General features: G+C 38.8%; 1 protein-coding gene across 1 annotated transcript; it reads left to right on the forward strand.

Moving 5' to 3' along the window:
* The first annotated feature begins 3048 nt into the window (after nucleotides 1-3048).
* DKK2 (dickkopf WNT signaling pathway inhibitor 2) lies at nucleotides 3049-48426 on the forward strand. The gene is made up of 4 exons (XM_062636681.1): nucleotides 3049-4206; nucleotides 43001-43151; nucleotides 43800-43949; nucleotides 44489-48426. The coding sequence occupies exons 1-4, from the start codon at nucleotides 3949-3951 to the stop codon at nucleotides 44737-44739; spliced, it is 810 nt and encodes a 269-aa protein (XP_062492665.1). The 5' UTR covers nucleotides 3049-3948; the 3' UTR covers nucleotides 44740-48426.
* Nucleotides 48427-72089: the final 23663 nt, after the last annotated feature.

The raw sequence follows: 72089 nt of genomic DNA on the forward strand, positions 1-72089 counted from the left end.
TCCCACTAAATTTAAATTAATGTATAGAAACTTAGTTGAATCCAGCTGACTGATGAACTTGATACTTAGATGAATCTGGACTGATTTGAAAAAAAAAAAAAGAGAGTTTGGGCACCTGTTCTTAAATATCTGAAAAGCTTTGAGCATTCCTCCTAGTTTTCTTCAAATTTCTAAAAGCTACGGATGCACGGGAACTTTATATTTACATCTACAGACCTGGAATGTGGTTTTCTTGTTTATTTAATGAAAACAATTTTAATAAGATATTAATAGATATATGATTAATTTAGACAGCCTACTTACTGTCTGATCCTTTAGGTGCTGTGTGCCTCTCTTTAATACCACATATGTCCTTTTCTTTCACATTTATTTCAAGAAGAGTTGAATGGTACTCCCATGAGGTCATCATATTGTGCTTTCAATGTCATAGGTTCTGTTTGCATGCCTCATCAGTTTATTTTGTCCTCTTTGTAATCTTCCCTTATTCAAAGCAAAGTGGCGAAGAACACTCCAGCACTAACTTGTAAATTTCTGTTCCTTCCTGGGTAAGAGAACATCAAAAAAAAGTTATCATTTGAGGGAGGTTGCTAATTGCTGTCACCAAAGGTATTAGATTCAAAGCCCAGTTAAATATACCATTAATTCTGAGTCTGAAGTGTGAATTAACACAACCTCCCATATATTTTGATCAGTAGTCCAGACCCATATATAATTTTATCTTAGGGATGAGAAAATAACATTTTTCTTGTCCAGTTTCTGTAGTAGTATTGCAAAACCTGCTGTCTTGATATTTTTACAAATTTAGTGCCATCCAAGGCTCTGTGGTGGTATATATGGAGAATACTAGGAGGAGAGATGTGAACTGTAACTTAAGTGTTCTGTGTATTTAAGTGTATTTACCCCCAGCAAGAATACAAAATGTGACTAGGGCAGTCCATGGTAATCAGAAGAGGAAACGCAGGATTGACTTGTTATTAGAACTCAGGGAGGTGTTACTGGTTTGTGTTTCACCATCTCAGTTTGATCCTATGGGTGGGGGGGGCATCAGCCCTCCTGCATTAGGGCCTGAGGCTGCCTGTTCACATGTATATACACCGCTTGTGTATGCCTGAATGGTTCGCGGGTTTCTTTGCGGCTGTGATTTTTGTGTGTGTGTGTGTGGTGTTTATGTGGCTGTCTGCCAACTTTCTACGAAATTATGTGTCAAAGCTTTTCCTGTGGCCCTGATAGCTGTTTGCTTTTGGGTTTGGTAGGGGTGAAACACCGGGAGGGTTGGGTGTCAAAAGTCAGGTCAAAAGCAATCAAAAAGGACTGGCTTTTATCACTTCCTTGTGAAGTTGCAAATTGCTTTCTGATCTTTCAGAAACATTTTCTTAGAAATGTCCTCAGGAGCTATAGAGGATGAAGACAGAAATGGAATTTTAGTTTATTTAAGGCTGCGTGAAGACAGAAAAAAAGAAAATCCCGTGAAGAAGGCAGCCTTTTTCATTCCTTACTCTTCGCAAAGCTGAATACAGAAAAAAAGTGAAATTTGAATTTTGAATCTAATTTTCTGAGATCAAGTGCTGATAAAATTGCTTCCAGCTTCAATCCAGTAAACGTTATATGAAGCCTGAGCCAGAGCTCAGTAGAACAGTTTAAAATCCAGTCTTGGGGGCTGATGTGCCATTTTTGTTGCTACTTAAAACCCCCATAAAACTCAGTAGTAATCCCCTAACATAAGACATGATTAGATAAGATTTTTTTTAAAAAAAGACCCATGAGATGGGATTAAATCCTCCCAAACAATTCTGAGGTTTGAGCTGTGGAAAAACATGTAAATTAATCTACTCTTTACAAGATGCTCTGTGTAATACAATACAAACTCTGACATTAGGAGACATTGCTAGCAGTCACACGTCAATAGATAGCATGTGAAAAAACTTACTTAAGGTGGGGTGGTCCATGGAGTCTTCCCTGCAGAGACCTACTAAGGCCCTGCGTGCTCATTGCGAGATAAAAGAGTGCCTGGTTCCTCGCTGGTATTTCTTGCTTTAGCATCTTCCTTTTGCGTAGCTGTTAAGTTAAAAGAAATTAAATTTCAGGTGCTCATTTTCTTCTTCACCTCTTGTGCTATGTGAAGAGGCAGAGTAGCTGGAAGGTTATGATAGCTTAGAGGAGGGACCCTGCAGGAGAAGGGAAAGACATGAAAATTCTCCGTACTGTTCCCAGACAAGATAGTGTTCATACATGAACATATGGGACAGCAAGAGGGCTGCTTCTCTCATCATCTTTTGTTCCTTCCACTCACTTTCACATGTCCAGGGGAAAAACAAGGGCTGGTAGCTGCTCCACTGCAGTACACAAGCGCCCCAAGGCGATGTTCTCTGCTCTAAATCTGTTGTTGGTAACAGGGACAATTTAATAGCTGGGTTTGCCCCAGTTCTGCTAATTTTGCACCCTGTGTCCCTGTTTGCCTGCCTTCTTCAAGAACACTGTGTTTCAGTATTGCAGCAGTGCCTCTGAGCTTGTGGGTTAGTAGCACCTGGGTGCTTCACAGCAATCGGATTTGTGCTCGTGCCGGGGAAATTGAAAAGATAAATGCAAAATAGTGAACAAAATAGTTATTTGGGGATGCTAGTGGCACCGTGGCTCTGAGAAGTGTCACCTTTAAGAGTCCTGCAGCGCAGCATTAGTGGCTGGACATGCCTTTTACCTGGGCAGTGGACTTCGCAGGCTCTGCTGTTAAGATTTGGCAGCTCTCTTGTGCCAGCCCCGTGCTTTCACGGCCCTGCAGGGCTGACGTTCAGAACCAGTCTTCCGAGGGTTTCGGGGAGCACCCCAACACACGCTTCAGTTTGGCAGTGCCACTTGGGGACCCCGCGCGGAGATCCGGCACCCATCACCTCCGGCGAGCCTTAACCTCGGGATCGGACAGCGGGGATGTCGCGCCCACAGAGCCGCACGCATGTCCGCGGCCGCGGGACCCGGGCACACCCCGTCCGGAGAGAGGGGGACCCGCCAGGCTTGGGGGACAGCGGCATCGGGAGAGGAGGGCACTACGGAGACACACGGACACGGCGGGGGTGACAGTGGTTGTGCGGCGTGTCCCCTCTCGGGGTGGGGAAGGGGGAAGGAGCACCCGCTGCTCGCAGCTGTAACAACAAGGGGGCAGCGAGAGGCTGCCGGAGCACCCAGCCGAGGGTGAGCAGCGCGACGGTCTGCTCCTTTGCCCCAGCCGCTCCGCACGGTGCCCTGAACCCCTCTCACCGCACCGGCCGGGCTGGAGGAGGAGGAGAAGGAGGAGGAGGAGATCGGGCGCTTTCACTCCTGCTGGCTCCGGAGGCTGAGGCAAAAGACAGAAAAAAGGAGGAGGGGAATAAAAAGTAAAGAGGGGGGAGAGAGAGTGAAAGAAAACTAAGCCCAGCTTTTGCCGGTGCTGCTTGGATTGGATCTGGTTTGAGTTTCCTCTCTGCTGGCTTGTGCAGCAAGAGAGGAGGAGTGGGGGGAAGTAACTCGCTCACTCTTCCTCTGAAGCTCAAGCAAACGTGCTGGTGACTGCACTGGTGGGGAGCTGCCCTGGGTGCAGTTGCCTCCTGGCTTATTGCTCTCAGTTCCTAAAGAACTGCCTGGACTTCTCGAGGACCTGGAGGAAAAAGCATCACTTCACAGATCAGAGTTGCTCAGTGACTATAGACTTGACAGTTCTGTTTTTGTGGTTTTTTGTGTGTTTTGTTTTTTTTTTTTTTTTTTTTTTTTCTCTTCTAGGGAATTCTTTTTTTAATTATTTTTCTCCTGTGTCTCTCAGAGCAGCATTTCCTTGAGTGTGTGGCATTGAAATCCATTGCTTTGTTAACAACTTCGGGAGATATTTTAAAAAAAACTTTTTTTTCTTCTCTCTTTTGCTTTCTTTGCCTTAAAAAAAAAGAGAAAAAAAAAGAAAAGATAATCCTTTTGGGGGGAGGGGAGATGATCGTGCTGATGTGGAATAAGTGCTCCTGCTGTCTCCTCTTACTAGCCGCGGTCCTGATCGTGGAGAGCTCCCAGCTAGACAGCTCCAGCTCCAAGGTGAACTCCATCAAGTCCACCCTGATGGGGGAGGCTCCAACTCAGACAACCAACAGATCTACAGGCATCCACCAGGGACTGATACTTGCTAGCAGTAAGAAGGGCAAAATCCTAGAGCAGATGGGAAAACCTCCCAAGCACTATCACCGGCAAGGAGAGGTAGGACATCTCTTCATTGCTCGAGTGTCTGTCTGTCTGCATACTATATGCAAATAACTTCCAGTCTTCCCTCACGTTGTTTTTAAAGCTTCCCTGTGTTAAATCAATTAATTAACTTCATTCAGGATTGTCTGGGACAATAACATCTCACAGTTGGTGTTACGAACTGTGCAAGTGGGAGTTGGAAGGTTTTAAACCTTTCCATCTTCTCTGTAGGGTTCATAATTGATGGAAGAAAGAGTAGTCTAAAAAAAATTACCATCTTCAGCAATTCATTGTTTGACTTCTCCAGAGCATTGCTAGAAGTAAAGGAAGAAATTTGTTGTAACTCTCAGACACTAAATTAATCGAATTTGAATAGTTGGGGAATATTTGAGCATGAAGTGACAACTGTGTTTACAGCGGTGAAACAAACTTGGTTTTAAAAATCACACGTGGCAAGTTGATCTCTGTTACCTTTCTTCATGATGGGAGTAAAAAAAGATGCCGTCCCAGTGGAATAGTTTATGTCACATTCATTTGCTTAATATGACAGTAAATAAATTCTAGGTTACTTGTCCAGTATGTGCTCCAGTGGTTGTGGAAGTTTTGTTTGGTTATGTCCAGCTGAGATAAGTAGGCAGTAATAGCCCTGAATACAAAGTGTGTAAGGAAGAAAAACTTTATGAAAAAAAAGACCCTGGCTTACTTATGCACTCTTCTTTCTTCTCTATCCTGCTTGGAATCTTGGAAGTCTGGTAGAAAATTATCTTCATTCAGCTACCTCAGTGGTAAGATGCAAAGCAGTATTTTAAGCCATCAGTCTTCTACTACCCTGTCAGGTCTAATGGGGATGGTAAGAATGTTGCACATTGTAGTATTGACGGAGGTAGGTTTCTTCAGAAAACATAGATTTTTTTTTATACTGCTTGGTATTACTAGTACCTCTAAATATAGCTGCTTTTCATAAGCAACAAACAGTGTAGCAGCAAGGGAGCTGCCAACATTCAGCACTAAAAAGGCAAAATACTCAGTGCCTGAAGGATCTGTATATTGCCTGCATATTTCTTAAAACAGCGAAAAAGCTGCAAGTTCAAGAAATCCACTGAAAGTGTTTCACATCAGCTTCCTAATAATTGAATGTTATCATCTGTTTTTTTGTGCAGGCGTAATAGCAGTGGTGGCAGTTTAGGTTTTTATGCGTGAGATACTTGGTTTTAAACTCCTCCAAGCTTTCTTTCCCTAACCACTCAATTGTTTTATAATTTACTTAGAATTTAGTCACCTCTCCTTACCTCTTGAGTGAAGTCTGGTAGCAGATGCTGTGTAGAAGTTTCATATTACTAAAGTACTGTGCTCTTTCCTAGTGCACATTGTAATAATTACTATGTTAAATCACCTTGAGGAAATACAGGAGCATGATATGCTTTCTTATATGTTCTCCTTGTGCTTTCTTTTCTTTTCTGTATATTCATAAAAAGCCAATATATAGGACTCATTTTCCAGCTGAGTGTTGTTTCAGTCTCATCAGTTTTCATGTGGGTACTTGTGGGGCTGCACTGTACAGACTCAAACATGATCTACAATTTTTGTCCTTTGGAAAATCTTGCTACCTTTCACTTTGTACAACACCCTTAGCACTTCAATGTATATTCAACACAAGTTGAGAATGATTGATTATAAGTCACCCAGTTCCTGGGAAACAGTTGCACTGTCCACCAGTTGCTTTTGCAGGATTTGCTCCTTACTTGCCAACCTGGATAGTTTGCTGAGGACTTGCAGTTACTGGCAAGAACTCACAAAGTAAACTTCAAATCAGAGATAACGCTGTAAGTATCTGTAGTGGTAGAAGAGATGGCATGCATGTTAAGGTGTCTTGTTTGTAGCACAAGCAAAGACCCCTGGAGAATCAGTGATTTTGGCTCCCGGGGAGCAAAGCCTGACCTCCAGTTAAGGGCTGTTGGTGCTGATTTCACCCTCTCCCTGAGACTCTATCCCTGGCTCCTGCACAGATGTAGTCCATGAAAATAGTTCAGATTTGCTACCAGTAATTGTAGATGCTACTTTTGGCCATATGCCTGAAGCAACAAAATTAACAATGGCTTGCAATGCAAAGAAGAAAAGGCAACAGAAGTGAAGGGATGGGATGGAAAGGAAGGAAGAAAAGAGAAGAAAACAGAAGAGAGATGAGAGAGAAAAGAGAAAAAGAATTTAAAAAAAGTAGCTTTTGTGATAATGCAATATCATGGTGATACTTCCAGTTGCAGGGTTGGTAAGCCACTGCATTTTTTAGCAGCGGTGTCACGCATCTCAACCAGTTAAGACATGATATTTTCATAATTTTTTTCAAGTACCTTCTTATTAGGTTAGTACTTGATTTGTTTAGATTATGGGATTTTGTACTGAAGTATTGCAAGCCGTTTGCTAAAAGAACAGGCCTGCGCTTTTCTTTCATAAATAATCTGTTGCATGAGTAGAATTTATAAGGTGTCAAAAGTAGGGCTACATTTTATGTCTTGGTAACATTAAATAGTGAGTCGAGTGTCCTGTTTACGATTAGGAAATAGCTTTAGTAAGGACAAGGACATGCAACTTAAAGGAAAATTGATAGAATTTTGCTGCTGTGACAGCTCTGAGCTGTGCATTCAACCCCCTGTGGATACACATAGTGGAAATTGGAGGACTCTCACCAAAACTGATGAAAAGCCCATCAGCCAGCAACCTATTTGTTTTTCAATTATGTTAATTCTCTGGACTCGGAGCAACTTGGGAGTCTTTAATCAGCAATAAATCAACAGATACAATAGTTCATGGCTTATCTAGAGTGTTGATGTCTTTCAGCTGGTAGTTACAGTGCTTCTGCCCAGAAAGGGAAGATCCAGCGCTCCTTTGTCAGGCAAAGTTCCAGTTCAAATTAATGAAAATACTCACATGAGCAAAGCAAGCTGATATAACTTGCTGGAAGGACTGGCAGGGCAAATGAGGATTTTAGTAAGACTTAGGTTTTATGTCTTTCTGAGGAATATTATTTATTTTCTATTCTTATTCCCTTTACTGCCTTGGATCAGCAGAGAATGAGAAGCACTGACGTGCTAAATCGGTGAGATTTCACTGTCTTCACTGCTCTGTGCTGTCTCTCCTGTTTTCCCCTTTATGCAAACTGTTAATGTTTTCTGAATTTCACAAAGAATCGGAAAGTATCTACAGCATTTGCACAAGGGAAAAATTTTCTCAGAATACAGAGCATGTTAGACAAGGTTATTTTTTAGGGTGGTCAGTACTGTATATTGTCTGGCACTAATTTCCTTTCAAAACTCCATTTAGAGAGCTGTTTCTAGGAACAGCTAAAACTTCTGTATTGTAGCTTCTCTGGGAAATTGTTCTGGATGTGTCATCTCCCTAAATAAATATGATATAGTGAATAGAGTCATAAATGAAAAAGGCCACATTAGCCACGATGGTGGGTTAACTTTTCTGTGTGTTAGCTATACCTTCCACTGTGTTAGGGCAAGCTCTCCATGTGAACACTCTCGCTCAACTATAGAGATGCAGCTTGAAAGGGAAAATCCCACATATTGTAGCTCTAATAGAAAGGCATAGCCTTTCCAGAGATTCCTGGATGATGGCTCTATAACCTCACTATTTCACTTCACCATCTTTATCACTTCTTGCCTCTGGGATACAGTCCCCTCCATCAGTGCTGGTGTTTGCACTCCTTCATACTCAACCACCTGTAATGATCTAGTAGGCTGAGACCTACCAAACTGTATTTCCAGCCATTTTCCTTCTTTAATCTATGGGTGCTATTATCTTTTGCCCTTTCCAAGTCCTGGCCACAAGCCATTGTTTCAGCTCGTCTTTGCTGCTGTGTAGCTGGTTGGGTTTGTGCTTCCCACTGGGACTGTCACTCCCACTTTCCACACAGACGGGAGCAGCAGCAATGAAGGGAACTGGGATGGCCAAGAGAGGGGGCTGGCACAACTTTGGGGCTGAATGAGAGATAATGGGGTCTGGAAAAGAGAGAAAGGAGTGAAAAGCTGGGACAAGTTTCAACATTGCAGAGGCACAATAGGCAGATATTAGATCAGCCTTTGTATTCCAAATATACTCGGTTTAATAAAGTTTTTTAATTTTTATTTTATTTTAAACTGTATCACAGTTTGAACTAAGAGGCTTGAGACCACAGAAACCAAACCAAAAAGGCATTAATCCAAATGGCTACATTGACACTGATCTCATATGTATCGATGCATGAACATGCATGTGTTTCTTGAACAGGACACAGCTACCCACAAGGACTTGCTAGAGAATGCTTGGATGATGCTTTGTAGCAAGTAAAACAGCGTGAGATGTAGTAATTGACTGCAGTACCCTGAGAATGTTACAATAAAATGTACCAAAGACACCAAAAATGTAACCACAATATCTTGAATAGCTAGCAAACAAGACAGCGTAAATTATTTCTACATGGGATTAAAAATAAATTAATTACAATACCTAGAAATTACATCCAGCAACAGCTGTTTTTTTTTTTTTTTTTTTTTTTTTTTTTTTTTTTTTAAAGAAATAAATACAGAATTGCTAAATCTGCAGAGGTCACCAGAGAATGTATTCTTTGCTCTTGCTGTTTGCTCTTAGGAATCTGGGAGGCATACTGGTTTACTGGCAGCAGTCTTGCTAAATAGCTGAGTGGCTTGTCCCTTGATTGCAAAAATGGGGTGCGGAGTATTATCTTCTTCCTGGGTCATCCTTGGTGTCCCCTTCAATTTGTTATTGTTATTTGACTTCTTAATATAGAGAAAAAGCTCCTATAAAGTGGTTTTAATGCAACTATTTCCTATTAATGTTGCAACAATGACTAGACATCTTCCAGGACTTTGATGAGCTATTTGGTGTGCAAATACTTACAAAGAGTTTGTTTCTGCCTGGAAAGTCTGTCAGAGTCCAAGGACAACACAAAAGATGATGAAGCATGATTATATTTTGCCCTCAGAAAAAAATGAGTCTGATTAACTCATTATGTTTGATTAACTGATGTTTTGCAGATGCAAATATAGCACAAGTTTAATTTTGATTTTAATTATCTCAACACCGGATGTATCTTGCAAGCACTTCATATCTCATGGTTTGTCAGTTGAGCCTTTGGTTCTTTTACAGTTGTACTTACAAATGCCTCGCCCTGGATATGTTGTTTAGAAGGGATTTAACTCTGCAGAGGAGGAGTTTCATGAAGCTCCTGCTCCTGTTTGTTTTTTGAACATTGCTTTCCTCTTCAGGTTTTGTGTAGCTGAGAATTTTTTAAAGTGCATTCAAACAAGTTTTATGTAGAAATATTAATTTGGAGAACACCTTCAAAGCAGAGACCTTCCTTTCCTTCTTGGACTTGCTAAAGACCCTGCCAAGCTCATGCTGCCCCCTCATGTACACACTGGTTGTGGCTGACAAGAGTACAGGGTGCAATGAGTCAGGCTTGGACCCAGACTGCAGCTCCCACTTGGCTCATCGTTAGCATGTGGCTTGTCACCATGTCCTGCTATGGTGCTGGGGAGGTTCTTGTTGATGTCGGCACTGCAGTTGTTATGCATTTATGATAGATTTGAGGAGCTGAAGTTTGTATGACACTACAGAAATAGGGAAGAAAACCAGGAGATGCCTCTCTGCTTATTCTGCATCAGTAAAACTACAAGCGTTTTGTTTGTTTGTTTTGTTTGTTTGTTTTTGTTGTTGTTGTTTTTATTTTTGTTTGTTGTTTGTTTTTTTTTGTCTTTTCGGGGAATTGAGGATGATCCTTTGGAAAACCTTGTCTTTCAGTGCTGTGTTCTAGGCTGTATTTCAGGTACCTTTAGGTTGAAAACAGCTTCTATGAGCTTCATGTCCATCAATGTGAAAGGCCCATATGAAAGCCAAGATCAGAAGGTTCGTTTTGTAACTTTCATTTTTACCTGCAAAAGTCTTTATTCTCATTAGAGAACACAAACATTCACCTCTTCTTTTTTAATCAGGGTATAAGATGTGCAATGCTCATGTGCATTCCCAAACAGTCACTTTTTTTCAGTATAATTTTTCTCTTTGTGATTGAAAGACAGATTTATTTGAATGGAAAATTTCATGAACACAAAGCAGTTTTCACATTACAATGAAATGTGAAAATAGGTGAATTTGTGATACTTCTAAGGTCATTGCAGAAACCTTTGCTCTAGAATAAGCTACAGAAAGTAGTGTTAGATGGCATAAAAGGATACACATGGCCATACAAAATGACCAAAGCACAGCAGTTTTCAAATAAAATAATGAGATTCATTCATTGTACTTACAGCTTTAATGGGATCTGCCTTAAATCCATCTATGATTTATATATTTGTGTTCACACAAGCAGAAATTGAGTTATGAAAATAAGTGGATATAAACACACAGTAGGAGCACGGAGTTCACTCATTTAGCAGCTAAAGGAAAAACTGGAGCAATGCTACAAAAAATAATAAAAATGTAAGAGTTGTTGTTTTTTCCCCCTCAAAGCACATAAGCACACAGTTCAGCCCCTTGGGACTTTCTTGAAGCTAAGCTTTGATATGATTGAATTTTCGAATGCGCAGTAATGACTCTTGGAGACATGCATGTTGCACATATGTAGTGCAAATGGCACTGGCTTAGCATTTTTAGCAGTATGTGAAGGTGGACTGTTCTGCACATGCTCGGGAATGAGGTGTTGCTTCATTCTGCAAGCCCTCTGCCTCATTCTCTGTGCATCATGTAAGTGTGAACCAGGCTGTGCATGCTTTTAAAACCATATTTATCGGTCCAGTGAATGAGAGGACAGGGTTCAGTTCTACGCGTTTTGGCAGCTTGCATTGAGTGAAGCAGTGATTTGCTGTCAGTGTTATTTCTTCTCTGCAAGTCTGAAATGCCTGAAGTGGAGTTCTCTTAAAAGGAATTGCAAAGAGAATATGTTTATGTTGCAGCAAGAAACTTGTATTCTTGGAATCTCATTCTTAACTATAAAGGCATTGGGGAAAGTAATGCATCTGATGGGGGACAAGCTCCGTTATTTTTCCTTTTGCACAAAGCAGGGTAGTTTCCAGAATTGTTTCTTTTGCTATGTGCTCCTACAGAAAATGGTGCACCCCTTCTTGACTGCCTGCAAAGGTCCTAAAACTGGACACTGGTGTAAAACAAGGTCTTGGAAGCAGGAGAGAGAACTGTATGTAAAACCACTAACAGAAACGCGAAATGCTAAGCTTAACTAATCTAGCTGGCATTAACTTAATTCGTTTTCAGAAGTATAAGAAAGATTTACACTGTCAAAAAAAAAAAAATAAAGGTAGTGACAGATGTGCTACCATCTTCTGTTTAATCTTTTGCTTTCATATGACTTCCCTCCTTGTAGCATTTTTATTTATTTTATATGTTCTTTTTTCATCAGCAAAACTCTGGTGTTTCATGAAGTACAGCAGCAGTACTCTGGATGGCCAACGACAGGTATTCATGTCAGCTCAAAAGAAGCCACAGAAATCTAGGTCCAGCATATATAATGGTATTTGGATCCCATCTCAAATAGCTTAGGTTGTTTTCTGACGTCACTATTGAAAATAGATTTTGGGCTTCCCAATGCTGGAAGCTCTAAGGAAGACTCCACCTGCCCTTTCAGCTAATTTGCTGGTGTGCCAGAGTGCTTTCCCCAGTTTTGTTACTGCAGAGTTCATACGGAGTATAACGCAAACGTGCTTTGGCTTATATGGTCCCTGTTCAAAGCTCTGTTATAGAGCATGGGTTTAAAAGGAGAAAACGGTCTGTCCAGTATGACATAGAGCCACAAGAGGGTTGATGCTGCTTCATGTATTGTCTTAGGGGTAGTGAGGAAAACTGCATAACAAAAATTAGGCTTTAAGGTCTACTTTATATTTTGGTGGAGGGGCTAAACTGCTTAGCTGAATAAAATGTTTTTGCAATTGTTAGAATAAATACAGGGTTTTTAAATTGCTCTTCAGGAATTCTTGTAAGCCTCTGCTTGGTTTTGTCCCTGTTGCTATCTTCCAGACATCTCACCCCTTGCCAAGGAAATGGCTTTTTAACAAGAAGAATCCTCTGGAAATTACTTTCTGAGGGGGTCCTTGCCACAACAGCTGCAACAAATTGCAACTGAACTTCAGTCCCAATTGCTTTTTATTGCTAAAAGTAGAAGTGACCAAGTGAATGCGTGTACTATAGCTTCATGACAATTTATTAAGCATCAGAATGTAATGTGTGGTGTTGTCTAACCAGAAGATTATTAAGGTTTTTTTCTGTGGAGGGAAATTTCTCTCAGACTTTGTACCAGTACTTAAGCTGAAAGAGGCTGGGAAAGTCTTGTTGATCACAAAATGTCCTGTGGTTAGGCAAACTTAGGGTTTTCCTTCCACAGAGACCTTGGTGTTGGGGCCCAGCGAGTGACATTGGTGAGAGCAGAGTACAACCAGCACAAGCCAGCGAAAAAGAGAAGTCACGGCACTGCAGTCTAATGTGTGCTGATCCGCTCCCTGCTGTGTAAACAAGTCTCCGGGGGAAGCATTTTTGGCATGATTTTCCAAATAAGTAACGTGGAGACCAGAAACATCAAGGAAGGATGAAGCAAAATGTTGGGATGGTACAGGCTGCTTTCTTGTGTCTTTGAGCAGGGTTTGCCAGCTGGAAAGGAGTTACAGGTCCCCTTGCCTTCCACTCAGACTCTCTGCTCCAACTTCAGGGCCAGTAGCGAGGGTAAGGAAGGCTCTGTCCCGTCATTTCTCTGGCGAAGTGACTAGAATGGGAAAGAAGATGCATCTTTTATACATGGGAATTAGGAGGTTCTAAGTTTTGGTGTTGCACAAATATATCAAATGTACTAGATAGTACAAGGTTTTCTAAGGATTTTAGTGGTAGCAACTTAGGCTTTCTTAGCCTATGTGTTTGTCTATATGAATATGAAAATCTTGGTTTAACTATTATCTAAACAACAGTGCTAGACCAAAATAAATAGTAAATCAAAATGCAGCATTATTATTATTATTAAAAATGCAGGAGCTATTTTATCTTTGTTTTTCACTTCAAGTGTAGAACAAACAACTGCCTGGAGCACTGAAGGGGGAAGGTTATCAGGTGGTTGGAAGAATAAGTTTGAAAGTTGAAGTTGAATGTTTAGCTTTTCCCTGCTTGCTTTCTTGATTTACCAAGCTGGGAAGCACATATTTGACCCTGTGCTTGACAGGGATTTTGGATGGCTTTATTAAAAAACATTTATAAAATATTTAAAGGCTTTTATGCATGGAGATGACTGATAGGCAGATGATGTGCATTCATGCAGTATTTGTTATTGATGCGCTTCCATGAATTCGGGCTAGGGAGGGTTTAAATACCAGGCAGTAAAATTGGAGATGCTCCTTAGTCCTTTGGAAAGCCAATTTCTGATGAGCTTCATGAGTCAGGTTCCCTTCTTTCCAGGCACACTGTCACTGCTGTAGGTATGGGGTTTGGGTTTATTTGTTACAGTTGCAAGGATGTTGCCTTTTCTTAAACACTGTTCTTGAAAGTTATCAGTGAAGGATAGATAAGAGACTTTATTACAGGCACACATGTGCACCACAGGTGTGAAGGGAACTCTTAAACTGTTTATGAGCACACAAAGCCCCACGAACAAAGAGGGCAGAAAAAATGTTGTCATTTCAAGGAAAAATATGTTTTAAGGCCCTGTTAAAAATAAAGCCAAAAAGAAATTGCAAATGTGGCGCAGATTGTGTATGTAAGAAGGATTAGCACGGTGAAAATCTTTCATTCTTCTGAACAGGCATATACCACAGACAGGCCCGGGTAGCTGAGATACCATTTGACATTTTCAGGCTCTTGTCTCAGTGATTTAGCCACAGAATCCCCCTCCAATTAGAACAAGCAGACAAAGAGTAGGATAGCATTGTCTTAATTCTGTTTTAAAGATTTTATATAAGTAGAAGTTGGTGCATATGTTATACAAAGGTGTATGAGTACCAGGTCTGGGGTGCAGCTGTCACTCTTGAATTTGGTGGGACTAAAGTCTGTTTTACAGCTAAAGGTCCTAATGGAAGAGTCAAGGAAGGGGAAAATGGGAGAAAACACATAATTGACTGTAACAGCCATGTGATGATATCTTCACTTGTTCAGGAACAACTTTCAGGTGCACTGAGGGGAACGTTCGTAATGGTGGTCACAATTCAGTGTTCAAAGAAGTGATGCAGCTTGCTCCCCTCCAGCACTCTTTCACAGCAGATGCAGCAAAAAAATGTGGCCACAGAAGCAAGTTCATGCTGCCCAGAAATGCCACATTTTGGCTCCTTACTCTGCAGAATGTACTGTGTCATTTCTTGTCTTATCCAAGAGGTGCCGCATGCTTCTGCACAGGAGGCCATTTCAAAGGTTAGGCACTGTTTATAGATAGACCGAATCTGAAGAGTATTTATGTACCTAACTCCTTGAATGTTTTCATTGGGAAATAGGTACTGCATGCCTTTTGGGAGTGGGACTGTGGCCTTTTCCATGAAGGAGAGAAATTCAGCTCAGAGGAAAACATCCAGCTGAGACTCTCTCACTGCAAAGCACGCTTTAGGGAAAAGGAGCTCTCTTGTCTTTCATCAGCAATGTAAGAAAGTCTGAATTTGATCATCAGAATAATTTGAATTAATTACTATTACAGGAAAAGTTAGAATAATTTGTGCAGTTCCCTCAACAGTAAAATAATGACATGAAAAATTGATGATGGATCTGTATCTAATGTACACAGTTCCTCTGGCCCTTCTGTATGGGTTTTGAATTCCATCCAGAATAACCCTTTTCTTGAAGCAGTGTCATTTTTTTTTGATGTAAATCTGGACAAGGATGCAGAGATGTTGCAAGCAGAGCTGTAGCATTTCTCTTTAATGAGCCTCTTCCTGACCCACCCTATGTAAAGCAGTTGACACATCATGTGTTGTGCAGCTGGGACGACTACCCTGGCACATGTATCTGACACATGAATGTATTGACTTTGGCCTTTTGGAAGCACCGGACCCATGCTGTTCTCCAGAGATGTGTCTAAGTCATTTCACAGATACTGTGGCTATAGCAGCGGTAGGAGCAAAAGCTGCAGTGGAATTCACTGATTTAGCGGATTCTGTGAAAACAGATTGCACAACAGACTGACAGCTTCTGAGTTTTATTTCCTATCTTTCCCTGGTTTGACCTCCAGTGCTCCTTCTGGCTACTGGTCAGCATTTGGGTCTCATGTTGTAGAGTTTGTGTGGGGGTTTTTGTTTGGGGTTCGGGGGGGTTGATGTTTTTGGGTTGGTTTTGGTTTTGGTTTGGTTTTTTTAAATGCAAGACTTTTGTGATGTAGCACTTTACATTTCAGTTTTACCCGTTCACTGAAGGGCAGACCAGTTCTGTCAGTTACCAGCTGAAGGGCTCAAAAGGCTGCTTAAGTGGCACAGGGATGAATTTCAGTGAGCCATGCTGCTGAAACAGCATGAGCAGAAAAGACCAGCCATGAACACAGTTCATGTGGTGTCAGTGGTACAACACGTATGTGTTACACCAGGACAGAGAGCTTGGCTGCTCCTGGTGCTGTTGACTTCACTGGAAGTCTTTGTGCTTGTATGCTTTGACCACTGGTTAGTAAAATATCACACTGCTTTTACTTTTGATCCTCTTCTGTCCTAAATGACCCAATCAACAGGAAATTAAACAGTAGCTACTAGGAGACATTTTGTGAACATTTGCTTCTTCTAAAGTTTATTTTCACAGTATGTTTCACCTGAATATTTTCCAGAACAAAAAACCTCAAACGCCCTGCTGTCCTGATAACATGTGTGAGGCTGAGGCTTCCCTCTTCCTTCCAGCCTACCTCACAAAACACTTAATATTTAGCCTTAATTATATTTGTAAAGATAATGTTAAGGTTAATGTTTCAAAACGGCACTCTCTTACCAGGCTAATGACAAATCAAAATCAAACAACATTTCTGGCAAGTAATTTACCACTGCTCTTCAAGAACTCGTGTGAAGGGATCTATAGCTCAATTATAAAGACGTCAAAGAAATAGAATAACTAATAAATGATCAGTAGCCAGGAAAAAGTAAGCAGGACTAAACAGCCAGCTTTCACAATGCAGAGAGGCTACAAGCAAAGTTCCACACAAATCTTTTAGAGGCTGATGCTGTTCAACTTACTGGTAAATTGTCTGGAAAATTAGGGATTAATGAGGCACAAAAGTTTTTAATGAACAGTAAGAACTTAAACAGACCACAAATGTCAGTATACTGAGCATCTGAGAAATAAAACCCATGAGTAAAATTCCATTTCTACAGTATAAAGCAATGCACACAGCATAATGTAATGTACACGGCATCATGAATGGCATAATGTGATGGCAGCTAAGCACATACAGTGAGAACTTCTAGAGTCACTTCAGCTGTCAGTTAATGATGAAGCAGCAGCAGTAAAAAAAAGTAATAAAAAAAAGCAAGTAGAACATCAGGAACTGAGAACAAAACAGAGGGCATTTTTACCCTACTTCTAAATTCACGTTGCTGAATCACTGTTAAAAGGATATAGAAGCAGTCAGGATTACAGGGGAGGAGGCCGGCAGGGATGATCAGAGCAGCGGAACTCCTTTAACACAGAAGAAATTGCATAAGATATGATGTCCCAATTTGGAAAAAGGGTGTCCATGGGAGAACAGGACAGAGATATATGAAATAAATACTGAAGAGTTTGGAAAGGGTGAGTGGAGAGCAATCACTCAGTATTTACACTAGAAGAAGAGCAAGATGGTGGGAAATTGTCAGGCAGTGAGGAGCTACTTTTTCATATTATATAGCTCATTGCCACATGATGCTGCAGGAGACATATGGAACTGCTCAAATGGAGATGAAACAGGCACAGAGATGAGAGATTGCAGTGGTAGGTACTAAATGCAGTGGTAAAACTTAAAGCTTTAGATGGGTCTAAGCTGCTGTTGGCTGAAGCTGGAAGAACGCATCTGGGAGAAATCCTTATGTACTTGCCTATGCTCTTACTCCTTGGAGTATTTGCAAGTAGCAGGATGCTAACCACTTTGCTCTGATACGTTATGGCAACTTTTATGTACTTTTGTAGCTTATAAATAATTTTCAATTTTTATCAACATGTGCAATATCAATTTATATTTTATCAGTATCATAAATAACCCAACTTGTTACTTCAGTTTATCAGGAAACTTAAGCATATATGGTTCAATGTAAGCATTCGTGTTGTTTTTTTAATCTCAGGATGTGCATATATAAATATTAGGCATATTTTTTCCTGGAGTCAATCTGTGGGTCTATGACAGTAGGCAATTTCATATCCTAGCTAATGCCCATGCGTATCAGTGTGAATATTCCTGTGAACTTCAGTGTGGGTTTGTTTTCCAGAGAGACTTCTAGACAAAATGTTAAATATTCCAAAGCAGTTGCTGCAGCAAGTGGAAAACTTGACTTATAATGAAAAGGAGATGGAAAAATGAAGAAACAGACAAAAAGGCTGGGGATGGATTTACAAAGTATGTAGCACGAACAAGTCAGGGAGACTTTTCAAAGAATTTTGCTACCATTTAGTCAGCTACAGAAGTAAATACTTCAGAAAAGTGTCAAATTTTCATGTCATCACTCAGAATGGAAGGGTTTGGTTTTGGGTTGTCTTTTTCCTTCCCTTTGTTGCTTCCTCAAGCTTTTTTTTTGCTCCTGAGTAAATTCTTCCCTCCCAAATTATCATTATTCATCAGGCTGAGTATCTTCATACTTTATAGAAACTTCATAAATGCATCCTGTAATTTTGTAGAGAGCTTCTATGTTAAACACTATATATCTCAATGAACTGATTTAAATTTGCTTTCAGAATTCACCTTATTTTATCTTAGACCTCTTAGCCATTCTGTATGCACAGTTATCTTTGAAGGGCAGAGTTCACTATAGGCAAGATTAGCAAACTTGAACTCGACGGCAGAGTAAGTGACAGTCACTTCCTTATGAACTCATGGTGGAAGCAGCCAATACTTCCTCCTGCCTCTTAGTGAAGTATATCCTAAACTGGTGAAAATATCCAACCCTGGAAGACAAAAGTGAGATTTTCCTCTAAAGATGCTTTATATATTTCAGTCATTCGTTAATGGAATGCTTTACTAGTGCAAATTATATTTATCATTTCTTCTGTTAGCACAACCTTACAGCTCTTTGAAAAGTCTAATGTTTCCAATATTGCTACAGTTTTAACGGGAAATACTCTCACACCAGGAAAGTATAGGGTTGGTTGGCTCCATCTACCAACAGATACAACTGAAGAGAAAGAGCAAATCAGGATTACAGTCAACAAACCAAGAATATTTTACTTTGTATTTGATCAGAGGTTTTAGGGAACCTAATCAGAAGTCATTGTGTTGTAAGGGCCGGTGGTGGTGGGTGGAATCTTTTCTCTGCTTTTATTCAATCTCCCTTCACATTAGCCAGAAGAGGGAATTTGCCGTCTAAAAAACATTGTGTTCCCTTTGGCTGTAGTCTCCAGTTACCAGTTCTGACTTATCAATATCAATAGTATTAAAAACAAAATTAAAAAGTCTTCTTTGATTACCTCTTCCACCAGCAAGCTCCAAACCAGTTAAAAGCCAGGGCTAACACACCTGTTTACTTTGGCATTCCAACCACCCAGGTTCAGTAAACAGCTTGGCAGAGCTGCTGCCTCTCTACTGTACTTGAAAGCAAGGCGTAACATCTTCTGACAAGTTAATTGTTGTGATGAGTCTTGTCACATTTATGGCTAATGCAGTACATGATTTTTGATAGATGTTTCCAAGTTCAGTCTACCCACTTTAAAGCAAAAGTGGAAAGGAACTTGCTACTCTGAAGTACCCTTGCTACTCTGAAGTACCCTTTAACACCAGTAAAAATGGTTAATGTTAAATGGTGTTAAAATCAGAGATTTTAACAGGGAAACCTTTTTTTCCAGGAAAAAACAATCCCGGCTAATGGTGTGTATTTGTCATTCACTGGTTTTGTGCATATAGAATACTGGTTATCTGAGCACACTGCTTTTAATGGGCATGTGATACAATATTTGGTAGGGCCACAATGCTTGGTTGGTTGGCTGGCTGGTTTTGTTTTTTTCCACACTGGTGTGGGGCTGTCAAGTCCCTTTTGCAGTTTATGTAAGTAGTCTGATTTTTCAAATTGAGCTTCCAGCAATACTTACAGGTCATAGCTGGAAGACGCTGGGTGCTTATCACTTTTGAAAATCATCCTGTTTAACTAGATGTCTAGAGAAAGCCTGGGTCACAGCTCCACTACATTGTCTGTGACTGTTCTCATTTCAGCACTTTCAAAATTTAATTAAAACCTCCAAATTCTTCCCTCTTGTTTTCCTCTCAAGACAGTGGTATTATGCCTTTGTAAGACAATAAATAAAAATGAATTGTTAAATAATTATAAAATTAGAGTGCATGGATCAGCACTGCACAAGCATTCAAGAAAAAAAGAGTTGGTAATAGGCAGCTAATTAAAAATAATATATCATCTCTGTTGATGGGCTCTTGATTGGAGAAGTTACCAAGTCTTTTCTAGCCTATGCACTGTCAGCCACTGAAGCCAGTACAGGTCTGCATGATGTGGTGATAAAAACGTTGGTTTGCTACTTGCATCTTAATGTCATAGCATTGCTGTTGCTGATAGGAATGCACTGGTGAGACCAACATAGATTTTGGTTTTTGGAGATTGTTTTTGGTTATCCAATGATATCTCTTTGCTTGAAAAGAGAAAATACAGAAATTGTTTTTATGACACAGAGTTTGAAATAAGAAGTAGGCGCTTCTTTTGAAAGAGAATCAAACTTTTATTTGAAATAAGAAGTAGGATTTGGAGCAGAATCTTGTCTCTCCTTTTCCCAAAGGAGAACCAGGTCTGTCTAGGTTTTCTTTTAAAATTCAGCAGACTTTTAACATATGCAAAAAGAAATACTTTAACTTCCATGTTGTATTACCTTCAAAGGATTGTATCATTATTATTAAAGGGTGCAGAAGTTAAACTGAGTCATTCAAACAGTTCAAAGGCACAGAGTGGAATTACCTTCCCAAGATGGTCCACTGTTGTGTGAGTATAAATTAAAATGAATGCACTTCAGTTTACTGAAACTTGCACCAAGACCTGTATTCAGCAGATGACCATTTCTTTCAAAAGCATAAACGGACCACTTGATTAATCCATGAGTGAAAGCCTGTCATTTTAAGTATAATGTCTGGTCAGATCAGTCATCAACTATGCTAAAGTTTTATGTCAGTGGTTCCAAAAACTTGCTATTGTATGCTGTCTAAAGTTCCCCATGATGTAAAAATGCTCTTCTCTGAAACGAATATATTATATTTTAAGGAACTCAAAGAGTTTGGAAGATGATAACATAGATGGCCAATCCAAACATTTACACAACAGGAATTAAAGCATTTTCAGAGAATTAATGAATGGTTTTAAATGTCATAAAGCTTAATAGTTAGTACACAGGTTAAAAATGGTACTGTTAAAATCAATATTCTTTAAACAAAATTATTTTCTAAATTTGCCTTGGAAATATTTGTTTTCAAAAGATGCATACCTAACATGTTTTCTACTTTTGGAACTCCATTTTTTGACAAAATATTCTGGTCCTAGAATTCCTGGAAACATTAGAATTTGTGAGTGTTTTTAGTGCTTAACAGGAAACAGAAAAACATGGAATGGAAACGCAAAACTTCACTGGGACTGCTTCATTTTCCCATCAAAATTCTTTTAATAAAATGATGCTTTTTTCTTTTTAATCATTTCAGGAAAAAATTTTGCTCTATTCACTATTTCTAGAGGTTCCAAGCAGAAGAATATCTCAGTTTAATGCTGATAGGAAAAGTATTTGCTTTGAGAACCTGCATTTGCTCTTGAATCGGCAGGTTACTGCTGAATTCCTTTCTATCCTTCTCAGCTTTCACACTCGCTTACCATTTTCTCTGCGATATTACACCGTTCAGTTTAGAAAACTCTTCAGTGTATAGAAATCTAAGTTCCCAGGACTCTGACTTAGATTGGAACTTAATTCATCTGACAAACTTTTGAAACTGGGGTTGTAATTCCCAGTTCGTTTAGATACTTAATGGTCATTTAACCTCCTGTCTGTATTTCTGCTTGCTGACTTGCTTTTTAGACAGTAGAAGTCAGTCAATCTACAGATCAGAAGCATGTGGTGCCCCTCCAGAAGGCAAATGTTTTCCACCAACATTTTGAAGAGAATAAAATCTAAATAAATAACCCCCAAGGTTGAAAAGAGCCTATTCACCAAACATTGGTAAAGTAATTCCACAGGAAAATAAATGTTCAGCAAAGTGACCTTTCATTTGAAAATTGGATCCAGATTTTACAAACTGAGAAGGGTGAACAACTGTGTCAAATGCAGGGCAAAGTAGTTTGTCTGTAAAGTGTGCAGCCACAAGATACTAATGTTTTGCTTATGGAGAAGTGCAATCTGGGCAAAAAGTAAACAGGCTTTTTTATCAGAGAACTGTTGAAATCACAGTGCCATGAACACTCTCCCTCATGAATAATATGCAATTCATTTATATGTACCATCTACCAACTAGTTCAGAATGATACAATTCAGGACAGATTCATCTGGTAAAAAACCCTTTTAAAAATGAAGATTCCTGTTTTTTGAAGAAAGATGGTAAAACTATTCTGTCTGTAAGGCAATGAAATTGAGACTTTTGGGGAAACCAAGCATTCAGTTCCCCGTTTATCTTTTGTTCTCACACTGTTGTTCCTTAGCTAAATTCCTCATTATTGCCTTTATATTCCCCTTTCATGAGGAAAAGAATTCACTTCTTCCATGAAGCTAACTTTAGTAGTAGAATTTATTGAGGATGGAAAGAAGTGTTGTAGGAATACAATGGGCAGTTATAATAAAAGCAGTGTTATAACTCTGCTGCTTCTTCAGTCATTCATATGAATTTAAAATCCACAGTTCTTTCTCTGTAAAGAGAAGTCACTGTGAGCTATTAAAACTTGGAAAATCCTATTCTCCCTGAATTGCTCTGATTTTATTTTTTTCCACCTGTGCAAGCCCTCTGAGTTGAAAGGAAATTTCAGCAATAAACTACTGGTATTTGTGACAGCTATGTCCAATCTTTGTGCTCCAGGTTAAGGTGAATTTGCACTGCTATCGACTTAGCAAGTGATGAGTTAGGGTGTGGAAAAAAGATTTTCAGAAGGTAACAAAAGCATTTCTATTTTTAAAACCCTTCGAGAATTTTATCCAAGGACATAATTTTAGGGATGGTATCGTAAGGAGAATGTCTTTCCCATTGCAATAGTTTATCCTAATTTGGACCTGTACATTATGTTTCACATTATATCTGACATATAATATCTGCATGTATATGCATATATACTAAGGCTATCTATGGTGTGTGGATTAAGCAGGCAGGTTATAACATATTTTCTGTTTTTTACTCTGATATTATTAGAATTGCTTTTGCAATTTCTAGAACGAGGAAAAGCAAAAATAACATAAAAGAACTTTTTCTTGAGAAATTTTGATAAAGACACAGAATTTCAGTTCTTGTTAGGGAAAAAAAGAACCCAAACACCCAACAAACAGATTTCTACATATTAGGTATTTTCAGAACTGAAATATTCACAATTCGTTATTCATTAGATTTCATTATTCAGTGTTTCTGCCTCATCAAAACACAGCAAATTTCCTTTTCTAAATGGTTTTTGAAGATAAGTTTGAAGTTTGGAAGTAAAATAAAAGTATTGTGAAACAGATTTCTTTAAAAATGGCAAAATGCACTTCCATTTGTATTGTTCTCCAATATTTAAATTTAGCCAGTTCACAAACAGGACGAAGATGATTTTATCTGGAAATTAAATCTTTCCTGGGATCAGGCTGTGCCCTTTTTCTGGTTTGCTCATCACCAGTAATAGTAATTCTGAAATTGCCTTTTGGTCAAGAAGTTTGCTGGTGATGCACACACTAGAGAGAATACAATTATTTATCTGGATCCAGGTTAACAGGAGTGATAAGTGGGTGGAAATATTTATTGTATTACAGAAATTGAGAAGCAGCTGATTCTATGTGGATCTGATAGGATAATTTAATATAATCCCTTATTTCAACAACCTGATTTTGGATGGGAAGACTGATAAAGACCAAGTGGTTTTGTAGAGCAAAATTAGTGTTTCTTAGGTTAAAAAAAAAGACTGTTACAGTTATGTTTTTCACCTTGGAAAATGAAGTTTAAAGAGAAAAACTGTTGTTAGTACAATGCGAAGAAGAAAATGTATTTGCCATCCTCTTTCCCATAACACTTGTCTGTTGCCATCTCTCCCAGTTTTGTGGGCTGGGCTTGTATTGCTTCTGTAAGGTGGATTTCCTTCTGTAGTATCTTTAAAACAATGGGCACCTTTTAATTTTCGCCTGTGGTAGCCACAGGATTTCCTTCAAGTGAAGACACACTTAACACAGGGCTTGTTGGAGAACAGGACATTCTCTCCACATTAGGACTTTGATAAAAACTAGAAGCAGCAGAAGAATTTCCTGAGCAGTGTTGAATAAGAAAATGATGTCTATAGAATTGCAGCTTATCATACTGCCTCTTATTTTAGAGGAAAGCTAACACAGGTGAGACTGAAGGTGGTTAGAATACATATACTCTGCCCCAAAGCCTGTTAAAGTTAGCCTAGTGTCAACTGATTTTAAATTGCAGGGACTGCTTTGACTTTGAGTAAGATCACCTAAAAGAAGTAAACACACTAATAATAAATGTAACATTAATCTTGGATAGATATGCAAGAAATCTGGAATGTAAAGTGCAATTCAACTACTTGGTGCAACTTGACACTGCCAATTTCCAACAGAAAATCTGCCCTTGTAAATAACTTTACCTTCTTTTAATTCAAGCTTTTCCCAGACTGCAATGCCACAAAACAAACTTACATTACCTATTTCCTCATGTAAGTGTATATCTTGGCATATCTGACACAGAACAGTAGTTAGGGATATCAGCCAGACTTCCATGTCTGGTTTTGGAAAACTGTATGTCATTTGAAATTGCCATGGAAATATGTGTTGTCTTTGTCAAAGTCCTCAACTTCAGAGCCAGATTTCAAAACATGGCTATAATGCTCGTTTGCTTGTATAGATCTGTTAGCTAGCATTGTTTCTGCCTCACGTTAATCATGAGAACACATGGGGAAACACAACTGTTAGTTGTATAGAATTCTTTCTAAACAGCTTCCTACTTGGTAAGGTAAGGATGGGATTGGCAAAACAAAGAAATATCCATTTGACAAAACAAAGAAATATCCATTTGGTGGTGTGACTGGGTTTACTCACGGTGTAAAACTCAACACGCATGACATCAGTAGGTTTTCAAACTACATCAGGGAGATATTTATTGGCCCTGCTGTTTTTTGCAGCACTGAGAAAAGAATAAAGAAGTGTAAAGGAACAGCTTTTTAAAGTTCTTCTAGGAGAATTTAAATCCCATATTTTCCAACAACGAGAATGCGGCTGCATTTGAACGCTAAACCAGAAAGGTTTATAGCGCATATGGTACCTATTTGAATTTTTTAAATGTCTAATTTCTGCTGTGGAAATGGAGGCCAGCTTGAGTTATTTATTGTGGGATGCAGAAGGAAATCACGACCCTTTGCAGGGACACGTTAGAATCCCTGTGCCATTCAGCCAGTTTTCTCCTGTCACACCTACTTAAATTTTCAAAAAGACGCTTTAATGTATTGAGTGTGCTCTGGATCATACTAGTTCCTGAGCACTTATGACAGCTTTCAGAGATTGCTGGTGGCTCCCAGTAGATTGTAATTCTAGAAACAGGAGCCTGATGCTAAGCATCACCACCTGTTCTCCATTATTTTCCTTCAGAAGAAAACAATGCAAGTATAAGATTACATACTAATGGAACCCATTTTCCTAAATAGGTACATTTGGTCACATGTAATTTGGTGGCCCGTAAAAGAAAAAAAGAAAATAGTAAGCAGTTTTCAAAAGGGAAAAACAAATAAAATTTAAATGAAGAGTTTCCTAACTATGTTAACTAAACCCAGTTCTTACATGGCAGGTATACCAATATGCAATATGTAAGTACATACAGATTCCTTGTTGGAATAGCTGTGTTTTCAATTTGATTTGTTGACATATCCTAAAAGACTTTGGACCTCATTCAGCTCTTTGTAAATCCACTACAGGGCTAGATTTGAACCCTTCTGGCATTTACATTGAAATTCCTATTTCTACTTAGCTCAGAACAATGCAGGTCTTGTCTCTAACTGAGGTTCCTTTGCTGCCTCTCAGCAGAAAAAAGTGTAAGCATGTGTAGGATGTTGTCATAATAATACTTGCAAATTATGTAGTTTGTTGTGTTCTGTTATCATCTGCTATACACCAGCATGGTCCCATGTTATATCTCTGCTATATATTCGTTTGACACATCTAGAAAAGTGAAGGAATTTTGAAACTGAAATCATCAATGCATTGTTTTTTGCACATGCATGTGGTATAAGTAAGCAGTACATTTTTTCAAGCATGAAAGCTTTGTCTCCCTCCTTTGAAATCTTGAACATGGTAGTATTCATATAGAACCTGTGATAGCCTGGCTCATGGTAGTAACCAGCCCTGGTTACAGATTCAGACCAGTCTCTAAATGGTACCCATATCTACTTCTTATCACTTCTTGGTTTTTTTTTTTCCTTTTCCTAATAAATTATTCCCAAAGCTACTATAAAAAGGCAGATACTTTTTTCTTAAGGAAAGTTTTTCGTCACTTCTGCTTCTTGGTGATTCCCCACTGAGAGTCCACATCATACTGTTAGGTGCCTTTTCAGTAGTACTTTTCTTGCAAACTCTTTGGTAAAAAGAGGTGGGTTTTTTGAAATAACATTTGTTTTCTGAAGTGTGTTAGTTCCTGAATTTTAAAAATGAATTCCAGTTAATTGACAAGCAGGAAATGAAGGGTCGTGGTACTTTATCCACAGCTTTGCAAGTTTGGAGAGATGATGTGTTATTAGCAGTGTTTTTTCTCTGTGCGTGATCAGGAGATGCCAGCTGCCAGTGCAAGCCCCTTGCCTGGCGTCTTCCGTCTTGGCATCTTGCTCAAGGGCAGCTGCAGAGCAACCTTGGTGGCATGCACCCTGCTGGGATACAAGGAAAGTTTTAATTCCTTCCAAGCAATGGTGAAAGTTTGCCAGTCACTTTAGGCCCTCCCTGTCTTCTGGGGACAAAACTTAGGTAGGATCTCAAAAATTAGAATATTTCAAGTCCAGATATCCTGTGTGATCCATTGGAAGACATCCAGCAGGGACCTGCAGACCTTCACCATGCACTGAAGTTAGAGCTGGTAATAGTAGAGAACCATCACCCTTCTCAGCTGGGGTTTCACTGCAAACCTGCAGGCCTTCTCTGTTTTGCTACAGGCAGCCTGATGTGCAAAGCATAGAGCTCCTGTATTCCCTCATTTAGTGCAAAACCTTTAATCATTAATCTCATGAGAATTGATGGGGCCATGTGTGTACTGGACACTTCATAAGTACTTAGGTTGTTTTCTAGAGTAGTTTGGTGGCTGTATGTAGCAGCCTAAATGTAAGCAATGCCTTAGCTGTAATTACCACTGGAGAAAGGCTCAGGATCAAAAAGCAGTCTGGTTTATTCTCTCAGATGTGTTTGTTCTGCAGTAGTGAACTGGAGTCTTAACTCTGAAACTGGAACAGCTTTTGTTTAGAGGAAGCAGAAAAAGTAGATTTATGGAGTACTCTACAGCTGCTATTTTCTGAATGCAGTAATGGTTTTTAACATATTTTTAGATTTGCAAATATGTCTAATGACTTAAATATTTATAGTCTTGGTTTGTCTACAAAACAAGATTATTTAAATTTCAAAAGAATTTAATTTCAGATGTACAAAATGGATTTTTGAGGATATTGTCAGACCATGACATTACTCTGTACATCTGTAGGTGAGTGGAGGTAGTATTTCAGAAAAATTGATACACAGTCTTAGCTTTTCTGTGAACAAGCCAGACTGTTTGCATGCCTCTTTTTAAGAGCTTGGCCAAGTTGGTCTAAAATAACTCAAAGCAAATGCCTCCAGCTAATGTATAATTTGCATTTCATAATATTTTTATGCAAGTAAAGTATTGATGACCTGCTCTTCAAATCTTTACTCATGTGCTTAGTCTTTAATGAGAAAAATCTACTGTGAAGCCTAGTGAAACCGTGGGATTATGTATCACGGCGAGGACTACTCACATTAGGGAGAGATTGCAAGATCATGCCTTTTCAGCCTTTTAATTTCCTAAATAAATGAAAACCTTTGTCCTGATTTTGGCTGAGAAAGATCCTTTGTTGGCCAGCCATAAAATTTCCCTTCATTTGTGTCAGTTTTTTAGTTCTTCTTACAGAGGAGACAACAGCAGTGCTGGATTGAACATCTTAAAGACAGCACTCTGGCAGAGCAGGAGCCTGAACCCAAGCAATGAGCGCTGTACAAATAGCTTTGCTGTTACTCATGTAGTTTGCTAATGAAAACAGTGATCCGTAAGATTCATGAATAGAGTTCTGCCTAATGGAGTCTCATTAAAACAACAGTTTGTTGCTTTCCTTTTGAACTTTCAGAATTTTTTCTTGAGTTATACCCGATAGGAATGATAAGGGTACTACTGCACGTTCCTCAGCAAATCTGTAACATGCAGGCGTTCCTCCATTTAGGTGGGTGTGTGTATTTACATGAAAGGCGGGCCTAAGACAGACTCTCATTTCCAAACCAGATGTACTTTGACTTGAAGTCTGTAAGATAATTGAATTTTTTGGTCTATGGTAAACAACTGTGGCTTAGCCATGAGTAAAAAGAAGCTGACACTGGAAAGAAATGAGAAAAGAAGGTCGGCAAGGGTTTGTATAAACAGCTGGAAGAGGTGCTGGGGAGGATCCAGGCATTTGTATTTTGCTCCTAGCACGCACTCCCTACTGGCCATCACTCTACAAACAGATGGATTTTTCCTGGTGTGACAGATTGGTGAGCTGCTCCTAATGCTATTTGTCAGTGCCTTCAATTTCCCTTCACTGAGTTTTATAATGAGCATTTAAAAATGCAGTAGAGAAATGGTGAGGTCAGTGATTGCAGAGGTGTATGTGTTAGACCCACCTTGTCCTCTCTTTGAAGAAAAACGGACTAACTGCATTAGCATGTGCTTCTTACTTTATTTTTCCAGATCTCATGGTCAATGTAAATCTTGTTAACACATGATGAAAAATGACAAAAGATTTGGAGAGGGATGTTTTGGAGCAGAGTGATTATGTTCTTTTAGAATGTTCTAGAAAAATTTCAAAGTAGCAATGTTGTATTTACATATTCAAGTAATATTATTAATCGTATGAAGTATACAGAGGCCTAGCTGATGAGCAGTACTTGTATGATACGGCTTACTGGGACTTCTCTCAGTGTTTATACTGATATCGGTGATCCCAATGCTCTTTTACACATTCAACCTTTAGGCTTCAGCTGATTGCATTGGTTTAACTGAGGGGAAAAAAAATCTTTTCTATTGAACAAACCTGAAAAAAGGTACTTAGACTAAATCTTTTTAAGTACACTACATGCTACCTAAAACTTAAGCTAAGTACTATTTCATATACCCTGTTGTTGCTGCTCAAGATAGCCTGACAACCTCGCACTAAGAATTTTGACTGATTATTTTAATTATACTGATGGAAATGCATGTTCTTCCTTTAGTGAAAAAGCTTACCTCTCTACAATATATATCCTAATTGTTAACCCTCTAAGGCAGGGCACTGTCTTGCCTTTGGGCCAAGTCCTGAACTGTCACATTTAAATGTTAATTAAAACCAGAACAGTGCATCAAAGTGACAAAGTAAGAGTTTTCAGGAATAAAGCCAGTGTTTGCTATGCACCATACCTATGTACAAAAAAAATAAAAGTTAATTTTTTGACAGCCTAACTCTATCATGGCCTCAGAGAGCCCAGGCTTCAGAGAGGGCTTTATGGGAGTGTTCACAGCAGCAGCTTCCCACAGCAGGGAACTGGGACTCTGTAGCAGCTCTTCCTCCCCTTGCAGGCATTGAGAGTGGAGGGAGTCATTCCTCCTTCCTTTAGCCCTTTCATCCACACTGGGCATGTGGGCACCTCTAAAGCAGGCTGCAGAGAAGCTGATGGCTTCTGTCCTACTGATACCAGGGAAAAGGATTAGGAATGAAAATGGCATTTCAGTATTTCCAGAGAGGAACATTTCTATTCATATTCATCTGGACAGGGATCAAAATGCAAAGTTGTAGCAGCAAAGAACTACAGAGGTCTTGTACTCTCTCCTCCCTTCCTTTCTTATGTGTGCAGGAAGGCCAGCAAGAGATTGGGTTAGGAAATTATGGCAAACCCTGATGTTTAGTCCCTCTGGTGATGATTTTGCATGACTCCCAGGAAGCTAAATTCCTGAATTAATGATACAGCAAGTAGCTGTGAGACTGCGTCCCAGTGCCTCAGTTTGGAGGCATCCTCTTCTTAGGCAAAGTACCAGTCCCATACGATCCTTTGAATGGGTTTCACAGAAAATGCACTCTAATTTTTTATCAGTGATACTTTGTTATTTTATGGACCAATTTTCATACTTGAGAGAAACTTCTGAGGCCAATGGGAATTGTGCCTATTTTGGAACTGAGTGGTCTGTGAGAAAGGGTGCCTTTCTCACTTTTTTTCCATGTGTTTTCACAGAATATGCAAACACTCAGGTGAATTTAGACACTTGGATATGCAAAGAGCTTCCTAGTGGATTTTGCAGCACTTTCAGCAGAGTAGGTGTGTAACTACCACTAATGCAACTGATGGTTCAGCGCAGGTGAAGAGAAATCCTTGAGCTTGAGTGTTCATCAGACCACAGTGCTAAAGACAGTGCAAAGGGCACCTTGCTGTGGAAATGTATTGCCTCAGTTATTTTAAGTGTGAAAGTATTCCGTACACTCCTGTCTCCTGGAGAACCAGAAGAACAGAAGAATGAAACAGAGTTGATTGACTTGGGAAATACAATACCCTTCTCATGACTGAGGAAAGCCACCTAATGTTACTTCATTACTTTTCTGTGACAAAGTACTTTCATGTCAGTCTAGTCTGCTTTTCTGCCTCCTTATGATGTAACTAGGAAAATAATCTGTTTGAGAGGTGAATCATGCTTTGTGTACAGTAAACTGTTACAAATGACAAGCATAAACATACAATTAACATCAGGCATTTGATTAATTCCACTGCTGCAAGTTGAACTACCCAAGACTTAGTTATAAATATTTCCATTTGCCTAATTAAATTATTTTTATCTTTTTTTTTGGAGTGGCATGTAAAGTACAGGGAAAACACTGAATTACATCTGCTCCTTTATATCTTCCAGCAAACACTCTAGCAAAGACATAAGGAAGGAAATCTTCCTTTGCCATAATCACATAGGGATGGTCAGTTTCAACATGGAGTTTGAGGAGAGCTCTGCGTATATCCATGTTCTAAGAAATGTTTGGCAGTTATTAAATAATCTGAGTAATTTCACAATGCTTTAGGCAATCAAGCTATTTATGTAACATATGCTTCCATGGGTATCACTGAAAAGTAAGACTATGGTATTTCATGCTTGGCTGGTAAATGTGGCCATCTTGATTTATGTCTGTATCCTTGATAAAGGAGATAGCTGTTAAAGACTCTAGCATATCTGAACAAAATGGTACAAGTTGAGAAAAAGGAAAGAATCATACAGTTAAATGGATGAGGATTGATGAAAGATCACTTGCGTACTGTGGACTTCTTATGTGGCCCTGGCATAGTCAAGCCATTTAATCTCAACTATCTCGGGTCCATCTGTTTAAAAAAACAAACAAACAAAAAACCCCAACCAACCAAAACCCTTAGAAAATCTTTTCTGCCCTTGTTTGGTCTTGCTTATGTAGACTGTCTAGCAGTTAAAGAACTGATCATGTAGAACTATAAGAAAGCATAGCACTTAGACACTGCCTCTGGGCATGGTTATAATGCAAATAATGCCAATAAGAGAAGTTCAGACATGGGTTGACTCTGTTTGCACTCTGGGGCATCTAAATGTGAAAAATGCTTGCTAACGAAGCATGCAGTACCCTGGAGAATCCAAATCATGCAGAAGAAAAGTTGTCAAGAAGGTGGTGCAATATTACCATGGTTCCTGTTTCTTTGGCTGTCCTAACAAGTATCAGATACACACGGAAGTTTTCATTACAATAAAGTTGCGTGAACTAAAAAGTAGTATCAGGTTGCTGCATCTGGCTTAGCTTTAGAAGTGGAAATACAGTAATGGTATAAACGAAAGGGCCACCCACTATAAAGTGTGGGTGACCAGTATAAGGAAAAAAAAATCCTTAATGGATATTTATTCCAAAGGCTGTTACAAAGAACTGCTCTCAGTCTGATGTAGTGCCAAGCATAGAGGATTAAACTTTTTAATGACTTTTTGTTGATCAACATCCAAGACATCGAGGAACAAAGAAGAGATTCCGTAACTCCACATAAAGAATATTATTTTCAGACAAGAAGAGAGTGCTTGAAAACATAAGTTCAGTAGATGCAATAAAACGTAGCAGGGAAGAGGATAAATACTAGTCTCAGCTGCAGAACAGCTTATTTTGAGGGTGGAGAACAGATTTATAGTTAATTCAGTGTTAAATGCCAGAATCTTAGGTAATTGTGTGCTGCCAACAACTAGAATAAGAGAATGTCCGTTTTGGCTTGATTCAGAAATTGCATGGGATTATTCCTGGTTTTTGTTTTTTTTTTTCCTGTTTTTTTTTTTTTTTTCCTCTGGAAGGTACCTTTATTGGGAATGAACAGCTCCCTGTAGGTAGTGGACCTGAGTCTGGATTTTTTTCCTCTTTTTTCCTCTCATTTATAGGACATTATTTTTTTTTTTTCTATGAATTAGATATTTTTTGAAATCCTATTGTCCAGTCTCCTCTGTGTTATGGTCCCTAGTGCTGAAGGAAGTCTTGCTTGAAAATGGAAAGGGCCCCATAAGATACAGAAGAGGGTGTAGTCAGAGCACAGCGTCTGGAATGAAACATAGTCCCTCGGTGACTATCGCAGAGTGAAACTAAGAGCAGTTCCTACTACTCAGGGGCTGCAGACACAAAAGCAGTCTGAAGCCACCCTGTTCTTGCCTCCTGGACTGCATGTGCTGAGCTCTCTCTTCTGAGAATTGGGGCCTGGGTTTGTTTGAATTAATAGTGAAGTCATTACACTATGTAAATATGTTAGTGTTCATCTGGTTTTACTCACAAGTTATTCTTGCCTTGCTGTGTTGTTCCTGTTTGCTTGTTTGTGCAAAATTAACCAGGAGCATTTTAAAAGGAAAGTGAAAAAAGGATAACCAGTGTTGAAACTTTGATTGCTACGTTATTAACCGCAGGCTGAAGTTGGTAGATTTCCCCACAAATCTAACTTAATTGTATAATAAGAGTACAATTATTTTTTTAATGATGCTGTTACGATCCTTTCCTTTTCTGCCATCTTTAGCCTCCTCTGTGTAAAGTGTGATAATTTGCCTCAATAGCCTAGTATTATAGTTTTTCCTTATACCCTTACCAAGGAGTCTGCTGAACAACGGTATGAGTCTAACCACTTCACAGAGGTTGCTTGTGCCCTCAGGGGCCTGTGACCAAGCACTTTCCCGGGACAGCTGCTCTTTTGCAGGTAGCCCCACTGCATGAGCGCTGCTGGCTCCTCATACAAGCATAACTGTCTCTAGAATGAGCCAGGAAGAGGAGCCACACTCTCATATTGTAATTCTTCCTGTTATGAAGGGGAAAGCCCCAAGTTGCATTATTGACTCGACCTGTTTCTCAGTCTCATGCAGACCAATGAACTGAATAAATATCACACATACATACACCCCTTTTTTATTTCTTTTTTTTTTTAATAATTTCCTCCTCCTGGCCCCATTTCTCCCTGTCCTTAAAATACATGAACTTCTATAAATTGTGGTGTGTGAGAGTGAGAGCTGGTGCAGGTGCCCTGGCATTTGTTTGCTCTGATATTAAAGCTCGGCTGGCTGATTTCTGATGTCTGATTTCAATTCTCTGTAGGTGCTTCAGTGTTTAAAAGACTTGGTCCCTCACTTCCCCTTGCAATGGAGCAGTCACAGCCATAGTGTTGCAGAAGTAGAGCAGGAAAACAGGGAAGGAGTTTTGAATATCAGATGACAGTGGTGGTTTCTGACGCATAGAGAAAGAACTGGGGATTGAAAGAGGCATATGAGCCAGGTGTTCTCACATAAATGACCACCAGGGAGGCGAACAATAATGCTGACATTCAGTAACAATGTTAGATTGCAGTCAGCAGTCTGCTGAGGTGGAGACTGCGGTTCATCCTTCTCAGACATACGGCATCTGGCTGTCCCTCCAGCTGACTCAAACTCATGTTTACAAGGCTGTCCTTTTAAATATGAGGGCCAGAGAAACTGCACTTTGAAAACTGGTGTCTTAAATACTTTGTATTCTGCAATACAAAGTGTATTCTGTAAGAAATACCTAAGAATCATTTCCAAGATAAGGACTGCAGATGCTGCACAAATGTTTATAACCTGGGAGCACTCTCTCTCCAGGCACTGTAGCAGACAAACGGAGTTTTTGCACTGACTTCAATAAGACAAGGTTTTCCCCCTTGCCTTTTCTAGATTTTGTGAACATTTAAAAGCAAAGGAAGTTTACTTCCTTAGTAGCTACATTACAGAAGGTAAAGCTGTCATCTCATTTTTTTTTTTGCTGTGAATACACGCCTCCAGAGATGGCTCCCAATAAAAGCTCCACCTTGAAAGCGAGTCATGATGTGGGGATGTTCAGACCCAGGTGTTAAACAGTAACATACTGCCAGTTCCCAGCAGTGTTATTCTACTCTCAACTACAATATCTGAGTATCTACCGATGGTTTAATGCTTGGTGTTTTGTGAGCCATAGGATCTGCTAGCTGTTTCCATCTGGATAGTATTCTTTGATTAATAAAACCACCATACTTCTAGAGTTAATAGATCCAGAGGGAAAACCGGTTTTGGCAACCCACTGTTCATCCATCGCAGTAAGCATGTTGATCAAAAAGCCAGAAGAACCTCACTCTGGAACAGATGATAAATAGCTAATTAGAGACAAAACTAAAAAGCAAAACCATCAGAAAGGGGGTGGGGAAAAGGCAGAGATAAAAGTCTGCTGAAAAGGCTGGACACAGAACAAAGTGCATGTAAACAAACCTTTATTCTTTGAGCAGTCATTGGTGATGCATTTGAAAATGATGTAAAATGAAGACCTAGAGGCTTCCTGTTATATTGATTTAGTTGTTGACTTTAAAGATTACCTAACATTGTTTTGATAATCTCTGCTTTAATGCTGCTGCTAGTAGCTCACTAGACAATATGAATCATACACATTGAGACAAACTCAATAAAGTTTGGGTTCAAACTGACCCCCAAACTTTTGAACCTTCTTTAATCACGTATTCTGTGAGGTACCATTTCTATGGAGCAGGAAGTCTCCTTCATAATCAAGCAGCATAGGAGGCTCATGGTCTTTCCAAATGTTGAGAAGGAAGCGCTGCCATGTAATCCTATGGTCGTGATAAAGGCAGGGAGGAAAACTTCAGCGCTTATGTATGCACACTGTGTGTGGGGTAGGAAACAGTATCCTTCCTTTGAAACGGCAGGATTCAGCAGAGTGACACCAAGATGGACGTAAGGTTAATAGTTTGCCTTAAAGGTGTGATAGAACAGGAAGACCGATAGATATGTTGTCTTGGAGACTACAGTGTATATGCTGTGCCCTGGTGGTAGTTTTATGTTATTCTCTGGTATAAACAACATGTATCTGTGCATATTTTGGGCATAGTATGCTGTCCTTAAAGTCATTTGGAAATATAATTCATTTCAGGTTTTTACCTAGATGAAGAATTGAAGGTGAATTAAGTTGAATTAACTTGTGAAGTGAATTTCTTTAAGTGCCTTCAACCTTTGAATTTATACTTCCATAATGCATGTAAAATGCACTAAATTAAGGCAAATCTTGTTCAGATAATACTGTCTATCCAAGAACTTAACTGATCATTTGCAGTCTTTCAGATTATCTTCTCTATGCCTTCCTGAAAACCAAGGTCAGCTTTAAATAGACACTACCACCCCCAGTAGGATACAAAATACAGGTAGCTCTGTAAGAAAAGGGATTGAATTCTAAGCTATTGAATAAGAGGTTCTGCTCCAGACCTAAAATGCTCATTGAAACGTACCACATGTATCAGGAGATCACATAGGGTCACAGTGTGAGTGAGATTTCATACAGGAAAAGTCTTTGGAAGTTTTCTGTCTGCTCTGAAGAGGCACCATGCTGGCTGGCACAACAGGGCAACACAGCTCCTGTGTTTAAGGTGTCTGTCTCTGCCAGGTGCAGTTATGTGCTCCCGATAAGCACAGCTCTCGGCTCAACTGCCTACTGCTTGAACGACAGGAAGTTCTTCTCCACGGCATTTTTGCTAGGACAAGGAAAGGCAGAGTCAGGACCCACATGAGTCCTGTCACCTTGTTGGTTCAGAGGGACCTCAATGAAGCTTGTTTTTTGGTTGTTAAGATCTGGGGGTTTTTTGGCTGTAGCAAATCATGAGAGCTGAACTACTGCATGTGTTAGAAATGCTCATCCCCTGGTGGTCTAGCAGTGGATTGAGTATTACTTTGAAATACAGATATTTATTGTATTAATAATGCAGGCTTCTGGGGCCATTAGCCACACAGTTTGAAAGAATGATCTTTGGAGGCTGCAGTATTTGTATCTGTGATGTAGCACTCTGTGAATCAGACCTCATGAACAGAACTGTTTGAAGTTGAATAGTTAAAGAGAAGTTATTGCTAGAAGAAAGTAAATGTGCTTAATCTAGAGGCAGGAGATGGTGCTTTTCTCTCTGGGTCTGACAAAGAAGTGGGTCAGAGATGTATTATTTTAAGAAGGAGGAGGTTCAGTGAGAAAAATTGAATGGTTAAACTTGTTATTGCAACTGAAGGGAGTAAATCTGTTTCATTGCAACTACTGTGAGTTTTGCTTTCAGGAATGGTCTGTGCCACAGCAGTCACTGAGAGTTGAGAGTTTCTGGTGAGATCAGTCTGAGACAGGATCCATGTCTGGAGCTGTCTGAGAGCACAGCATGATTTCCTCCCTGGGATAAATTAACCATGGCTTTCTGCTTGTGCACAGTGAGATCCCTTGCTATCATCCATGCTTGTGTTGAGCTAAGAATAGAAAAAAGCAACATCAGCAGTGCTGTGGGAAAACTGCATTGCTCCAGATGGCTGCTGATAAACTCTTTTCTCATTTGGGATTAAAAACAAAATAGTAGTAAAGGACAGTAATTTCCAATCCACAACTCAGTGTACCTGCAGAAAGCTAGGCTGAAGTTTGTCAGTTAGATATGGATTTGTCTGAACACACTTTAAAAGCTATTAGAAAGTAGCTTGATTGCCTCACAGAATGAAAGACAACCACAAATTGTTGAGAGTTTGGTTTGCTTGTTCATTTGTTAAAAACCTTTCATTTCCCCTCTGGGTTTTGCTTTATCGCATTTATTGTGATTCTGAATGAAGAGCTCTTATTTCCACTGTTACAAAGATTTGTATCCTTTGAGGTGGTGTTAGGTCTTCTCCTTGACTTCCATAGAGAGGATTTTCATTTTATCTCCAAAGAGGCAAGTGGGACAAATCCCACATGCGATATATTCATCTATCTCTACAGGTCACGTGTTGCACGCAATTGTCCCACCAATGTTGATATGATAAAAGCCAAAACAGATTTGAGATCCCAGCACAGAATTGGGCCCAAATGAGGAGCCAAAGAATGACTTGTGTTTGTTGTAATTAGTCTCGACAGCAGGCTATTTGGTTAAAGCATATGTTTCCATTTCCTATTTTATTGGCATGCTTTTACTTTGGATTAACTAATTCTTCAGAGAGAGAGAAAAGCAAAAGCAGACCTGGCACCCCTGTGGCTATTTCATATGTTTGCTCTATGGGGACTGAGTCCTTGCTCAGAAAGACAGTTCCGTCCTGTCCAAAGCAGGACAGAAAGGAGAGGTTCTCACCATGAGTGGGCCAGTTGGTTGCTTCATCATGCCTGATGGCTGTGGAATATTAAGCAACATGCAAAGTCCCTAGACTAAAGGGCAAACAAGCTCTGCTGTTCCTATCTTATGTGGACAGTGGAAACTCTGTCCTCTTGCCTATTGTTCAGGCCAGCTTTGATCATCTAGTTAGCACCTGGCTATGGAGAGGTAAGCTTCCATCTCCTTTACAGTCATTATGTTAAAATTTATAAAAGAATAATTACTTGAAGCAGAATAACTATTTTGCTTAAGTAACAAGTGAGTAATAAATACAGTTGCAGTACCAATTCATTTGTGGTAAGGTGTCTCACAAGTGTGGTGTGAATATAAAAGATCATGTAGGTGTGATATAAAAGAGAAGTCTTTTGACGGTAGAGAAAGATATTTTTTCTGGATGTGATAGCATAACCTAGTGGCACAGGTATTTGCATAAGTTATTAATAACTAGGGATTCTGTATGTACAAGACTGTGAGCAGTAATTTAAATTTTATTTCTAACACACTGGTAGCCAGGAAGCAAGACCGTTCCTGGATTAATGTATGTGTTTTGAGCCACTTGTTTCACCTTTGCAATAGCTACTGCCTCTGCAAGGTGAGAGACAGTGGTAAAGGATTGCTTTGTGGCTGTACAACTGGCTGTGACTTTTCTCCTGTTCTTCAGGTCAGCCCCCAGTACCATCAGGGGATGATTGTATGAGACAGAAGCTAGCTGGGTGTCCAGTACAGTAACTGCAGTGATATTGTCATTTATGTGGTACATACAACCTTAGTTCTCTTTTGGAGTACAGGTCACAAAACACAGTGAAAAGGTAATGAATAACCTCCATGCTGTTCTTCTGCGAGTAGCCACGATCTGCTGCCAGACCAAACTCCTCACTTGGACTTTATGATGTGTTTAAATAAAAATAAGTAAACTACTTCTGGGGACTCACTACTGATATCTGTCCACCAAATCACTTGTTTAGGAAGAGGTCTTCTCAGCATTGAAGGTGGGTCTGAAGCCAGCAGTGTCTAGGACTGCTTGTGTTGGATAAGTGATGACAGCCTAGGTAAAAATGCCAGTGACTCTTCCTGCCTTTCTCTGACATAGTTAGCTAGTACCGAGTGGAGTAGGTTCAGCATAAAGACAAATGACACATCATAATATGAGCAAATGAGAGCCTGGTGACTAAGACACTAGCCGGGAATATTGTCTTCAAAAATTTGCTGAAGGCCATACTGAAATTCAAGCCATTATCTCCCAAAGCTCAATAAAGTGTGTCTGCCATCAGTCTACTCACTCACACTTCAGCACATTATAGTGTCTGTCTTACTGTCCCCCCACAGTGCTTCTCCATTACGTTTTATAGCACCAGACAGAAAGACTCAGACTGACTGACTCCATAGCGCAACGGTCCTACCACTTAGTATTGCTTCAGCTTGCAGTGAAACTCTGTGGTTCAGGATGAGCATATAAAATATGCGGTGTAGCAAATGACTCCAGAACAAATATAAAGAAAACCTCATTGAAGTGAGAAAAGGTGCTAAGTTAGATTTCTTGTGCCAAAAGTGCAAGGCAAAGGTAGAATAAACCTCACTCCTGCACACTCCTGAAATCAAGGGAATGGTGCTAGCCACTTAATCACAGAAGTTAGATAGTCCCTTCCTCAGCCTCACTGTGAAGTTAATGCAAAAAGAGGAGCCTCAATAACCTGGATGGACTTCTTTAGCTGTAAAAATGCCTAACTTTTCTCCTCCTTCATATGCATGATTTTTCTCTAGTTCTTCTGTCAGTCATCCACTTTGGCAGAAACCTTTTTGAACAGAAATTCTGGAAGGATAGGAATGTAGATGCAATATTCTCTCTCTCAAAAAGAAAAGTTTAACACTTACGTGTTGCTATGACATGGCTGGCAAAGGTTGGTGGACTGATGTAGGAGACATCTTGGCACAGAATAAGCAGCACCCATTTAAATATCTAGCCTGAACCCTTCAACTCTGCAGAAAACCCCCAGTAGATCTTTGCTGCACATTTTTGGACACACATTCAACAGTATATTTTATACAAGGATACAGAAATAATTGGAATGACTGAGGAAAGAACATCTCAGCAAACAATGCTCTTAATCAGACAACACATTCTGAAAATATGACTCATTATCACAGGCGAATCTAATTTATGTCACGCTATGGGTGACTTGATTGCCTGTAATCTGGGCAAAGAAAAATTAAATAAGATTGTTTAAATGCAGCTTCAGGGAGTGCTACATATTTTATCTCAGTTTCATCTGGTTTCCCATGATATCAAAGCTGCGTTTAGTGGATAGAGATTTACAACCAGAAAATGATATGTATAGCTAAAGAATGTGAAGGGATGATGTGTCTTGTAGAATTAGTTATCATTGTTGGGGAAGTGGAGCTGGTTTACAGCTTGCTTTTTCCTGTTCCATCTGGGACTGATCTGTGTCTTTGCATTGTATATAGGAAATGTTCTCTGCGATTCTCTAAATGTAAGACACTGTAAGGCATTGGGGTGCAGGAGATTTTGACTGCACTTGACTCACACATAGACAGTTGTTTGCATGTATGTTTTTACAAGTAAGTTTTCTTTACCCTGTATTTTAAAAATATATATACTTATTTATGCCTAGATTGTCTCAGCTACTGCCAACGAGATAGTTATGAACACATTTACCCCCCTGTTATCCAAGGCTAAGTACACACTATATTATTTTTATTTTTGTGGTTTAATACTGAATGCAGTGCAGTGACAGAAATTATTTTGCTGGGAGCAGGAGTTATTTCAGTAAATGTGTAGTGACTAGGAGACAGACACAAGGCTATGTGGTCATTTTTGTTTCAAGTTCCCTGTGATTGATAGCTAGGCTATCAAATGGATGGTGGTTTTGGAAGAAAGATCAAGGCAGTTGATGGTATCAGGCATTTGCAAGAGGGTTTTTCATATAGCTGGCTGGCAGCTGGTCTTTTGGGGTTTTGAATAGACTTGCCAGTTGTTAGCTGAGCTACATGTAACACAAAATTATTTTTGATGTACTGCTGTAATTTGCCTTAGGTAGGTCAATGTTTTGGCTTTTTAATTTCAAAAGTTCATCTTTCTTTAGGATGGGACTTTAGAGTGGCACTAAAGGCAGAGTTACAGCACTTCCCTTGGTAATTTTTAACATCAAAATAGACTTCTGTTACCTTTACCATTCTGAGACAGAGCTGAGAGTTAGATGCATATTATAAATATCGTTTCCCGGGCACTCAGCCTACTAGCTAAAAGTAAACCAGCCTCTAGATATGGTATGTGAGAGTATTCATAAGCACCATTCAGGGTCAGGCAACTATTTAGTTGGTTTTTTGTTTGGTTTTTTGTTTGGGGTTTGTTTTTTTTTTGGTGGGTGTTTTTTGTGTGTGTGTGTTTTTTTAATTATTTATTTTTTTAAAAGCTATTTTAGGAACCAGAAGAAAACTGCAAGTAGGCTTCTTGCTGACAAGATGCAGGTGTATACCACATGCCCATATTGGAAAAAAGATGCGGTTATGAAGGACCTGATGACAGACAAGGGTCTAAAATGCCTTCATCTCCAGGTTTTAGCTAGTCCATCTGTTTTTTATTTATATTTCCCCCAGCTAGCAGTGTTAGTATTTTCTAAACTCAGTATAACCATGCACAGGTCTGTATAAAATTGCTTTTCTGCATTGGAAGATCCTTAGTTTAGTAAGTTCTCCTCCAAGATAGGGAAGCCTTACTTTTAAGGTAACTGTATTATAAATTCTAAGTCTGTGTTCATGATTTCTTTCTGGAAAAATGAGGGAAAGTAGTGATGAGATTGAGGGGAGAGCCCTTTTGTTCTGCCTTGCTGAAATCAGTAGAGTCCATTTATACCTTAAGAGTAGCAAACGGGTGAGTGCTTGCATTTTTCTCTTATTGCTGCTCCTAGCTAAAAGATCTGGCCTTCTTTGATGCTCATCCTCCCGAGGATGAACTCAAGAGGAAATGTTTATTCTTAAGGGAGAAAAACTTGCACACACATCAGGTTACTCCAGACAGCTGCACTCTGAACTTATTCTTCAAAGATGTATATTCAGAGGGCAGAAGTAGTGGGCAGCAGCACTTGGGAGAAATACCCAGCCAGCAGCTTTGGTACTGTAAAGTAAATTTTGACAAAGAAAACTAATGAAATCACATGGGAAATGGCATGATTCTGCCTCTCACTAATGGACTAGAGAAACTTGCTTGTGGTTTTTTCATAAGACCACTTGTTTCTTTGAATCTCAAAAGAACAGCAGAAAGATAGAGAAACAAGAAGTACTCTATCTAAAAGAACAATTTTCAGAGCAAATTCTCAATGGCCTCCAACTTTGTCTTTTCTGAGAACAATATAATCAAGCCCTGATTTAAAATGTTATTAGAAACCTAATCAGCCTGCATGGAAAATTAATCCATTGAGCATTTTGTTTGCGGTAAATAATTGCAAGAGTCACTTTGAAAACAGTAAAAGCAATACTTTTCATTTTAAAATGACAGAGAAAATTAGTTGAGGAAGTATAAACATGATTTTCCAGAAAGTGCCCAAATTTATTCTCATCTTTTTATCTAAACAAATTCCTCAAGTATAATTTTGAGGAATGAAAAAGATCTATGATTAATTTAATAGGCAGTAAAATTAGATGCAGACAGAGAGCATAGTTATAGCTGTGTGGGAGTCAGTGGAAACTATCCTGGAATGTGGCAGTGTGTTGTTTTGTCTCCATAAAGCATCACGTCTTTTCCTTTTGTAGGAATAAACTTTTCTTTCTTTATGGGACAATACAGTGCTTTCACACCCTTTTTTTAAGAGTCAGTTTTCATGTAAGGTAATGCTGGTTTTGATGAATGTAAGAGAATTGTATGTGTGCCTTTGCTTATAGGGAATTATATGTGCAAGACAGTTTATAATATATTTCATGCTGCATACCATAGGGTGTTGTTTAGCAGGTGACAAGTTTAACGAGTATACTAAGCCCATAAATGACGTAAAGGTTATCTAAGTGAAATGCTGACCAGTAATGTTTGTTCACTTCCAAGGAGTCCAACAGGTGTAAGTCAGTGGGGACTGGTGTAATTACAAAGGACCTTGTACCAATGTGGTGTAGATGCTCACAATGAGAACAGAGAACCTGTTATCCATCAGTATGCTTGACAACTATCAGAGGAAAATACCTTCTCAGAGTTTAAATTGTTGCATACTGGAGGGGTGTTTCAGGGTTTTTACTCACTGAGAGGAGTTTTCTGACTCTGCTTATACTTCACTTTGGAGATCTAAGCTCTTGCCTATGAAACAGAGGCCTGAACCCACAAAAATATGATGCCAACATATATTTGAGGCAAGAAAAGATGAAACCAAGAGGGAACTGGTTCTATTTCCCTGATTCTTTAACCAGATACATCTTCACTAGCAGCATGAGCTTAAAGACCGCTATATGGCTGCAGTGAAGCATTGCAACCTGCATCCCCTGGCCCCAGTGAATGGTATCCCAACCATTGGTTTCTTTGTTTGGGGTTTTGATGCTTTTTTTTGGTTGTTTTGTTTTTAAATAGGCTGCATACATGCCTTGTTCAAAGGAGTGCTTCATTGTAAACCTTTATTTTACCCACCAGGCCTATCCTTGTACCAATGATAAGGAATGCGAAGTTGGGAGATACTGTCACAGTCCTCATCAAGCAACTTCTGCATGCATGATGTGCCGGAGGAAGAAGAAGCGTTGCCACAGAGATGGCATGTGCTGCCCTGGGAACCGCTGCAACAATGGTACAACAGGCATTTCTTTGTTTTCCTCCTTAAAATCAGCATTTTGATAGCATCTGTTTCTCTGAGTGTTCCGAGCAACAGTATTTTTTTCCTGGGTGACTGAGCTTCTTTTTTCTAAACCTAGAAAACTTTATTTTCTTTTTTGTTCTATTCCATTTAGTTTACTAATATTTATATATTTAAGACTTGTGTACTACCGGACCTTTTCCTGTTTTGGGATGGGGAAGCTCAAAAATGCTGCTGCTGACTGAAATCACAGCACTTCATTCAATATGGTTTGATTCGCTAGAAGACTGTGCAGAACCCAAGCAAAAGAGACTTAATCAGTCATCGATCTATTCTCCCTGGGAGTGGTTACAACCATACTGTTTATATTCCCATCCCTTCCCTGGAGACCGGAGAGAGAATAATTCTTCCTGTGTTCAGACCATAAAGCCAGAGTGACAGCGAGACTGTCTGGCAGTGAGTGATGCAGAGCTGTGGTGAAGTTGGGTTCTGGGGGTCAGCGACAGAGGAATCGTTATATCCGGGTTGTCACTAAGGCCAAGCCCCAGCACTTTCATGGTCCTGGTCCTGATCATAGTCTATGTATACGTGTCTGTAGCTTTTCCTCTTGTTCAAATCCTTGACTGACTGTTTTCATTGCAGGTATTTGCATACCAGTAACTGAAAGCATCCTTACCCCTCACATCCCTGCTCTAGAAGGGCCACGCAATAAGAAGAATGGTCATTATGCTAGCAAGGATTTGGGATGGCAAAACCTAGGAAGGCCACGCTCCAAGCTGTCACACATAAAAGGTAAGGTCACATTTGCTGTAAACTGTGTTTAGTTTGTTCCTTTGTGTTATGAATCATGTTGCTGTTAAGATACAGAAATGCAAACCAGAAATAGGCCATAATTTCACAGGGAGAGGATGTCTATCATGAGAATTCACAATATGACTCAAAAAGTGATGTAAGATCAACCAACAGTTCCTGTGTTTGAAATAGCATCTGCTTTCTTTTTCATTGACACAAAGTCAGAGGTGGCCAAAAAATGTTTTCAGTTGTGCAAAATTGCGCACATCCTCCTATATTAGCAGTCATGTAATTAAGCACTTGTAATTCTGCTTACAATCCTGTAGATGAATTTCTCCTTATTAAGCCTCATGGCATGTCCCATTAATTACCCCATTGAATCTTCCTAATTTATATCTTCTCTTGTGTATGCATCCTTCAAATAGCCACAGATGGAAATATAATCTCTCCTATTTCTGAGCTTCGTTTGCATCAGTCTGCACTGAATCTGTGCTTTCATGTTTTCCCATGAGGTAAAATAGTTTGGTTTTTCTTTTTAGGACATGAAGGCGATCCCTGTCTACGGTCATCAGACTGTATTGAGGGACACTGCTGTGCTCGACATTTCTGGACCAAAATTTGCAAGCCTGTGTTGCATCAGGGGGAGGTGTGCACCAAACAGCGCAAGAAAGGGGCCCATGGGCTGGAGATTTTCCAACGATGTGACTGTGCCAAGGGGCTGTCTTGCAAAGTATGGAAAGATGCGACCTCCTCTTCTAAATCAAGACTTCATGTGTGCCAGAAAATCTGAATGAGGATTGTGAGGGTAGTATGAAGTGACTGTGGCTTTAGGTATTTAATGCATTATGGCACGGTTGGAAATAAGGACTGCAAATGAAAGCAGAATGGCTAAAGTAACAGGATAGGAGCAGAAGTCACACCAACTGCATTTCTATTTGAGCTGCTCGTAAACACAAGTGCAGCTGGAGTTCTCCTACTGTGCAGCTTTTCTGTAAATAACTTCTACAGTTTGTGGGAAAGGCTAGTATGCAAACAAGTACAGTGGAAATTAATGTCACTTAACTTGCCACGTTGTCCTGTGATGTTTCAGGGGGTTAGTGTTAGGGCTACAACAGTGGGTTTCCAGTGTGGTAATAACTGCTAAATAAATTGTATACATTGTACTCCTATAGGAAGCAGTGCATGCCAGGAAGACTTATCTGTCAACAAATATTGGCCACATCGCAAGTGTGAGAAATGGAAATAAAGTTACTGTGAATGTTTGCATGCCCTTGTCATTCAGGGCTGATACTTCAGCAAAGAAAGCACTCCTGCAGGACAAGAGTGCTCTATGTTTTGCAGGCCCTTGTGAAAGAGGTGAAAATTTGCCATCTCAAGATTTCAAGAGAGCAGTAGTTTCTAAGAGGAGGCATTTAAACAGGGTTTTGTTTCCTATACATAGATAAATTAAAATGCTTTATGTAGATCCATATCATAGTATGGCACTTAATCGCTTGTATTTGCCTCAGTTTACTGCTAGTATACATTGGGTTGAACAGATGAAGCAAATATGTGCATGCTGAATCCAGAATTATATAAAGGCAGCTGCTCATTAGTCCTAAATATACTTTCCTTGCCTAAGCCTTACTTGCATTATAGATTTTTCCAAAAGAAATAGCAGTGTTGAAGTGCCTAAAATGAAGAGCTATGAAGTTGTTTCACTGTTGCTGTTAGATGAAGTAGACAGTTGTTGAGGTGTTTAGAGCATACTGCTACGAACTCAAATATTTACGTTTTGTTAGTAGCAAGAGGCTACTGATGGCACTCTGCAGAAGTATAGCTGATTTGTTTCTTAGTGGCAGCAAAGAAAAAGGACTTGGCTCTTGTAAGCACCTCCTCTCCTGCAGAAAAGGTTGTAAGAAGATGATACAACCTCAAATGACTTATTAAACATCATGTGATGTCACAGCATACCAGCCTCCAGCATGTATTTAGCCTGAACTTGATGTCCTCTATCTGGACTGTTCTGCCAGGAATGATGGAAGTACATGGACTGTGGAAACAGCTGATAACTCTACATTGTTTGTGTACTGTTTAACAGTCTCTATCCCTTGACCTGTCTCCCAGGTCTTTTCAAACTTCTTTTGTTTTACTTATTTGCAAGTATTCCTTTGTATAGACATTGGTAAAGAGACTGATATTTCTTTAAAGAAGTCTGCTTCTATAATTGACCTACTGCTAAATTGTAATTACCCATTTATAATTACCCATTTTCATGTTTTGTAATACAAGGGACTTTTTTCTGTTTAATCAATCAGCTCTGAACAATGCGGGTAGACCAGTATGTAGTTTAACTTTGAAGACCGTGTTACCCATACCCGACACCTTTTTGCACCAGTGGTTATTTTAAAGCTGTAGCTTAGGTACACCACCTGACTCTGACTTCTCATCTACATTGCCTTTCTCTTCCGTTGGAATCTAAGCAAGAAGAGATTTTCACACCCTTCTTTCCCTACTAGAGTTAGTTTTTATTGACCTAGAGTGATTGCTCTAGGTCAATAAAACTGTACTTTTTAATAGGCTTAGTCAGAGTTTTATCCTGAAATCCTACCACTGGAACTCTGCTTATTTCAGAGTTCAGTGTAGCTGAAATGGGAATAAAGCTCAGAAATTGCATAATTTCAAGATATTTAAAAAGTACAGGAACCAATTTTGCAATTGTTTGTTGTTTACAGTGACACAGCACATAGCAGAAGAGCTCTACTGCTCTCGTTGTGACTACCTGTACAAGAAAATGATACCTAGTGTGTGAACAGCGAGGGTTGTGGAAATGGGCTATCAGCAGGTTTTAGTTCTTATCATTGGTCTACCCCCTTTCTCCTCTTGCAAAACATGGATAATTTATTTACAGCAAATGTTTTATGAGATGTATTTTCTTATAGAGATATTTCTTACACAAAGCTTTGTAGCAGAATATATTTGCAGCCTGATGACTTTAATGTAGAAAAATGTATAATAAGAGATAAGATTAAATATATTAAATGTCCTCTCCCATTCCTCTCCAAATATTTTACCCATATTCTTTTTCTTACCTGCTGCTTCAGAAGAGTAGTTCTTTCTGTAAAGATATGCAAATCTATTGGAATATTGGAACACACACACCCCACACACACCTCCTCCTCCCCATATTTCAGCTGTACAAGAAAAAGCATCTGATTGTATTGTGCCTCAGAGCACTATGTAGGCTGAGTTTTGCTAAAACCCATGAAGGCCATCTTAAAATCCCCATGTGTAATTTCTACAAAACTGGTTTAAGTAAGTGGCAACTGTCTATATGTTTCTCCTAGAACGGTTTATGCCTAAACATTCAGGAAAGAGTTCTGAAAATAATGTTCCTAATGTTCAACCAGGTTAAATAGGAAAGATGCCCAGACACATTCCCTGAATATTAATCCGTACCAGAGGCCCATCGTGGGTGAAGCTGGTATTCAAATTACACAGTATTTTGCTATAGGTTACATCAGACAAATGCACTGCTGCAAGATCTATAGCTAGCAATTCTGCAACGATAGCAGCATTCAGCTCTAATGGTATGAAACAAGCCATAAGACAAAACTTAAAATATTGTTACGAAAACCATCCAAGTTCTGCTCCCAGGAAACCCCCTGCAGAGCTCAACAAACATTGCAAAATAGTGGCTGTGGTTATTGAGCAATGCCTCAATACCCTTTTTACTTGTTCATGGTAACCCTTTGCTTGAACAGAAATACATTTGGAGGATGGAATGGTCTTCATGTCGCACTAGCGCTTGTACAAATTAAAAAGGTTTTCCTACTGTTACTTGCAGTATTTGGTGAGTAGGTCGTTGAAAATTCTAACACCCTTAACAACAACATAATCAAGTTGTGAGCATCTTCAGAGACCCATGACTTCAACAGAGCTTGTGACTGCCAAAGCCCTCAGAGATTTAATCTGGGAACAAAAACAATAGACACAGGCCGTTCGCTGCACACCACAAATAAATACTGAGCAACATAGTTGAACTGAATAGCATGCAAGCAGTTTCGCAAGACTGAAGTCTTGATTGTTTAGAAGCCATTCAGTTAATATTTGGGGGAAATAATATACATCAGTGTGAGAATAAAAGAACAGCTAAATTTGGGAATAATTGTTCTCATTCTGTGTGTCACTCATCAAGTGAATTAAGAGTGACTGACTCTGGCTCAGTAACGTTTCAGAAATCTGCTGTCATAACACAAGTACTGAAAATATTATTGCTGAACAATTCAAATACTCTTCCTATTAGCGTAGAATAGCCACAGTAATGCAACATCTCTTTGGTAATCCATACTAACTTTCCTAAAAATAATGGATTTCTACACTATAACAGCATATATTTGATTTACAGTATAAATGTAGGTGTGTATCTATTACTGTATTATTTGCTTTGTCTTATGTTTTTTGTGACCTATAGTATTTATGATTTTAAACATTTTTTTTAATGAAAGCAATTAAAACAGATTTATGCGCTTACCTGTATAACAACACTTTCAACAGCATGCCTCCAGCACCTGACACCTAAAACACCATTCGACAGAATTCAAGCTATCTTCTGCGTATTCTGGCTTTTCTGCTCATCGTCTCAAGGTTGCCTCAGCAAAAAAACCCCAAACCCTCTCCAAACACCATGAACCGTCTTGGGCTTTCACTTCAGAGCCCTGCATCATAACCCCCAGTAAGAAAAGTTTAATAATTGATAACAAAGAAAATATGTGGTTTTCATCTTTTCTAGTTTTCTTTCCTTCTAGGAAAGCCATTAAAAAGAGATATCCTGAAGGTCTAAGCCAGTAGAAACTCATATAACAGATACTCTAAGCCAAGGCTTTTAGAAGTTTTGAGAGATATCCTCAACCTTTCAAAAACTTTATTGCTAAGAGTGTTATGTAAAAAGACCCCATTTACAAAAAGTAAAACAACCCAAAACCCTAGCTCTTTGTATTGTCAGTCGAGTGGTCTGAAAATAACTGTCCACACTGTGTGGGGGAACCAAACTACCTATTCCAGAAACACCTTCACCTGTAGTCCCTGAACTAAAGGGAATGCAGGGTTTGTTGTTTTTTTTTTTCGCTAGGAACAGTTTCACTCCACACAAAGCCATCTTTAATTTTGTTTTTAAATCACACTAATAATGAGGTTATTCTTTCTTGCCTAGCTCACCAGTTTGGTGTATATCATCTTTCTGATGCTGTATTAGACAAGAGTGAAAGAATAGTCAGTCTGGAGGTCTGTGCTCCCTCATTTAAACCATAATGTTTCACTGAGATTAACAGAGATTTTCTGCTCAAGTGCATTATTACCAAATAGTTTTTAACATGCACACCACTACCAGAGCGTTTACAGTTCAACAGAGACTCTACACCCATTCTTACCTTATATTTTGCCTTTCAACTTTATAGGACTGTTGTCAGTTGCTGAAATTTGGCAAATGTCTGCTGCACCCCCCTCTTACCTTCCTACTCTGCCAGTTTTCTTACAGACCTGCTTAAGGAAGCAATGGAGAAGTTAGTTAAGAAAAAAGCACAGAAAATGGCAGTGGTGGGAAGGGGGAGGGTGGACTTGAGAAAGCCAGCCAGAAGCTTAAAATGGTGGGAAGAAGGGGAAATCTACTCCAAAGTTTAATTAGATGCTTTTGCAAAAGCCGTGAATGTTCATCTTATCCCTCCCAATAATGGAAGAAGGGTCAGTGTGTTCTGTCAGTTCCTGAGCTGCATCCCCATAGCACCAACCCAAAGAGGGGAGGCCTGATCAAGTGATTCTAGTCCCTCAAAAGCTGGTGTTGACTCTATATTCCCCTGGCAGTAGCATGCCTTTCGCCTTGGTCCTCTGTGCATCCAACTCCCAGTAATTCCTAAGGCTTTGAATTTGCCACCAACCTGAAGACACAATTTTCAGACATCATTGCTATAGCTCACAGCCTGCCTATGCCTAGTGATCCCAGTGGAAGACTGTGGAGAAAGAAGGAAGGAAGAGACAAAAGCAGGAGACGGCTGCTTCATTGCAGAACTCCAGCTGGTCCCAGAGCTATTGTTTTGACCACCACTGATGGGACTGACCCTGATGGATATACAGCATTGGATGGAGTTCATTGCAAACTTGTTTATTCTGGCAGCTGCCTGTTTTTTTTGGAATTGCTTATTGTTATAGCTTGAGTGTCAATTACTTATTTACAAATGTCTGGTACCAATAAACTCTTTGTTTTTACAGTACCGGCTTGCAGCTTGATTTAGAAGTGGTTTGCTGTGTGCCAACTTCCTGAAGCAGAGGAAATAATCTTTTAGAGGAAATTAACGCTTTAAGAAATTTAAAAAGCATAGGCCTCTTTATTTCTTCCTTTTTTTTTTTTTTCAGGAAAAAGACATTTAGATAAAGAAGAGGAAAAATTAAAAAAAAAATCAACACAAAAAGATTTCCTGACACAAATCTTAGTCTTTGAGTCCTTGACAAAATTCATACTGTAATTTTTTACTGCTATTATCAAAGTTGGCCAAAGAAAGAGTAGTCAACAAATCAGAAATGCATACTTGTGTGGCTGCTAGGATCTGTATATTCCTGTTTTCTATCCCTTATATTTTTTATTTCTGAGAGTATATTGTTTATCAATATTCACAAAATAAGCTTACAAATTTTTTTTTAGAAATCTACAATTAATAAAAAATATCAATAATTTAGTACAGTTGTAAGCATAGGAATCATTATTTCTTTCCTTAATGGCAGCAACTTTTAATGAGACTATCAGGTTATATACATCTGAAGTAATGAATAACATGTTTCTGGAAGAAATTTGCCAGGAATTTTTGCATCCATTACATAAATTAATCCAATGACCACCCAAAGCTTTAGCAAAATCCACCTGAAAATTAGTTGGGCAATGTCTTTGTCTCACTATCTAAGCAGTGATGGATATTGTAACAATGCTTCTTTAGAAAAACGGATGCTAAAAGAGAGTCCTCATGTATATGCTCTCAAAGAACAGTAAACTTCTGTTTCAAGTCACATTTAACTCTTCTATCATGTTAAAATCTGGAAAGGCTGATAACTTTCTTTCCCCACACAGCTCACTTTTAACTGGAAATATTGTGTTAAGTTTGGTGAACTACTGGATTTAGTTAGTTATTAAAACATTTTAATTGCTTGAAAGCTCTTTTTCTCAGTGCTTTCTTCTAACCTGTCTGGAGATCAATGTTTATGAGACAGTCTGCAAATCATACATGAGCTCCTTTGGAAATTCATGAGGATGACTCTAACCAACTGTGAAGCAAGAAGCTTTCTCTCTGCTACTGCAGCATCCAGCGAGACCTCAGAATGTATCAAAACCTATAAATTTATCAGATTAACATTTCTCTGCACCTCTAGATATTTACTTCTGGCATAGTCAGATGTTGAAACATCAAAATACAATTCTCAGGGATGTCCAGGTTGACAACAAATAGAATCTTACAATAATAATTCCCATTGCAGACCCTGTTTTCATGAGATTTGCAGCTCAAAACATATATTTCAAAAGGTTCAGAAGCTCTGAAGCAGAATCCAAAATTCTTTCTCTTTATTCAAGTACCAACTCTCAAACATTTTGAGGTTCACTAATTAAAAGCTCTTGTAGAGAGGTGTGCTTATACAATTGCAATTATATACTATGTTGTGCAATGCACAGAATAAGTACATATTAAAAAAACTGAAGAAATCAAATGAAGCAATTTTCCCTCTGAAGTGTAACGCTGAACACTAAAAGTCACCCATAACTGACTGCAATCATTTAACATTTGTAATTATTCAAACTAAAAATACGTTAGTGCTTTAGTACAGCTTACCTGAATGCTTGAGTGGCAGCAAGGCTATAATATTGCTGTCAGAGTAAACATTGCACTGCTCTATGCCTTTCAGCATTTACAGACATAGGATTTCACCCTGGGTGTGTTGTGGTAATTACTTATTGGAAATAATTGCTTATAAAGAGGCAATTCCCAACATGGTTCCATAAATCTGGCCATATAATTTATATATTGAGAGTCGTTATCACCACTGATGTCACAGCCTCTCTGACTCTCTGTTCAGCTTCCTGAACAGGAAGTCACTCATAAGAAAAAATCTTGTGTGGCATCCAAACATTTTAACAAAAGATGAAATGACTTAAATTGCTTCTTACCTTTAATAAGGATCAACTGCCCTAGTGTTGTCTTCCCCATCTGAACAGAGGTTCACTTGTACATGACCAAAGATGTATTTAACAAGCTCTTCAGCTGTGTTATCAGAGTAATTTCACATGTCCTGAAAACAACACAGGAAATCAATTTTCATCCAAGAGTTCAAATCCAATTTTATTTTTGGCTATTAATCCACATTTCTGCCTTTAAAAAAAAAACAATAGACTGTTAGAATTTGCAGACTGTTTCCACCTCTAACTTCCCAGTTGCAGAATTTCAATCAAAGTAGTTGCATGAAATGTAGAAGAAAGCAGAACTGAGTGGTTGTTTCTAATATCTACTGAGGAATAACAAATTGAGTAGACAAACTGTCAAGGAAACGTGAGGTGAACTTCACAGCAGCTTAAAAGAAATGTTAAAATTCCTTTTTCTTTCAGTACGGTTTTTCCTAAAATATGCCTCTGAAACATAAACACTTGGAGAATAGAGAGTCTGATTTACCAGTGATCAAACAGGCAGAAAGTCCTATAGAAAGAGGTCAGCAGCAGCAGCTGAGGTGCAGCACTTCAGTAATGTTGTCAAATGGCCCTGTGTCACCATGCAGCACAGGTCACCTTTCCTGAAAAATAAAAGCAAAACCAGAAAACACACAAAATTGAAAACACTTCAGAGATCAACAGTAATAACATCACAGGGATGAATAAAACAGTTGCTGGAAAAGAATTACAGAGGAGAATACGGAGGATTGGTTCAGGGGTCAAGGATTTATCAATTGTATTAGAAATAAAATTACCATGAAGATGGTGATGTGCTATGAAGTAATGAGAGGCTAAGAGAAGGCAACCTGATGCAAGAATCTAAAATTCATCATATCAGAAAGAAACAGTAGGTCATCATAATACTCTGTGTGTAGTAAGCTACTGTACTTTACCCACTTAGCTTTTTAAATACAGTGAAAACACTTTCCTAAAGCACAACTTGCACATGATGTTAGATAATATTTACCTCAAAGCCACCTCAGCTTGAAGTCATCAAGAGAGGAGGTGGCTTCTTCCATATTTAAATTAATCTGGCTTATCCTCATTTTTTTTTATTTGGATATTCTTTTTTTTTTTCCTGCCAAATGAAGGAGACACCTAGTACCTGCTAATTTCTTCTCATCAAGCTACTTCTATACTGAAAGCCACTTGCATTTCAATCTTCTTATCAGCTTTTGTATTGTGGTCTTTTTTTTGCTGAAAGCACGTTAGCATTATAAAATAGCTGAAGAGAAGTAGTAGGAGGTTTTTGACAGCTGTACTGAGGACATCTGAGGCTTTTGCATATAGGGAAAATGGTGAGACTGTTGGGGATTTTGGGACAAGCACAGTAGCTGTTAAAATGATCAGCACTTAAATGCTCATGTCATCTTTGCTGACATTTAAATTAGTACCTATGGAGACACTCAAATAGACGCTGCAGTTTAAAACTCATCAGAACTGGAGCTGGTGGGAAAATCTGCAGAAAAGATCAAAGATCTTTTAATTTTCTTTCACTACTTCCATTTGGGAGTAGAAAATATTTTGATCGTGGATTTTTACGTGGTCAGCTCTAGAGAAAAACTTCCACTGAATCTTTTTGCAAAAACTAATACTGCAACATTGATATTTATAAAATTTCCTCAGGTCATAGCAAGAAATGTAAACTGCAGCCCTCTCTGTTTGAACTCCCATCATAGAAACGGCTTTCAGCTCTTGGGAGGGTAACATTGGCAATGGGAGGTGGTTGTAACTTTCCTTGTTCTATTTGATACAAGGGTCAGAAAATCTGTTATTTCTAGAAGCAGGAATTCTGAGTAACCCCGGGTACTTAAATAAATATTTTATTTTTAATGTTTAAAAAATGTACAGCTACTTAATGAGGTATTTAGTGAAAGAGGAGACCTGGCACAGGATTCCCTTTCAGCTAATGTCCACCTGAGCATCTCTCCCTTCCTGTGCCTCTGACACCCTGCCTGGTGATGCCCTGCCCCCCCCAAACTGCTCATTAAATTTTCAATCAGAGATTCCACTGTCATTAACCCTTTGTTTCTGGAAGAGACTACCTGTAAACAACCAGGACACCCACATACATCTTTGACAGCAGCTGAACCACAAGCACAGCCTTATTGTTTTGTTTTACCCATGTACAGTTCCCTCTTCCCAGTCTGCAGCCACCTCGCTGTACTTACAGTCTAAACTCTTTGGTGCTGGGACTGGCTTTTTGTTCTGAATTCATAAGCACTTAGCACAAGAAGATCCTAGTTCACAGCTAAAGGTCTATTACCTTTACTATTTTTACTCTCACGTATAATTGGAAATACAAACATCAATGGGATTATTCTGTTAATGATTCCTAAAGCAAAGTGAAAACACAGCACCCTCTGTCTCACACTACAGCAGTTTTCAACCTGTGGTCCATGAAACCCCCATGTCTGGAGAGCTTAAGCTAGAAAGCATGCCTATTGTCAGTAAGTTGGAAAAAAAATAGAAGTTTGGAAATCAAAGAGGCCAGGAAAAAAAAAAACAAGAGTGAAAACCTCATACTCTGCATAAAGATGAGCCTGTTAAAGGCTCTAGGAAGTTATTACATCTTTTCAGCAAGAACAACTCAAACTCTGGGTATATGGGAAGATACGCACCCTGCAAATGCAAGCAAATGCAAATGCACGGATGGCAGTGCTCCGGTGTTTTCTCCCAGGAAAGTAGAACTGTTCTTTCTGTGGCTGTATGTTTCCACCTACAACAATACTTTAAAGTGCATCTTGCCACTACACTTACTAATTGTGTTAACTGCAGAAACCTATTATCTGCTGTTCTCATCCCATGAAAAACGTCTACCTCTGCTGCACTGGGATTACAAATTGCTCCTAAAGCAATGTGGTGATTTAAACTCCATTTCCCAGATGGGCAAGGGAAACAAGAAATAGATGGACCTTCCAGTTAATCTTTTTTTTTTTGTTTTGTTTTTAATAAATGATGCGTGACAGTCATATGCTAAACTCATTTGTCAATCTCATTTTTTTATCTATTGCCTGGAAAATGCAGCAACCTAACCCTGGACTGATGGAAGGGAGGCTTCAGGGCAGTAAATGAAGAACAGCCTGCCAGGGGGAGTGAGGACAGGTGCAGGCTTTGGCCAGCTAAGGAGGTAGAGGAGTTGATTGTGAGAAGGGTTTAGACAGAATCGCTAATTAGAAGAGCAGGGCACTTTGTCAAGCCAATTTTAAACCCATGATCTTTCACCCAAAGCACCCTGGTCCAGCTCCAGCCATGACCTAGGGGACTCCAGCTTGTCCTGATGATGTGATAGTAAAATGCTCTGCACACTTGGTGGTTGGTGGTCTTGGACCTATTCCCAGAGAAGCAGAGTTCCTAGCTTGGCTCTGCTTTGGTCCAACTGGCAATCCTTATTTTGTTATAATGAGGCCCAAGGTGGAAATAAGCTGGAGAGGCCCATTCTTTGTTTTTTCCTGACAGGTGTCTCTCTAAGGAGTTACTCACACACTCAGCTTGAGCTGCAGCATGCTGAGGAAGGTGACACAGTCCAGCCACCACAGGGTCCATGAGGAGGGGTCTCCTTGGGAAATGAAGAAGCTGTGTACACCTGTGGTTGTATAAGAAAAGGCCCCTAGAAGCACCATGCATCCCACATGGAAAGGCGGAGTGATTCATAGCCAGGTCAAGGTAGCCCTCAAGGTAGACATGATGGATAAGCTGAATGGTGCAGTCCAGTAAAGCTGTTCACTTCTCCTGGTGGGAGAAAAGCAAAATCCTGCTGAATGTAGAAGACGTTACGGACATATGTCTCCCTGCTCAAAGTGACAGTTCTGGCACTGACAGACGTATATGTGATTCTGTGACTCTGCACAAGCCCATGGAGGTTGGGCACATCAGGCCCTGTTGACCAATGCCATTACACCTATGTGGTGCCCTGCACAGCAGGCTGATTCATGTGGTTGTTAAAAGCCTTTCATTATCAGCTCAGGGAAATCAAATAAGTCAAAATAAGCTTTGTAACACAGGAACTTGGTACATTATATGAACTATAATGAGATCTAAAGTAAGCACTATATAGCTTTTGACCATAAAATGATGCCAGCCTTCAAAGAGGAAGGTTGGACATGGGAACATATTTTGTACATGATTGTCATGCTTTTTTTTTTTTGCTTAAGTAGAAAAACTTCCCTCCCTTCTTCTTCATGCTATCAGTCTTTCCTTTAGCCAACACCAAACCATTAAAACCAACGGAGTCTCATTGAAATATAGCATCACTCCTTCCTCTGAAGGGGCAAGTTTTCTGCTCAGGGTAAGTTTCTTGGACCTTTTTCCCTGAAATCACTTTACTCTTAATGTTTTGAAAGCTGCTGTAACTCAGGACAGGCTTTTTTTCTGCTGTTTGGTCGATTTCACAGTGGAAAAGAGGTGTTTAGACTCATGAACTGGGAAGATCAGTGCTGGGATAGAAGGACCTTTCAGGTATGTTCTAGGAATTCAAACTGTAGCTGCCCAGCAGCTTTTGTTTACTGCTATTTACTGACTGAGTCTGGAGCTATGGGACAGATGCTGGACTCAGTTATGCTTGGGCTGTAACAAGAGACTGAGCTTTTAAATATTATGCTTTACCTAGTTCTGAATTAACACAACTTTCCCTTTTTAAAGGCATTTAGCAGAACTCTACATATCAGAGGAATGTGATATCAATGACTCACAACAAAGTTTATCTGAAAGCATCCTTTATGCTTTGCAGCCAAGCGAGAAGTCTATTAACTTCACTGTCTTCAAAACAATCCTAAAAGCCCTAGCAATATACAGAGGGACAAAATATATAGTTAGCTCAAATCCTGAGGTAATTCACCCAGTTCTGAAGATAAAAAACCTCATGTCACAATGAATATTTTTCATTTTTTTAATCAGCTGTGCTGTCATTATGTCTGTATATATCACCCTTTCCACTGAAAAACCTAAACCCACTTTCCCTTTATATTTGCTTCTATTAACGAGCCCATTTTCCTCAAAAAAAAAAAAAAAGACTGTGCTTCTATGTAATTTAAAAAAATTTCAACTGTCTTTGAAAATTGTTGAACATTGACATCATATTTCTAACAAAAAATGAATAGTTCTGCTTGTAGCAGTTGGTCCCTTAGAGCCCTTTTCATTGTTTTTCCAAATGCATCTGAGCTAGGAAAACTAAGGACAAATTTCAAAAATCTGTGTTTAGTGACACTGACTGTGAAACAGTATTTTGGAATTGGTTCTGATTGGTGAAGGGAAGGACATCCACTGTAACATACTGTATTAAAAAGCTTTTAGAATATACTAGACAATGCACAGAATTAAGAAAAATCTTTATACTACTTAGCTGTTCTCAAGCAAGGCATGTTCTTACCCAGAATCTAAAAATACAGATTCAACAGTCTAATATCCATATTTTGAACTTGATAAAAAATCTTAAGCATTTAAATTAATTAAACCTTATATATCAAATGCCAAGGGCTAGATTTTGACTATATTTTTTCCTGTATGAGCAGTAAGTTGAACGAATTTTCCTGCCTCTGAATGAGATCGCATTCATACGGCTATAATGATTTAACTGAATTTACAATAAGCAAAACAAACAAACATAAATAAACAAACTTCCCATTATTTGTTTCATGCATGAAAAGTGCTTGGCAGAGACAAAACACTTAGTTTCAGTCCTGAAATGCGGGGGACTTTTGATTTGTCATTTGACTGAGATGTCAAATGAGGACAAATCAAGTGAGATTTTCAGAAACACTGATTTTTAAAAATTTTCCTGGTTTCTGAGTCAAACTTTTCAACAATTTTCATTAAAAAAATGCTTCTTATGACTTCTATAATTGTTACATTGGTCTTGCTACACTTGAACTTGTCATATCATTAGCAGACATACTTTCAGAATTGCAATTTGAATGTAAATCCTAGTGATAAACTTCTAATACACTGGCTATAAAAAGAGTACTTTTACTTTTGTAACTCAAATCCTATGTATCACACTTTTTACTCAAGTGCAAGATACTTTCTGTACACTTAAAAACCTTGAGCTTTCTCATCGAAGCTGGAAGAGCTTTTCAAGAGCTCAGTCTGGAGGAAAGGAAAGGGTGAGAATCCTGGCTGCTGCAGCCTGTTCTCCTGCCCCTCAGTGTGCCTTGCAAGGGGCTTGGACCACTCACTGTCAGAGGCAGTATATGTCCCACAGAGGTGACCTCCTCTGACTCAAGCCATATGAGCTTTGCAAAAGAAAATGCAAGAAAGCAATACCAGGCACTGAAGCCAGCTGAGCAGCCACAGAAAAAGCTAAAGCAGGGACTGCTGATACTGAACATATCATCTCAATTCTGACTAGACTTAAACTGCGCTTGACAACAGGCTGCTTCATCCAAACTTTTTCTGTACTCAGCTCAGTCCCTTCATCTCTGCTGTGCTCCACAGCTGCCCTTCTCATCTTCCTCTCCTCCCATATTGTTTCCCACAAATCTTCCGTTTTCCTTGACTTTCTAATCCCTGAATAATATTCCTTTGCCAAAAGGGAAAATTAACGTGTCATTTATCACCATAACATTGACAGCTATGTACTACCCCTCTTCCCATTTTATCTATATAGTATCTATATCTATATTTTATTTATATAGTATCTCTTCATGATAGGGAGATTGTCTCTTACTCTTTCATTTGTACAGTGTCCAGCAAACTCTGCCTGGCTTTGGTTGGTCCCTCACAAATAACACAATCAGAGAAGTGCCTGCAAGAAGAAAAGCAATGACACTTCCTCTTCAGAACTTTTCATGGTGACAAGATACTTTCTCAAGCTGAACTTCGACAGAAAGTACCGTGGTCTCACCATGTAGAAAATTCATACCTTCAATTCAAGATGCTTCTATTTCTGATGTTTACTACCTTTTCTCTTTGACTTTCTCCTTATTACTCAGATTGTACAGCTACAATACTTGGTTTCTTATAAAACTAAAAAGTAGAACGAAACTCAGACTTCCATTTGTCCCAAACTTCTGCATGTTGTTGCTCTATAGTATTTTTAAACTGAATAATCACACCAAGTCAAGATAGTCTTTGTAACATAATTATAGCAACACCTCAGATGATCTCAGGTGTGCCAGGGATATGCTTATCGACACATACTCTACTACAGAAACTTTAAAACCACCTACTTCTCAAGATATGTTGGGCAAAGTCAAAGATCTCTGAAGTGCTACAGAGCTTTTGCCCCAAAGACACCAGAGTTTGCCAGACTGTTGGAGAAATCTCTGGTTTATGTTCAGTTTATAAGTTAAAAAACAGGAAGATGCAAAATGAAAATTAGACAGTATGACAAGAGTACAGCATTCTGGAAACCTGGGAAACTTCCTTCAATAAAGCTATGAAACAAAAACACAGCACTGTTTGCCAGGTTTTGTAATGTTCTTACCCATTAGCTTTCTGAACAGGCACTTATGGCTTTTCCGGGCTTTCATTTGCACCAGCCATAATTCTTCTGCATGGTCCTAAGCAGCAATGACCAAGACGCCGAGATTGCAAGTCTCAGTGCAGATCCATTACTCAGCCATTGTGCCTCCCCTAAGCCATGACTGAAATGTGCAGCAAATCCTCTTATGCAAGACCCCTCCATCTGACTCCTCAGTCTTCTGGTTTCTTGACTTGCCCTTCCCTGAACCGTTTCTTTTACCCTCCTATGGACATCTCCCTTTGTTATTACCTGCAATAGCCACAAGTCCTCTGAGTTTTGTGCTCTTGGCCAGGTTTCAAGTTTCAGTGCTTCCCTTGCTTTGCTCCCTCTATGCATTAATTCAGGGGTTCCCTGGTGGAGCCTGGAATCTAGATGCCTGTTTAACTTCTGTCCTCAGCATTTCAAAACCATTAGTCAGGGCCTGGACTGTGTCCATCAGAAAATGAGTACTGTAAGGCAAACAGTAACTCCCTTATTTTCTTCACCCCCTGCATCTGGAAGACAAATAATGAGTCCCACAGTGTATTGTTTATTCTCATCCCACATTAATTTTAAATATAATAATAAGCTAATAGCTGCTTCCTGGAGCTATTAGGTGGAGCACAACACATGAAGATGGGTACCCTGAGATGAGAGGACGGCCTGTGCTTTCATACACACTTTGCTGTATTCTGAACTTTCTTTCCAATTAGCAAGCCTGGTCATTGTTACTCCACTGAGTTATGTGTGACAGTCTGTATTACCTGTAAGACACTTACTTGACACAGACCAACCTCTTGTCAGTGCAAACTTCTATGAGTAGAACCCCATTAAAACCCCACATGATCATGCCTCCAGGTGCATTGCTATAAATACACATCTAAGCTGTTAAGTAGCCCAAATGTTAAACTCATCTGCAAGTACTGTCCCTTCAGCTCATCAGTTAACTTATTCAGGTTCCCCAACTTTTTCATTTTAGATAATGTCAGGTTGCTTCTCCCTTGGATAAGACAATACTTTATTACTAACTCCCAATTTGTGGGAAGGACAGAAGACAACATGAGCTTGTAGAAAACAGAGACAACCAGAGAAAACTTGAAGACAATTTGCAACTCTCCTGTCCATCTTGGGCTTGAGACACTGGGGTCTATTGGTTTGCTTAAATTTTCTTTCAGCAGCAGCTCTTTCCTAAGGTGTCCTTCATGTTTTCTGTTCATTGATCATATCACTTCACTTTTACATGTGCAAATCATAATGTTCTCCTTCATTTTAACTTGTCTCTTAACTTCCTACTGTTGAATTTCATTGTGGATCTGCTTTTTGCTCTGTATTGAACTCACATTTAGACTATATAGATTACATAAAATATACTATAATCTAATCAGCTATGTTAAACTCTAGACTGTACAAATTCAATACATTTTAATAAATATCCAGCAAAGTTTTAAGGCTTCTTGTATTCATATGCATTTATCTAGCAAGCACATCCACCTTCTTTATCATAACCAACAAAATCTTGTCCTCAACAAGTGCTAGTGAGACCTCGTTTCATGTAATTTGAGTGTATTTCATCAATATAATACCAAATTAAGTTCTGGTACACATTACTGGTGATCTTCATCACAAAAGAGTGTAAACATGCAAAAATGGAAACAGATGTTTTTTTAATAACCATAATAGAGAAGACCAATTTAGAGACTAGAAATATTTGTTTGCATGATCAACAGTGATGTTACAGATCATGTATTTTCTACCATATGTTACAAACACATGCCTCATTTCTTGCTTTATGATGAAAATAAGGATCTTACCCAAATGGGTTGAGACAAGACCAGTGAAGGAAATATGCAGAAGCAGGAAAGAAAAGATATCACACATCAAAGTGAAACCTATGAAGGGAGAGCAAGATGACAGTGTCTGCTTAGTCTTCATACACACAGACATTACATGGTCTGGCTCAGGAGTGGGCTTTTAAAGTTCTTTGACATGCTTCACACCCAAGAACAACTTGGACTCCTTCTAGATGGCAATAATGTGGCATATATACTCGAATAGCTAATGGGCAGTCAGTCTATAGCAGCAAATTAGAGTTTATCCAGAGTAACTCTGTGCTGCCTAAAATGTGGCCATAAGATCCTCAGCACTGTTTTATTCTACAAGTCCACTTCTACTGGATGCACTATTTGCCAGTGTGAGAAGACAGAGATGAGAGAAACCTGCAAGGGAGTAAGATAACAATTGGGTGAAACAGAGTTACCGAAGAGGCACTGTTCATTTTCGTGATTTCAAGTACAAATACGTATCCATAAAGGAAACACACCTTTTCGTTAAGTCAAGGAATGTATCAGCATGCACTTAAGCATGATATAGATGTACAGTAGTTTTGGTGAATGAAATATGAATACCAAATTTTCTGACCTAAAGCTTGCAAGTAGCAAATCAGAGCTATGTATCAATTTTAGATTATCCATGAAAAAGATATATATATATTTTTAGTTGTATCCCTACTTTGTCTTCAGTGTTATTGTCTTTGTCATCCACTTGAAAAGAAAAGCAAAAGCAAAATGCTACAGAGGAAGAAATAGTATTTTGACACCATCTATCACTATTACGAAGGATATAGATCATAAAAATCTTGGATCTTGATCTGTGCCCATACACCACACTAAAGATTTCCTTTGATTGCAATGGAATCAATCCTTTCTTCGGCTAAAATTTCTCTGGATTGTGTGTTCATTTTCATCATGATTCGAGACTAAGGGCTGGAAGGGGAAATCTAAGGGATGGAAAATCTACGAAATAAGAAATAAAAAGAGTTTCAGGATTCAGTGCTGTTAGGAGTTCTGCTTATGTCTATGGATCATAAGCCCAACAATAAATTTAGCCTTGGTTGTAAACTACTCGGTCGACACTAGGGAACATCATCCAGAATCAAAACTGGTGCTGCGCTATGCTAATTTACAACATATGTAGGTCCACCAGTTTCAGATACAAACCTTCAGCTCAGAAATATTAGAGGAATCTATGCTTCTAACCAAACACATTTGGAAGCTGAGCTCCTGACAGCACTGTGAGGAAGCTAAGCCCTTAATTCAGGCAGTCTGAATCATCCCCTGGCATGTTCCCCACCCTGGAGGAAGCACCAGCACGAAGGCTCAGGAGCCCCTCCACTGCATCCTTGGAATGCCCTTTGCACAGCCGTGGAGGTAGTAGAGCATGGTGTGGATGCCTTTGGTTTTCTTCTGAAGATTATTTTCTCACTTCACACCATAAAATTAAAGCTCATTAATGAAGAAACCTACATAAATTAAAATGGATGAGAACTGCAGTCAGCTTTCAATTACACAGTTTGAGTGTTACGTAGCTTGTGCACTGAGCATGCAACGGCTCTGGCACAAATGTTTCATTGGATTTCATCCCCTAAGGAGCAGACTCTCCCCATCTCTCTACTCCCCCCAAATGTATGTAGTCATCAAATAAACTATCACAGACCAGAAAAATGCAGATGCTTCTCTGCATGCTGTTGACACCCAACTCTTTGTCCACCAAGAAAGAAGCTGGAAATGTCTACCACACCCAAGCCATCTCTGAAGAGTTAGACAGCTATGCCATTTCTTCACCAGATAAAAATATGTAAGAATTTCAGGTTTTGTCAACTGCTTGCTTTGATTTTCCTTTCTTCCCCTCTGAGCGTGTTTACCTGAATGAAGGCCTCACCGAACGTCTTTCTAATGAAAAATACTTCTTCTCAGAGACACTTAACATTTTTTTCTAACAATTTGTCCTGGGTTCAGCAGTAGCAGTCATGTTTCTCCTTCATGGTAGCTGCTGCAGCGCTGTGTTTTGACTTCCAGCCTGGGAACAGTGCTGGTGATACCGTTGTTTTTGGTTGTTGTTAAGTGATGTTTACCCTGACCAGGGACTTTGTGAGGCTCATGCTCTGCCAGGGAGGAGGGGAAGCCGGGAGGAAGCAGAGACAGGACACCTGACCCAGGCTAGACAAAGAGGTATTCCATACCACAGCACGTCATGCCCGGGGTGGGGGGTAACTGGGAGTTACCCAGAAGGACAGGGGCTTCCGGGTTGGACTCGTTTCTTGGCCGGTGGTATTGTAGTCTCTTCCCTTGTTATTTTCTCTTATCATTGTTGTTGTTGGTAGTAGCGGTGCTGATTTGTATTGTCAAACTTGGTCTATTGCATGGGCCATCTTCTTAGAGTGAGCAAGAAATGACAACGAAATGACAATGGTTGTGGGAAAAGGAATGCTACAACAATAATAAGGAAAGAAGAAGTGACTTGCAGAAAGAAAAAGAAAACATTTCTTGAAGTACAAGTCCAGCCATTCCTCTTTGCTCCCTGTCCCTCCCTGCCTGCTTCCATCTCACACATGCACATACACTGTACTTAGGATAAATTGCAAAGGTTTGCAGGAAATAAAGAGCAGTTATTCTTACTGACAGTACTATATGGAGCTGGTGACTGGGGTCAGGCCCTTTGGGAAAATGGTCAGCAGCATTCCAGGGTATTTTTTCTTTCAGCACCAAGAAATCTAGGGGGGAGTCAAAATTTATTATTATAATGGACTCATGCTTGAACCTATCAAATTTTTCTTCCAGGAACGTTGGTCCATGCATAAATTTAGACTAACGATATTCTTACATGCTGAAATGCTTGGCTTTTGTTTTTGCCACAGGCATTTAAATATGGTCAGAAGAGAATGAACATGAGTAAGTATATATGGACGAGCAAGTTATATAGCAATATATATAGCGTGTATAAGACACAAACCTATGATATAAGTAAAGACATTTTTTAATAACCATGCGTAACAGAGCATGAACCTGATTTTACTGGGAAGTTACGTTTATATAATTGACATTTGCGTGCAGTATTATAAAATTAAACTAAGGTGGTAAAATACAGGCACAGGTTGCCCAGAGAGGTGGTGGACGCATCATCCCTGGAGACATTCAGAGCCAGGCTGGGTGTGGTTCTGAGCAACTTGATCTAGTTAATATGCCCCTGCTCATTGCAGTGGGTTGGACAAGATGACCTTTGAAGGTCCCTTCCAACGCAAACTATTCTATGATTGTATGATTCTTTATAAAATAAGGATAATTACTCAGCCATAGGATTCTGTATAAACAGATTTTATGGAGACATGGGAGAAAAATCAAAGCTCTGTCTATAAGTGTGCACATGGTCAAAAAGCTAGAAATTACACACAGGGCTTCACTGATAGTAAAAAAATGTAGTAACAAAGTTAGCCTTCCTTTTTTACAGAACAGCAGCAGAAGGCAAAAGCTGAGCATTTGCTGAAACACCCAGAAAACAACTGCAACAACCTCACAAAAACAATGTTACAATGGCATGAGGCACCTAACTCCCCTGTGTACAGCTGCCCCTCAGCTTTACTCTGTAACTCTTTTTTTTCACCCAAATGCTAAAACCTTCCTTCACAACGGAGTTGCTGGGAACACGAAAACTCAGAGATAGCTAATATATCCTCTCCTATTTTAAAACCAAATCAATATCCACAAACTTTCTCAAGTTCTGAAATACTCATTCTGAACCATGGGTTGGTCATTCGGCATCAATCCAGCAAAGCACTTATGCATGTAGTTAACTTTAAGCACATGAACAGTCCCATTGATTTCAGTGGGACTTCTCACAGGTTTGATGTTAAACAAGGGCAAAAGTGACTTGCTGGACCAGTGCCAGAGACTGAAAAGCCCTTACTTCAGAGACGGAATATTTTCATGCATGGAGTGCGTGTCCCATGTTGTGTGAATGGATACTTAAAGATAATGATAGTAATGACAAGAACCTCTGCTATTTCAGGTACATTAGGGAATGGGAGATTTCGTTAAACAGAAGAGAAAACAATCATCCATCCAAACTGGTATGACAGCCGCTATCAGGTGTTGTTTCTGTGTTTCCTAGGACAACGAAAATAACATTATTGTGTTTCCACAGCAACACAAATGTATGATGTCATGATGCAAAATACATTCACAGTATGCAAAGTAAAAAGAATTCGTGTCTATAATAACATTACAGATGAAAAATCCCTATCCAGCTCAAGCACAGTCTTTCCTCCCAGTAACCTGCATAATATAAAATCAATCTAGAATTTGCATTTCTCTGTTCCTGCACTGTGCCTTGTCACACATCTTCTTCATGTCAGGGAAGCAACCCACAATTTGCTGAGTTCTAAACATAGGTTCATTTTGCATGTATCATGGGGGTCAGCCAGAAACCGTCTTTCCTCTGCTTACTCATGCAGTTTGGAAATGCTTTTCTGACCCATTCATTGCTTGTTATTAGAGAAATGTGTAGTATTAGAGAATGGAAAAACAAATAAAGCTTAAAACTGGAGGCACATTGGTGATTGACTGGGTCTTGGCTCACTGTGGCTCATGCACAGGTAACCTGTAACACACAAAGAGTGCGGCATATACCAGGTTTGCTAAAATTCCTTGGTACACCAAAATCAACCCCACACAGTGTGCCATAGACTCAGTCCCAGGCTGAATTTGTTATACTCATTAGAACCACCTTGCAGGGATAATTTACATGTGCAAAGGCTGTGTCATGCATATGCAATAACTCTCAGATACACAAAGGTTGCAGTTCATGTCCCACATACCACAAGTGCCCATATTTCTGTTCAGGATATTTTTGACAGAGATATAAAATACACCACAGATGAAAAAATAACAACAAAAATTGTTACTCAATCCTCAGCAAAGGTGCCAGTAACTGAAAGGGATGGAGCTGAAAAAAACTATTTTCCCTACAAAAACACTGAGCTAGATGATGACTCCTGGAGTTGGGCCAGCCACTGTTACTCTAAAACCTGCAAAGACCAGGAGAAACTGTGTTCAGTACTACCAGTTCACCCTTGGGTGAACCTGTGCTCCGAAAGGATTTGACCAAGTGTGAGTGACATGTAACTGAACCAAATTTATATCTGCTTTCACAAAGTCACAGCCAGCATCTTGCTAGCAAAAGTCAATTCTTCATAGCTGTGTTTTTGATTTTACTATAAGATGTCAGCTTCAGATTACAGCAAAACTGAAATAGAACTGGCAGGACAATATAGTAAAGGTTGGCTGGCTGACCCATTTGTGAAATATAATTATTCCATTTTTGATGAGAAAAAAAGAGATCAGGGTCACAGACACAAGTATTTACAAGTGCAAGCTACTATCTTAAGAAATCTAGGATTTAGCTGGGGGAAAATACATTTACTGGAATGAACACTGACAAGTAAAATATTTAATCCCCAAAGTTTTATTTCCCCCAAACATAAAATAATATTACTTTGAATGGTCCATAAATAACATTAATGGAGAGATTTTGAATGGGAAATCTCTAATGATATATGAGAGAGGACTTAAATAGGCTTAACCGGGCTCTTTCTGAAACCTGGCAACTGTATTACAAATGGTCTTGTTTTTTTTTAAGCAACATTATAATCTGTTATCTGTTTGGAACAAATCCTAAAGCATTTTTTTGCTCCAAATTTACAAACACCTCCAACGCAGAAGCAACTACAGGAAAAATACTTTTTACTGCCCTGCCAAGTTTAGAGAAAAGATTATTTTAGTGCTCTGTGCTGTGACATGAGCTCTCTCTATACACCAATGGATGGTCATGCAGAGCCTCATTTGTGCTTCAACATAATGTACATTAAGGAAAACTTCATAACAAAGTCCTGCCTGCAGAGCTGCTCACTGAGTCTACATTCAGTGGCCAAATGGATTAAATGCTGTGGGTTTTAGTTAATGTTACAATACAGTGCCTATTAAAAAAAATTCAAGATAGCTGTGGGCTATCAATCACATTTTTGCAAGTTAAATAAGAGAAGCAGAAAGATGGACAAGATATTTGTCCAAATTAGCATAGGAATGTTTCCTGCACCTCCAGCTGAGGCCTTTCTAGCCTCAACTAGATGCCTCAAGCAAAAGTAGTAATACTGGGACATAAACCACAGGTCAAAATTTAAGCTCATGTAAATGGACAATAATCCCCCAACATGATAATTTTAAGCAAAATAGAAATTCCATTGATGTTGAATCATCAGCAGAGGTTTAGTTTAGGATTAGAAACAGGACTAAAATTGCTGCTGGAGTGGGAAAAAAGACTAAAGCACTGACTTAGAAACAATAAAATGGATTTATGGGATAAAGATTTCAGCCATTCATGTTCACAGTAAATCTGTGCATTGATCTAATATTCTGTAGTCTGCGTGCTGAACAATTTTTAACTCAATGAAATAACTGTTAACTTTACTGAACTGATGATAATTGTATGCCATACCTTACCCCATTGAAAATACAAAGCTGCACCTAATATAATTTAAACAAACAATTCAGAAAAAGCATGTAGGGTATAATAACAAACCTAAATCTCTCTAACTAGCAACCATTTAAGCATATACAAGAAGAAAATTGTTCAAGTATATAATTATGGGGGGAAATTTTGATTGTGCAATAAATAAAATAAACCAAATTATTTATATTTGCTTTTACAATGTATTATCTCAGTTAAAATGCCAAATACAGGATTTTACTAAGTCAACATCTAGATGTCTTCATTTCATCAGTAGTAAGAAACATTATAAAAAAATTTCCATGAGATTACTATTCTGCTATAAAATATGAGTTATATTTTATACATAATATTTCAACACTGTTAATACAAATTAAGAAAAGAATCCACAAGCAGCAATTCCTCTGCTGCCTCTTCCTCTAAGTGCCCTTACACTTCCAAAGTAACTTTTTTTTAATCTTCAGCACATTTTGTACCTGATGTGTACCTGCCCTCCAGAAGACCAGCATTTCTTTAATGGCTTCTACAGAATGGTTCTCTAAACTGTGCATCATTCTCTTTGTATGAGTGTTTTTGCAGCAGTATTTACACATAAAAACTGAAAGTATCTTTGCTAATACATCCATAGAAAATGCACAGTAAGGAAGATGTTGATTTAAAAATGCCTGAGGATGCAAACGTATACATATCAACTCAAAAAAAAAGCAAGCAATAAACATATAAACATAAAGAGACTATATAAAATAATCTTACATTTTGTCTTTGTATTTGAATGTATTTTGTGCCAAAGCTTGCTTAACTAATGAGATTTTGCCTGAGAACTGCAAGGTCTGATAATTTTATATTCGAATCCTCATTGTTGTGGAATTAATACAAAATGGTAACTGTGCACTTATAAACTGAAAATCTTTATTCTTATGACAATATGCATCATTAAAGGCTGGACTCTGTGGATTGCTATTTTCACTAAGTCATAACAACATGTTTAGTGTGGTAACATAAAGAGCTTACACAATCTACTCTAGTTAACTATTTTAACTATAGTTAAAATCTTTTCCTACAGATCACATTTTCAGTGAAGTACATTGGTTTAGTGCAGCTAAGCATGGGCACTGCATTAAGCACGCTCCTTTCAAAATACAAGGAATGAGATATATATTTAAAATTCAATTACCCATTTGCATAATTGGGAAAACACAGAATTTCTGTACAGATCAAACTCCTGTGCAAGGTATTGTGTTACAGTAACCATAATAGTCAGCTTAAATGAGATCAACTTATACTTTCAGTATGTAGATGTTTTTTTTACCCTCAATCAATAGTATTTGTTCTTTTTCTATTTTAGTGTATTTAATCAACTAGATAAGCTAAATTCTGTCACCAGTGAAATCAGTTCTAGGGAATCAAAATATTTCTCAGTAGATCTGTTTCTCCACATGTTTATGCTCACAAAACCTAAGAATTACTTCTCTGAATAGACTTATCTGGGTACCCTGTCTGCATTAAAAAAGAATTCAAACCCAGTGCCTGAACAGACTTCTTGCAGAACACACATTACTGCTGCTGATTTTCCTCACACCATGAAATGAAATTTGCAAGGTTCATTGTTCTCTAACACTGACCATAAAATACAATACCTTCAGCATCATGTTGTTTTTTTTTTATGTTTAATTGCAGAATGGAAGTGGAAAAAAAAAAAAAAAAGAGCCTTAAGTACAACTGTTAGCTATCATATAATTTCATATTCATATATAATCTTCACCACACAAGATTTCATCAGTTGCTGAACTTCATATAAAAAAGACAATAATTACTTAAAAGAGTCTTAACACCCATCTCAAAACCAAAAAACTTAGGAAGCTGAATTAGAGTTACTGGAAATAATGTGTACTACAAATCCTCTATTAAAAAGAGAGAACTTCTATGTAAATTTTAAATATTCTGACAACTTCTCTACTATTCATAAAGTTTTGTATCTTCTTGCTTTCCCTAAAGTTCTTCCATTGATCTTGCTGTGTGCAATGATTGCTTTGCTTTCAGACAGGGAAAAGCATTAAGTGTTTTCAGAAAATTTCAGTCTCTAAACCAAAAATGTAGGCACATGTCCCACTCCTCCAAAAAGGTGCCTGTAACTTTGTATAGAGTGTTGGAGAAGGAACAAAAGAGAATGAGATTGCACATATTTTGAACAGCATATGAAGGAAGAAAGCAGGCACAAAAAGAGAGCAAGCAGCACATTATGCTGAATGAAAGAGCAGTAAAGCTAAGGAAAAAGGTCATCTGCCATATTTCTCGTTCAGCCAAAGAAATTATGCATCCTATATTTGTTTAAAATCATCGATGTTACTTTAAAGCTCAATCTACTGCACAAACATTCTCTGCTACTTAAAGAACTTGTAATTCCTCCTATGTTTTACTAACTGAAAAGAAATTAAATCTCTAGAATTATTGTGTCCTAATCTCTTATGTTCAAATTCTGGCATTTTCATTCAGTCCCTTTTCGTGGAAAACACTGATTGTTCGATCAGGTATTTGAGGCAATGATCTTCCAAGCTAAGTACAATACACTTATTTTTGTTGCCATTTCAATGAAAATACTGAAAAAAAAATATGAAAAATTACCTATACCTAAATGCTATCATGTTTGAACCTTTTGAACCACACTAAGGTGAGTCTTTTTGAACCTTTTCAAACCACTCTAAGTTATTACCCATCAAGTCCTGTGAATTATGCTTGTGAGACTGTCTACAATAATATGATTAAACAATATGATTAAAGCAGTTCCCAACTTTTTTGCAGAACAACTAAAATCTTGGTTCTAACTCTGAAAAATGCCCCTTTGTTTTGTGAAACTTTGTGAAAGTTTTGATCAAATTTATGAAAAATTGTTATAATCCTGATGTTAACACCTTACTTTATTGAAAGCCTCAGTAAAGTCGCTTTTCATGGAGTAAGGAAAACTGTCTGCCAGAGGAAAGACATCAGAATATAGTTCTTATTTTTCTCCCAGTAAAAAGCAACTGCAAAATGTTTGCTGAATGTTCAGTTTTGCAACACCTTATGCCTGATTCAGCTAAATTCAATGAAATTGTACCCGGTTAAGAGTTGGATCATATCCTGTCACAAGACAAATTATTCATTATAATTAGCACTTGGGAAACAGAGCTCTCTCACTGCCACAGGAAAAAAATTGTACAAAGGATTGAAATACAGTAAGAATACATTTAAGAAGTTGAATAAAAAATGAAGCTTCAAACAGGACAAAGACACTGTTGACTAAATATGTTGTACAAAAAAATACCTTATTTTTATGTATTTGTTTTGATTATTCAGAAATACTGATCTGGTATCCCTGAAGATTAAAGTTTCCTTATGTCTAACAACAGCAATAAATCATCCGTATTTTTAACACATAAATGGTTTTTTTTAAAGTGTTGAGTTCCCTGTGCCTCGGTCACAGAAGTTCAGAATTTTCCTGCATGTAAATTAAGATCTTTGTCATTTCCAGTATCCTTCAGGAATCTTCTCTCATAGGTCAGATTAAGATGTTTCTAGTGTGCCAGAATCATAATCTTCTTTGTTTGTTTGTTTAAATGAGCATTCCTGTAGGATTTCTGTAAAATATCAGTCTAAAAAAAATTGATTTCTGTCCTTTGACTGGAACAGCCTGAAAACTCCTGAATTTGATTAACTAGCAATTCTTTTCCTGTATTCCTTGATTTCACTTATTTTTAAGATGTTACAGCTGTTATATTAAGAACTATCTTCACAATTTACAGGCATTTTGTGTTTCAGAATATTTTGCAGATATTGAATGAAAGAGGAGGAATTGATCTCAGAAGTTTCTCACATCTTCCTGCATATCTAACAACCCAAATATACTTTTGAACTATTTAACAGTGAAAAACAAACAACAAACACCACACCTTGCAATAGACTACAATATGACCAACTCACGCCTTATAAATCCTGCATAATGATACCAAAATTACTGTAGCAAAACTGATATCAATTCAGTTTGATAAAAGTGGACTCTTCGATTTACTTACTCTCCTTGCTTTTTTTAAGGCTTGCCTGTTAGCTGATTCAAATCATACTTTGCTGTTGACTTGTCTTTCAGGAAATCAGCCTGCATCCCTTACTT

The sequence above is a fragment of the Pezoporus occidentalis genome, unplaced genomic scaffold, assembly GCF_034315485.1.
Source record: "Pezoporus occidentalis ecotype Australia unplaced genomic scaffold, CSIRO_AGI_Poc_V1 ctg49, whole genome shotgun sequence".
Taxonomy (NCBI): domain Eukaryota; kingdom Metazoa; phylum Chordata; class Aves; order Psittaciformes; family Psittacidae; genus Pezoporus; species Pezoporus occidentalis.

Excerpts from the sequence above, each read along its gene's own strand:
- DKK2 (XM_062636681.1), top strand. The coding sequence starts at position 3,949 with ATGATCGTGCTGATGTGGAATAAGTGCTCCTGCTGTCTCCTCTTACTA. Across the intron at positions 4,207-43,000 it reads ACTATCACCGGCAAGGAGAG|GCCTATCCTTGTACCAATGA; the intron begins GTAGGACATCTC and ends TTTACCCACCAG. Across the intron at positions 43,950-44,488 it reads CAAGCTGTCACACATAAAAG|GACATGAAGGCGATCCCTGT; the intron begins GTAAGGTCACAT and ends TTTTCTTTTTAG.